Here is a 64,191-nt window from a genome sequence, read left to right as displayed (position 1 = left end):
TTTTCAAAGAACCAACTTTAGGGTTCACTGATTTTTCTCTAGTTTTTCTATTCTAGTCTCTATTTCATTCATTTCCACCATAGTCTTTAGTATTTCCCTCCTTTTACCAGCAGAGTTTAGTTTGTTATTATTTTTTCTAGTTCCTTAAGTTGTGAAACTAGGCTGTGGATTTGAGATCTTTTCATCTTTTTAAATGTGTTTATAGCTATAAATTTCCCCCTTAGGACTGCTTTTGCTGTGTCCCATAAGTTGTGTTATGTTTTCATTTCATTCATATGTAAGTATTTTCCAATTTCACTTGAAATTTTTTCTTTGACCCATTGGTTGTTTAACAATGTATTGTTTAACTTCCACAGATTTGTGAATTTTCCAGTTTTCCTTTTGCTATTGGTTTCCAACTTCATCCTATTATGGTCAGAGAAGAATCCTGGTATCATATCTATCTTTTAAAATCTATTGAGACCTAATGTATGGCTTGTCCTGGTCTGTCCTGGAAAATGTCCCATGCACACTTGAGAAAAATTTGTATTTTGTTGTTATTGGGTAGAGTGTTCTGTACATGTCCCTTTGGTTTAATGAGTTGTTCAAGTCCTCTATTTCCACACTTATTTTCTGCCTGGTTATTCTGTCCATTATTGAGAGTGTGGTATTGATGTCTCCAACTATTATTATAGAACTATTTCTGGTGCACCTGGGGGGCTGATTTGGGATTTCAGCTCAGGTCATGATCTTGAGGTCTTGGGATTGAACCTTGCATCAGGCTGCATGCTCAGTAGGGAGTCTGCTTGAGGATTCACTCTCCCTCTCTCTCTGCCCCTCCCCTCACTCTCTCTCTTTCAGATAAGTAAATAAATCTTTTAAAAAATAAAAATAAATACAAAATTAAATACAAAATTAAAAAAAAGAACTGTCTATTTCTCCCTTCAATTCCATCAATTTTTACTTCATATATTTTGATGGTCTGTTATTAGGTGTATAAATGTTTATAATTGTTATATATTCTTGCAGTATTGAGCTTTTTATTAATATATAATGTCCTTCTTTGCCTCACATAAACTTTTTTGATTTAAAATCTATTTTACCTGATATTATAGCCAATGCTGCTCTCTTTTGGAATATCTTTTCCATCCTTTAATTTTCAATCTGTTTGTATCTTTGGATCAAAGTAAGTCTCTTGTCCTGTGTATAATTGGATAGTGTGTTTTTACCATTCTGCTAAGTTCTGTTTTTTTTTTTTCTGACTGAAGAGTTTAATTCATTTCCATTTAAAGTAATTACGGTGATAAGGAGGGACTTACTTCTGTCATCATATTATTTGTTTACTATATGCCTTGTAGCTTTTTTATTCCTCTTTTCCTGCATTACTATCTTCATTTGTGTGTAGATTTTTTTTTTTTTGGTAGTGAAACATTTCAATTCCCTTCTCATTTCCTTTTGGATATATTCTTTAGCTATTTTCCTTATAGTTACCATGGAGATTACATTTAACATTCTAAGGTTTTAACACTTGTTTGAATTTATATAATCTTAACTTCAATAGCATATAAAAACTAATTTAAGCTTTGTTGTCGACCCCTTTCAGTTGTTGATGTCATAAAATTACATCTTTATACATCGTGTGTCTAAAAACAAATGGGGGCACCTGGGTAGACTCAGTCAGACAAGCAGCTGGCTCTTGATTTTGGCTCAGGTCAAGATCTCAGGGTCCTGGGATTGAGCCTGCATTAGGCTCTGCACTCAGCAAGGAGTCTGCTTAAAGATTCTCTGTCCCTCTGCCCCTCCCCCCACTCGTGTGCATGCACTCTCTCTCTCTCAAATAAATAAATGGATCTTTAAAATAAATAAAATAAAATAAAAACAAATAATTGGTTTTTAATGCATTAGTTTCATATATATATATATAAAACAAAATGTAAAGTCACAAATCATTGTTACAATACTAACTTTTATAACAGCCCATTTATTTTCCTTTACTGTGATCTTTATTTCAGCATAAGATTTCACGTTATTGGGTGTCTGGGTGGCTCAGTCGGTTAAGCAGCTGCCTTCAACTCAGGTCATGATCCCAGAGTCCTGGAATCAAGTCCCGCATGGGGCTTCCTGCTCAGTGGGAAGTCTGCTTCTCTCTCTACCCCTCCTTCCTGCTCATGATCTCTCTCTCTCTCTCTCAAGTAAATAAAATCTTTGCAGAAAAACACACAAAGATTTCACATTACCATCTAGTGTCCTTTGGTCTCAACCTGCAGGACTCTTTTTAGCATTTCTTTTATGTCTAGTAGTAAGAAATTTCCCCAGTTTTTGTTTATCTGGGAACGTCTTAATTTCTCCCTCATTTCTGAAGAAGAGTTTTGCTTTGGATATAGGATTCTTGGTTGACAGGTTTTTTTGTGTGTGTTTTTTTTTTCTTTTAGCACTTTAAATATATCAGCTCACTGCTTTCTGGTCTACAAAGTTTTTGAAGATGAATGTGCTATTAATCTTATCAAAGATCCCTTGTATGTGATAAGTCACTTATCTCTTGCTGTGGTCAAGATTCTCTTTTTATCTTTGGCTTTTAACTGTTTGGTTATTATATGTCTTGGTAGGGGTCCCTACCTGGTGTTCATTGAGCTTATTGGATATTTATATTTATGTATTTCATCAAATTTGGGACGTTTTTGCCATTACTTCTTCAAATATTTTTCTACGCCTTTCTTCTTTCCTTCTGTGACTCCCACAATGCATATATTGTTCTGCATTTGATGTCCCACAGGTCCCTTAGGCTCTGTTCACTTTTCTCCCAACTTTTCGTTTCTGTTCCTCACACTCTATAACTTCAATTGTCCTGTCTTTCAGTTCACTGATTCTTTCTTCTGCCTGTTCAAATATGTCTTTGAATCCCTCTAGTGAATTTTTACTTCAGTTATCATATTTGTTTTAGCTTCAGAATTTCTTTTTTGTTAATTTTAAATTTTCTGTCTTTTTATTGATATCTCCACTTTGTTTATATATTGTTTTCTTGACTTTCTCCACATCTTTTAGTTCCTTGAACATTTTTAGGACAGTTGTTTTAAAGTTTTTGTGTAGTAGATCCATCATCAGGTCCTTTTCAAGGATAGTTTCTGTTGGTTTATTTTTTCCTGTGAATAGGCTATACTTTCCTGTTTCATGGTATGCCTTGTGATTCTCTTGTTGAAAACTGGACATTTGAATCTAATAATGTAGTTACTCTGGAAATAAAATTTTCCTTCTTCCCCAGTGTTTCCAGATTTTTTTTTTTTTAATTTCTGTAGGTTGTTTCTGTACCAAGGATGTAAGTGAAAACTTAAGGTCTTTTTGATCCTACTTCTTTCCCTGGGTTTGTGCAGTAACTTTCTAATTTCTCCGGAACATATCATTGCTTTTGGATGCCCTAATCTTAAATGTATGGCTCTCAAAAGGGAGAAAAAGAGAAATCTGAAAGGGGAAAAAGGTGTTAGCCTTTCAAATTCTCTGGAAGTCACTTGGAGGAGGAAAGACTTGCAACAATGAAGGGAGGTACAATAACAAAGGATTCCCTGCTTTGTATCTGCACCTCCATGTTTAGAAGCAACAATCAGTGACCATAGTACAGATCCCTGATATTTGCATGACAGGATCCTTGTTGCCCACCCTGGCTCCCACAGATGTGTGCAGGGTTCTCTTGAAATATATGCAAAGCTGCCTGATGCAGGGTGGGAAGAAGGGGGTGGGTAGCGAAGGTAAGAACTGAAATTAATGGCAAGTTATCTTCCTTCCAAGTCTTCTCCTGGATGTTGGAAGCCTTCAGTAGCCTCCATAATTCCAAAGTAGCTACATCAAACAGATCTTACCAGTGTAATTGTTGTCTGAGTGGGGAGACAGATTCCTGGTGTTTCCTACTCTACCATCTTCCCAGAATCTTCCTCCTCATTTATTTTTATGTTCAAATTGTTGTAAATTTGGCCACTGGGTGGCCCTTCAAGCTTGTTCCTGTGTATATTTCACAAGCCCCATTATTTTTTAAGCACTTCACTTTCTGGCAGAATAAGACATCCAGGCCTATCTTGTAGTTTCCACATCAGCTCTGGAATCTATGTTTATGGAATCTCATTTCTCTAAGAAACTTTATCCTTTTAGTATAGAATAGTACTTAGGAACCAAAATCTGGGTGATAGATGTGGTAACTGCTTTGGAAAGAAATTGATACTAAGATCTTTCAACAGACAGCTAGGAATACACACACACACACACAAAACATAACACACATCTACATCTATTTCCCTCTTTCCCTCTCTCTCTCTTCAACCATGAGTTCATACTAATTCCTCTAATTCCAATTGAACACCACAAAAAAATCTTCTAGTTTTCTTCCTCTCCATATGTGCAGCTTCCTTCTCTGACAGAGAGAAACCTGGACCCCAATATTCTCAATATTTTTAACTCTTTGCACACTTCCTCTGTACATAATCAATCTTCTGACCTCCAGCTGCCTCTTTGCCCCAGACTCTCAGGCTCCACTGCCCATGGCCACCTCAAGGACAGGAAAGGGTGGAGAACAAATACATATTTTTTAACTGAAGAAAAGAACAAAAAAGGAAGGAAAGAGAGAAAGGTAGGAAAAAGGAAGAGTAAAAGAGGAGCCTTTTTGTCTGTCTTCACAGTCATATGGTATACTGTGAAGGGCAGATATTAGGATATTGTGCAGACTGAGGAGTAACTGAGCAAAGCTGGTCAGCATCATTCAATGTTACAAAGCTCTGGGCTTCTTTTTCTCAATTCAGCCATTCTTCTATAATATACTGGGAAAGACTGCAGACTGTCCTCATTTCAAAATCTAGAGATATCCATTCTGCAAGCAAAAGAACTTCCTGAGAAAACCCTTTCCTTGTCAGTATAATGTTCAACCTAACTTAGCCATACCTGACCTCTAAGCCAACAGGTGTAGAGGCCACTGACCCTGGAGCTGAGTAGACTCTGGAAACTTTCATGTGTAAAGGAACAAAAGTCACTGGTCAAAGGTGGGCATTCAGGGAAAGCTGGTCTTCTCTAGCATGCCATTTGCCGGACACCTGGACAGGCTTGGGAAAGATGGGAACAGGGTTAGAGGTCAGGGCCAGGGCCATAGTTTAGAGTTCCATGGCAGGGCTGGTTTCAGGCAAAATTGTGAAACAGGTAACATATTACAGAAGCTGCTTCAGTCCCCACTCCAGGGGCCCCTCTGACAATCGGCTTCTTCCTGACCACAAAGTGGGATACTAGGGAGGAGGGAGAAATGGTGGGGAATTTTGAGAGCATGGTATAAAGTGGGCCAGGACACCAGAATGTCAAGGAGTCTGGATGCTAAAATAAGGGAAGGATCTCAGGTATAGGAACCTGTTCCCAGAAGTGGAGTTTATTTCCGTATTTGTATTTGGAAATCATCTACCCAGTGCAAAGCAGGAATGTAGTGGTGATAAAAGTAGCATTAGATAGTGATAGAATTAAGCATGAGAAATGATCACAACTGCAAAGATTAGGCCAAGAAAAGAACATGGCCCTGGTTCTCCCTGACTGGGAACACCACTAAAGCTAGTGTGGTTTGGTCATTTACTTTATACATTCACTTCTATAGAATAAGACTTTCAGTTGTTTGTGAATTAGGCAAGTTACTTAACTCTCAGTGCCTCAGTTTCCCATCTAGAAAATGAGAATAATAATACCTACTTCATAGGCTTGTTATGAGAACTAAATTAGCAATTAAAGTTAATCACCTAGTATAGTACCCAGCACATTATTCTCCTTCTTATTTTTATTTGTGTCATGACCAATATCTTTCCCCTTTAAGTTCTGTGTGCACAGCACTGTGAGCCCAGCCCCTCAGGTCACATCACATCAGGGAATCCTACAAGCATGCTGACCCCTAGATCCTAGACAATGTATCAGCCTGGCAGCATTATTTTGTCTATAAAACTGGTATACAGACAAGATAATGCTGTGTGCTCCTTTTATTCACCTGTCCATTCTTGAGGGCAGGTACTAAGTATTATCATGTGCTATCTGTGGAATAAAATGGGTATGAAATTGGAGTCAGAGATTCCTGGGTTTAAATCATAGACCACTTAGAACTTACATGATGTTGGACAAGTTACTTATATTTTCCTAGACTTTGTTTTCTCATTAGTAATAACAATATGAGGGATGCCTGGGTGGCTCAGTCAGTTAAGTGTCTTCAGCTCAGGTCATGATTCTGTGGTCTTGGGATCGAGTCCTGCATTGGACCCCTTGCTCAGCGGGGAGCCTGCTTCTCCCTCTGCCAGCTGCCCCCCCCCTTGTGCTCTCTCTCTCTCTCTCTAACAAATAAATAAATGAAAATGCTTTTTTTTAAAAAAAAGAATATGAATACCTATCTTCTAGGGCCATTTTGAAGATTACTCAATGCTATTAAAGTACTGGCCCTGCCAGTAGATGGTAGTGACTATCATTATTACAAAACAGTTAGTATGGACTAAGTACTAACATGTTCATGACTTAATGAAGTGACCCCCCCCATAATTTTTTAATGGCTGTGTCTATTGCTGATGGGCCCTTCCGCAAAACATACCCTGTGAGATCATTTAGTACATTGACTTCATTTTAAAGAGGGAAAAACTGAGGCCCAGCCAGAGGACATAATAGGTGGGGTGCCCAGCAGGGCAGGCAAAGCTAGAACCTATTTTGCACTCGACGTCCTGAGCAATCCTCATCATCCTGTAACTCACTGTCGTGGAGGGTCATTCATAATTTCTTCCAGGGTTATTTAGGTATTTCATTTCCCATTGCTTTTTCACCAGGAGAGCCCAGTCCTGAGAGCTTCAGGTGGGCCCATGAAAAGTGGCTGGTTATGCTGAGCATAATCTAGTACTCGTGGGGCAAAACAAACAGATCACTGATCCCTCTGCTGCCCCACTGCAAATGCCACTGTTTGATGTCCCTGCTCCCCGTGGGAAGAGAAGAGCAAAGTCCACTGGGTTTCTCAGCTGTTCCAAAGTAAACCTCTGGCCTATACAGGTCTGTAGACAATTGGTATCAATTGCTGGATTCTACAATTGAATGATTTTGCCCTTTTAATTGTTCTAAATGTTCCCACAAATAGGCCTCATACATAAATATGTACAAGTTATCTATATGTATAATTTAGTAAGACTTATTAGCCCCATAGGGTAGAATCTGCCTGAAAATAGGTTAACTAGCCTCCATCCTCACTCCTTCACCCCAGAGGAAAGTGGTATGAGGTCACAGAAAAAATCACTGGACTGGAGCTATAAATACACAAAAATTGTAGGTCAAGTAGTGTGTGTGTGTGTGTGTGTGTGTGTGTGTGTGTGTGTGTGTGTTACTAAGGTTAGAGTCCCAGGATTTTATTACATCTGAAACAGTTCCAATGGTATCTTCAATATGTTGAAATGTGAAACATTATTTATCTGCTCTGGTCTTCTTTCCAAGTTTTTTTAAAATTCAGAGAAAGTAGGTGTAGGGTCCATGACAACTCTTCCCCAGTGCCAGTGAAAAGTCTCTGTTGGACCAGGATCTTTGGGTTCCTGCCTTATGGTTATGCCACTGAATGGCTCTCCTTGTGGGGAAATTGGCAGCAGAAATTCAAGCCCTTCAGAGCCAAAAGTCTCTGAGGCTTTGGGCAAGAGAACCTGAGGACTTTGTAGCAGGTGAAACTCTAGGAGTCTTCCTGGAAGGACCAACATAAAAGATGAACATGCTGCTGGCTTCCTGGGGGTAGCCTGCAGGGAGATGACCTAGGAGTAGATGTGAAAATACCTTTCCCAAGAAGGACCAAAGGATCTGGAGCAATATAGATCTAGAAGTGGATTCAAAATTGCACCAAAAAGAGATAACAAGGATGAAGGAACAAACAAGGTTCTAGACCAAAGTAGAGAAGGGAATAAAACTAAGAAATCCTAGAAAGTAAGTTACGGTGTTTTTAAATAATGCACAAAATGATAGAAGAGGGAGTTCTGTGAAGTAAGAAACCCCTTCCTAAAAATAGCCTTATTCTAAAAGTCCAGGGAAGCAAATTTCACCTAAAGTTGAACAGAAAGTACCAAAGTTAGTACAAGAAAAAATAACATGTCTACAGACAATGAAAGTTTGCCAGATAGATTTGCCTACAAAATAGCTAAAATCTGCACTCTACATAAAGGTATGAAGAAAGCTGGAAACAATAAAGATGTGGGTAGATAGTAAAGATTTCTTTTTATTGGGGCGCCTGGGTGGCTCAGTCGTTAAGTGTCTGCCTTCAGCTCAGGTCATGATCCCAAGGTCCTGGGGTCGAGCCCCATATCAGGCTCCCTGCTCTGCGGGAAGCCCGCTTCTCCCTCTCCCACTCCACTGCTTGTGTTCCTGCTCTCTCTGTCTCTCTCTCTATCAAATAAATTAATTAATTTAAAAAAAAGATTTCTTTTTATCATTTAAAAATTTCATTAAAAGAGGGCGCCTGGGTGGCTCAGTTGGTTAAGCGACTGCCTTCGGCTCAGGTCATGATCCTGGAGTCCCGGGATCGAGTCCCGCATCGGGCTCCCTGCTCAGCAGGGAGTCTGCTTCTCCCTCTGACCCTCTTCCCTCTTGTGCTATCTCTCATTCTCTCTCAAACAAATAAATAAAATCTTTAAAAAAAAAATTTCATTAAAATATAATTGATGATATAAAAATAATAAAAATTATTGTTAAGTTTTTAATGTATGCAGAGGTAAAATACATGATAGCAAGAACCCACAAATAAAAGAGGGAAATTAGTGGGGTAGTGCTGTCAGCTTGTGCTGGTTTGCAAAAGTTGATTGTATATATCTCTTAACTCTGAATTCATTGACATCACTTTGGTAGCTTGAAATCATCCATGGTAAAAGTATTTACTTCATGAAATTGGTAAATGATACAAATCAGGGCCTTTTTTTTTTTACCTTGAAGAACTGCTTGTTAAAAGTTTATCCAGAAATCATTGATTAAAGTGGAAGTGTAAGATTACAGGATCTTACATTATACACAAAGTGATATAACATTATTTTAAATTTATTTTTTATTGAAGTATAATTAACATACAGTGTTGTATGAGTTTTGGGTATATAATATAATGATTCAACAATTCTGTCCGTGACTCAGTGCTCATCAGGGTAAGTGTACTATTAGTCCCCTTTATCTATTTCACCCCTTCCCCCACCCACATCCTCTCTGGCAACCACTGGTTTATTTTCTATATTTAAGAGTCTGTTTTTTTGTCTCTTTTTTCTTCTTTGTTTGTTCACTTATTCATTGTTTCTAAAATCCGCATATGAGTTAAATCATATGGTGTTTGTCTTTCTCTAATTGACTTATTTTACTCAGCATTATACCCTCTAGGTCAATCCATGTTGTTGCAAATGGCAACATCTCATTCTTTTTTAAGGCTGAGTAATATTCCATTATACACATGCACATACCATTCTTTCTTATCCATTCATCTATCGATTAACACTTGGGTTGCTTCCATATCTTGGCATTGCAAATAATGCTGCAATAAACATAAGGTTGCATGTATCCTTTCAAATTAGCATTTTCATTTTCTTTGGGCAAATACCCAATAGTAGAATTACTAGATCATATGGTAATTCTATTTTAATTTTTTGAGGAACCTCCATACTGTCTTCCACAGTGACTGCAACAATTTGCATTCCCATAAACAGTACATGAAGGTTCCCTTTCATGTTAACAAAATAACGCTTGTTATTTCTTGTCTTTTTAATTTTAGCCATTTGGACAGGTGTAAAGTGATACCTCACTGTGGTTTTGATTTGCATTTGCCTAATGATTAGTGATGTTGAGCATCTTTTCATATGTCTGTTGGTCATTTGTATGTTTTTGGAAATTTTTCTATTCATGTCTTCTGCCCATTTTTAATTGGATTACTTGGGGTTTTGTGGGTGTTGGATTATTTTGTTTTGTTGATTGTTTCCTTTGCTGTGCAAAAGCCTTTTATTTTTGTGTAGTCCCAATAATTTAATTTTCCTTTTGTTTCCTTTGCCTGAGGAGACATATCTAGAAAAATGTTTCTGTAGCCAATATCAAAGAAATTACTGCCTATGTTTTCTTCTAGGAGTTTTAAGATTTCAGGTTTCACATTTAAGTCTTTAATCTATTTTGAACTTATTTTTGCATGTGCTGTAAGAAAATGTTCCAGTTTCATTATTTTGCTTGTAGCTGTCCATTTTTCCCAACACTATTTGTTGAAGAGGCTGTCTTTTCCACATTGTATGTTCTTGCCGCTTTCATGTTTTGTTTTGTTTTTCTGGGCTCTCTTCTGTTCTTTTGGTTTATGTATCTATTTTTGTGCCAGTGTCATACTGTTTTGATTATTACAGCTTTGTAATGTAACTTGAAGTCTGGAATTGTGATACCTCCAGCTTTGTTCTTCTTTCTCAAGATTGCTTTGGCTATTCAGGGTCTTTTGTGGTTCCATACAAATTTTAGTATTATTTGTTCTAGTCTGTGAAAAATATCACTGATATTTTGATAGGGATTGCATTAATCTATAGATAGCTTTTGGTAGTATGGACATTTTAACAATATTGGTTCTTCCAATCCAGGAGCATGGACTATCTTCCCATTTGTTTGTGTCATCTTCAAGTTCTTTTATAGTTTTCAGAGTACAGGTCTTTCAGCTCCTTAGTTAAGTTTATTCCTAGTTATTTTATTATTTGGGGGTACAAATGTAAATATTATTGTTTTCTTAATTTCTCTTTCTGCTGCTTCATTTTTGGTGTCGAGAAATGCAGCAGATTTCTGTATATTAACTTTGTACCCTGGTATAGCATTATATGACACTAGTGTTAAGCTAAAGATAAGTCTTGTAAACTTTGGAGAAGACATTAAAAAATAAAAAATAGCTAAAAATCCAATAGAGAAGATAAAATGTAATACTAAAAAACACTCAAGCCAATAGAAGGCAGAAAAGAGGAAGCAAGAGACAAAGAACAGAGGAAACAGATAGAAAACAAATATTAATAATTACATTATATATAAATGAACTAAACACATCCTTTAAAAGGGTAGAGATCGTCACACCAAATGAAAAAAGAGAGACCCAACCATGTGCTCTAAGAAACCATCCTTAATATAAACTGATTAAAGTAAAAGAATGGAAAACAATATTACCAAGCACACACCATTCATAAGAAAGATGGAGTAATCATATTAATATCCAATGACATAGACTTAAGAAGTATTACTAGGGACAATAGGGACATTTTATAATGATGAAGCAGTCAATTCATTAAGAAAGCCTAACATCCTGGGGTGCTTGGGTGGCTCAGTCAGTTAAACATCTGCCTTTGTCTCAGGTCATGATCCCAGGGTCCTGGGATCAAGCCCCCCATCAGGCTCCCTGCTCAGCAGGAAGCCTGCTTCTCCCTCTCCCACTCCCCCTGCTTGTGTTCCCTCTCTTGCTGTGTCTCTCTCTGTCAAATAAATAAATAAAAATCTTAAAAAAAAAAGAAGACTCTTCTAAATAACTGATCTAAACTTGTGCCATAAGCATCTAAGAAAAGAAGGAAATTAAATGAAAAGTAAGTATCAGAAAGGAAATAAGGGCAAGAACAAAAAATGAGAGCACCTGGGTGACTCAGTTAAGTGACTGCCTTCGGCTCAGGTCATGATCCCAGCGTCCTGGGATCAAGTCCCACATCAGGCTCCCTGCTCAGCGGGGAGTCTGCTTCTCCCTCTGCCTGCCCCTACACCCTGCTCATGCTCTCTCTCTCTCTGGCGTGCTCTCTCTCTCTCTCAAATAAATGAAGTCTTTAAAAAATAGAACAGAAAATGAGATAAAAAAATAGGGAAATAGTGAAAATTTAAAAAACAAAAATTTGTTCTTTGAAAAGTTCAATAAAATTGATAAAGCTATAACTAGACTGATCAAGAAAAATGAAGAGAGAAAACATAAATTACCAGTATGGAAAATGGAAGAATAGATATCATTATACAACCTAAAAATATTAAAAGATAGTAAGGAAATATTTTGGACAAGTTTATAGCAAAAATAGACAATTGAAATGAAATAGACAAATTCCTTGAAAAACACAAATTTTACAGCTCTAGATTTTCACTGGGCCTTCTTTAAGCCTTACACTTTTTTCTTTGTTATGTTCATGTTTTCATTTAAATCCTTGGGAATGTTTATAATAACTGTTTTAAAGTTCATTGTCTGTATCTGATAAAGGGTTAGTATCCAAGACCTTCTCAAACTCAACACCCCCAAAAATTAATAATCCAGTTAAGAAATGGACAGAAGACATGAATACACATTTTTCCAAAGAAGACATCCAGATGGCTAACAGACACATGAAAAGATGCTCAACATCACTCATCATCAGGAAATACAAATCAAAACCATGGTAAGACACACCTGTCAGAATGGCTAAAATAACAACACAAGAAACAACAGGTATTGGCGAGGTTGTGGAGAAAGGGGAACCTTCTTGCACTGTTGGTGGGAAGACAAACTGGTACAGCCACTGTGGAAAACAGTATGGAGGTTCCTCAAAAAGTTAAAAATAGAATTACCTTTGAATCCAGCAATTGCACTACTAGGTATTCATCCAAAAGATACAAAAATACAGATTCGAAGGGGTACATGCACCCCAATGTGTATAGTATTATCAACAATAACAAAAATATTGAAAGAGGCAGAATGTCCATCAACTGATGAATGGATAAAGAAGATGTGGTACATATATACAGTGGAATATTACTTGGCCATCAAAAAGAATGAAATCTTGCCATTTGCAACAATGTGGATGGACCTAGAGTGTATTACCTAAGTGAAATAAGTCAGTTGGAGAAAAATACCATAAGATTTCAGTCATATGTGGAATTTAAGAAACAAAACAGATGAACATATGGGAAGGGGGGGGAGAGAGAGAGGGAAACAATCCATAAGAGACTCTTAACCATAGAGAACAAACTGAGGGTTGATGGAGGGAGGTGGGTGGGGGATGGGTTAGATGGGTGATGAGTATTAAGGAGGGCACTTGTGATGAGCACTGGGTATTATATGTAAGTGGTGAATCACTGAATCCTACTCCTGAAACCAATATTGCACTGTATGTTAACCACCTAGAATTTAAATAAAACTTGAAGAAAAAAATTTTAAAGACCAAGTCCATTGTCTAAATACTATCATCTCTTTGGTTTTTAGGTGTGTGAGACTTTTTTTTTTAAGTTTTTATTTATTTATTTGAGAGAGAGTTGGGGGAAGGGGCAAAGGGAATCTCAAGTGGAATCTTAAGCAGTCTCTGTGCTGACCGTGAAGCCCAACACAGGGCTCCATCTTAAAACTCTGAGATCATGACCTGAGCCGGAATCATGAGTCTGACACTTAACCGACTGAGCCACCCAGGTGCCCCTCTAGGTGTGTTTTTATTGGTTGATTTTTCTTCTGACTCTGAGTCACATTTTATGCTTCTTTGCGTATCTGCTAATTTTTGCATTTGATGCTAGATATTACATAAGCTACATTTCCGAATATTTAGATTTTGTTGTCTTCCTTTATGTGTATTGAGGCTTATTTTAGAAGGCAGTTAAGTTACTTACAGATCAGCTGGATCCTACCAAAGCTAGTTGCACTCTCAGGGCAGTTATAGAGCAGCCCTTAGTCTACAGGTACTTTATTTATCCTCCCATCCAAGGCCTGACCTTCAGTAAAATCCTTAGGTATTCAATTAGGTCTCTTCACTCTGGTTATAGTAGGAACACAAATGATTCCTAGCTCTGTGTGGGCGCTGGGAATTGTTCAGCTTACAGGTCTCTCACAGTTATTCTTTGTCTAGTCTGATGGATTTCAATTTCATTCTACACTCATGCAGATTAGTATTTCACCAAACATTCAAGGAGGACTCTTCTACAGATATCTTCTTTATACAAACTCCAGTCATCTTGCTTCTCTAAGTTCTTATCTCTGTTTCCTCAACTCAGTGTGACAGGCTTTCTTGGGTTCCCTCTCCCTGGGTCATCATCTGGAAACTTCCTCCAGGCAAAAAGTAGGGTCATCATTCTGCTTACCTCTTTTCTTTCCCTTCTCTCAGGGACAGGAGTCCTGTGCTGCTGTTGTCCAATGTTTGAAAACAGTTGTTTCATATACTTTGTCCAGTTTTTTAGTTTATGGAAAGAGGGCAAGTCCTGTACTGGTTACTCTTTCACAGACAGAAACAGAAGTTCACACTCATAAAACTAACATTTAACAATATATAACTTAGGGTCCTATTCAATATTTATTAAGGCATTACCATAAACTGCAATTATGATAATACTAGATATGGCAAAATCTCTGACTTTTGACTAAGAAACTGACTTAATTGAGTATAAATCAGACTTTCAGGAAGTTGACTGTAAAAGGGTAGTAGGATTAGATTTTTGCAGTAATTTTAATGTCTTCCAATTAATCTGAGTCAGGATTTTTATTCCACTTGACATTATGAATTTTAAATGCTCAAATATATTTTAAAATATACAAACTCATTCCTTGTCTTTTGTTTTTATTATGTAAGTCCTTGATACTGCACACACTGATGCTTTTTTTTTTGCACACTTGTAATCACCATTCAGACGCCCTTCACATAGTTTGTTGCTTAAATTCTATGTAAGTGACTCAACTCTTCAGTAAAATAAAGAATAGGGTGGGAAGATGAGCTAGTCTTGTGCAGTTCTTTAAGAAAGTACAATCTAATAGATATTAAATTTAGAAGCATAAATCTAGTATAAAGACATAGTTTTCTCCCCTCAAAAAATCTGAGGACATATAACAAAGTTTTCTGAGAAGACACAATAATTTTTATTCATTTTAATTTTTGTATCAGTTACAGCACATAATTATATAAAACAACTGAGGTTAACAGAGGCCCACATGCAGACAAGTGAGGATGTGTCCCCACCATATTTGCAGGCACTGAGTATCTGTGGTTGCCCACTTGGATCAGTTTTTAATGTACATGGAATGTACAGGCATCTTGAAGTTCTGTGAAGCAAAACATAAGAGAAAGACTTTTAGGTACTTCCTGTATTTACTAAACACAATTCTGTTCCTGTTCTCTAAGAATAAATGCTAGGTAATAATAATTTTTTTTAGAGATTTTATTTATTTATTTGACAGAGAGAGACACAGCAAGAGCAGGAACACAGCAAGGGGAGTGGGAGAGGGAGAAGCAGGCTTCCCACCGAGCAGGGACCCCAATGCGGGGCTCGATCCCAGGACCATGGGATCATGACCTGAGTCGAAGGCAGATGCTTAATTACTGAGCCACCCAGGCGCCCCAATAATAATTTTTTTAAATTCTCTCTCTCTTTGTGTGTCTGTATCTCCTAATTGATGTCAGTGCTTTCTTTAAATACCTACATTTTCCTTTCCTCCTGCTCTCATCATCTCCAACACACAATATAATTCAACAAAAATTCAGGCACACTCTCAGCAATTTGATTATCCCAGCTCTAATTTTATTTCTCCAACTTAATCCTTTTTGAGGCAACTATACCATTCTAAAACGCACACGCGCGCGCGCACACACACACACACACACACACACATATACTATGCCGTTCTAATACATAAGTATATATAAAACTAGAAAGGGCACATACAGTGCTAACTTCATTTTGTGTCTGTTAATATTATTTATACATTTTACTTAAAATCTTTGAAAATTAATCCTCTATGAGTGATATATATAGGTCATTTCCCAACCCTGTCTCTACACTGAAGTGCTCACACGTGTACCTTTTCATTTTGTTAGGAAAAAAAAAAATGGAAATGCACAAGTAAACAAGTTTAGTTTCCAAATGATCTCAGTTGCGCTCTCTTTCTCCTTCAAATGATTTGGTCATTTTTCAGGTAGTCTCTTATACTGCCGTCTAATTGAGTTACCTCACTGGTAGGTCTGCATCCTCCTGCAGGGCCAGAAGTAAGCCTTCTCCATCTTTGTGCATCTTTATCAGTACTGGCCCATGGCTTGGCACACAATGGTCCTTAATACAAATATGTTTACCTTGACTCCATGGTATTGTTCCTCGGTGTTTTATTCTACTCACCAGAGTGTAAGCATTGTCCCATGTTAGCAATGGCCGTAAGATACTCTGGTCCTAAGTATTTTCGGTAAGTTGTTTTATCCTGAAGGTTAGCCAAACATGCTGTGTCATCACTGAACAGCAGGTCCTTAGTTGAGGATTGAAACATCTGGAACATCCTGTATTCAAACCCATCTCTTCCAAAGAGCTCCTGAGTCAGACACACAGACAGACAGACAGAGAGTGAGCAGCAGCACCAGAGAGCACGAGGTTGTGTGTTCCGCCTTAGAAGATCTAAGTCTGCTGCACTGCTCAGCTCCAGCCCCTGGGAGACCTGGGACACAGCCAACAGTTTCAGAAGCACCATTAATGGCAAAAAAAACATGGCATCTGGGTTCAAATTGTGGCCCTAGCTTTTCCTTGTCATGTGATTTTAGGAAACTTCTTTACTGTGTCAGTGAGCATCAGTTTACTCATTTGTAAATGAAGATGATGTATGTAAAGTAACTGCTAAATAAAAAAAGCTTCAAGTTTTGTGGCCACTGTATCACAATTCTGACAGTCACTGCTGGATATTTTCAATTTCCTGGGTCATACTACCTGTCTTCTGCTGCCCAAAGCCCTGGCTGCCTTGCCTCTTCTATTCTCTAGATCTGCCCCAGGCACCTGACCATTTCCATCTCTTCCTTCCCTTCCTCTCTTTTTCCTTGTTCAGCCCCCTACAGCCAAGGGGGCAGCTTGCCTTTTGGGAGACATGCCTTCAGGAGTCCCTGACCAAGAGCCTCTGGTTTTTCCAGTTCTCCCTGGGTTGTAGTCCTCTGAGACATGTGGGCAGCATATGCTAAGACATGGATTACTCATATGGGGCTCTTCCAGGAATGGGGCATATGAGTGTGAAAGGCAGCTGAGGCTTTGGGTTTTCCTTAAGATCATTTGATTTAGGCATCCTGCTACTTCATAGCCCTTGTTGGCTGCCTGTAGAGGTCATGAGTTGTCTGAATGTTGGCTCTTGAACTTTCATGAAGCCTAAAACAGTGCTCAGCCTGCCCAGGTTCAGTAATGCATTGGGACCCACCCTAAGTCAGGTAGAGTAGTCTCTATTCTGCTTTTCCCACATATAATTCCTCACCCTAGTGTGAAGGACACTGAGCCAAATCCCTTATTTCTGTGACAGAAGAAGAAAGAAGAAAGAGATAACTGTCATGGAGGAACTAAAGAAGTCCAGGACGTACCAGGAGTCTGCCCAGAGAGGTAAGTGAGTCTTAGGGAGACCCTTCAGATACTCATGTGTCCGAAGCTTTTTCAGTCCATTTTGATATCCTAGACACCCCCAGAGCACAAGCTAGCTTTCACCAGCTAGCTTTCTGCTTTCCTCAGAGGCAGGGCTGTGAGAATCTGCCCGGGGAGAAAGGGTGTGAGACTGGGCTGGGTGTACCTGTCAGTTCTGGAGGTGACCTGAGTACTCGGCTGGGGGAACTGTGTAGAAGGACCTCCTGTGTGCCCATACCTGTTGATTGAAGAGCATTCTGCGAACAAAAGCTGCCTTATCTTTCCTTGAGACCACAGCATGATTTGGGACTATGGCCAGGTGGCACCTCCAAGCTTCAGTCACAGGCTTCCTGGTACCATCAAGGCACAGCAGCTCAAAGTCATCCAGCTTCAGATCTTTAGCCCATGCTTCAGGGTTCTTTCCTGGGGAGAAGGAAGGTTGGTCAGCCACAGCTGACAGCTTTGGTAAAGGTGCCCTCCCCGGGGGGATGTGACCAACCACCAATGTCTGGGAGAATCACAGAGACACACAAAAATGAAATAATTAAACTTTAAAAATAGAAGAAAGAGAAAAATGCATAGTTATAAATTCATAGCCTTTCTGGTTAGTGCCTTTTCAGTCCTGTTAAAGGCAAAAGTTTCTTAAACAGGCCTGAAAAAGCACTAGCCAGAAAGAAGATTGATAAGTTGAACTACATTAAACATTAAAATATCTGTTCATCGAAAGACATCATTAAGAAAGTGAAAAGGTAAGCCTTTCAGAGAGAAACAAGGTATTGTCAATACATATAGTTGACAAAAACTTGTATCCAGAATATATAAGGAATGCCTATAAATGAAGAGAGCCAGCCATGCTTTAATAAACTTCCCTGGTTGCCCGATTGGGGAGTGACTTCCTGGGAGAGACTCAAACTTTTTCCAAGGGAGGAAATGACAGCACAGGCACATACCGTCAGTGTTCTGGAAGACTGTGATCTCCTTCACAAAGGCCACGTCTCCCTTTTCAACCAGACACCTGCACAGCAAGTGTCAGATCAGTGAGAAGCTCCAATGGGAGTGGGAGGGAGAGACACCCAGAGGGACCCACTGAGAGGCTCACAGCCCCTCCACCTGAGGCCAGTGGGCTTACCACACCCACACACACAACTATAACACTCGGGCTGTCCCAGAGACTTAGAGCGGAAATGTAATAGAAGAAGAAACCTGCTTTTTTTGTTTCCATTGTAGATAACCACTGTTTGGTTCCTTATTTTAAATACGGATCATTTTCTCCAGAGGAGATGTTTGTGTTCTCCTATTAATAGGAATATTCAAGGATGACTCTCTGGTCAGATCAAAACTCACACCAGAGATTAAAATCAACATGGAAGACATGATTTTGAAGGAGTCTTTTCACATCCATACGTCTAGTCAGCCTTAATGATCAGTAGTGAATGTGCATCACTAGATATGTGTTCACACTTAATCCCCAGAAAACTGTTTCTCTGTGTTTAAGGTCCATTCTTTATGAGAAATGTCAAACACATTAACAATCAGTACTATGACATCCAAACAGTTGGCAATTGACATTAGTGATTGGTTATCAGGAGCATCTCTCCAGTTTTCTCTCTCTCCTAACTTCAGGTCCCTCTATACTTAGCTAGGATCAATTATTCCTACTCAATTTTCCTAAGCTCCCTTTGCCCCATTTCTTTCCTCTTCCTGCCCTTCATATAATCCCAGTCCTGAATAAGCATGATGGTCTGCCTCAGGTGTCTGTACCTCAGCAGGAAGGCAGGGCAGAGAACCTCCTGATCATTCACTTCTGGGCTTTCCTGCTTTCCTCACTCTACTCTAGATCTGTGTTTCTCTATGTGTGGGCTGGGATCAGCAGCATCAGCACCAGCTGTGAACCTGTCAGAAATGCACATTCTTGGGGCCCTACCCCAGATCTACTAGATCAGAAACTTCTGGGGGTGGGGCACAGCAATCTGTGTTTTAACAAGCCCCCTAGGAGAATCTGTGCTCTGGTGGTGAGAACAACTGTTTGAGATAGCCACCTCCCCATTCCACAGAGCAGTGACTAAAATGTTTTTCAAATTCCTGCATGCATCTGTCTCTCCACATACCCTCTCCCCAACACTCACTCTACCATGTGCTCCTGCTTCCCAGAGAAAACACAGCTATCATGACATGAGCTTTCTTCCAGCCTCCCTCTGCCAAAGCTGTCAGCCCAAAGTCTCCAGCGCTCTTTTCCTGCCCTCCAGGCACAAAGAAGTGAAGGTCTCCCTCTCCACAACAGTGTCCTCCCCAGGTGCCCTGCATCCCATCCCCACCCATACTCTCAGGCACCTTCTGATAGTTAGCCTCTCTCCCTTATGCAATTAGAGTCTTTCTCCATTCACTGGGCTCTTTTTATCAGCATTCATACTTCTTTCCTTTTCTGAAAAGCAATAATCCCTGTCTTGATCCCACACTGCCCTTAGCAATAGGCCTCCCTCCCCAACTCATCCAAACACCTAAAAGGAATCACTGCACTTGTGATCAGCACCCCTTCACCCCACCCTCACTGACCCCTGCCAATCAGCTTATGGGACTGACTCACTATTGAATCTGCTCCCACCAGATCCAAGGGCCAGTCCGCCACACTCATTTATTTGATCTCTCAAGTTCATCTTTCCCCAGTTTGAAATGCTATCTTTGTTATACACCAAATATAATGTGTCCATGTATAAGTCTTTGAAGTCTATTCTCTTCCACTGATTTGTCATTCTTCGACACAAACCAGTCTGTACTGATCATAGTCTTAGAGTAATGTATGGTATTAAATGGGATTTTTATATCTAGGAAAACAAAATTCCCCTTGTATAATTTTATTTAAAAATTCTTGACTCTCGGGGCGCCTGGGTGGCTCAGTCAGTTAAGTGTCTGCCTTCGGCTCAGGTCATGATCCCAGGGTCCTGGGATCAAGCCCCGCATCGGGCTCCCTGCTCAGCGGGGAGCCTGCTTCTCCCTCTCCCTGCCCTCCGCTCGTGCTCTCTCTCACTATCTCTCTCTCTCTCTCTCTCTCTCAAATAAATAAATAAATAAATAATTAAAAAAAAAATTCTTGACTCTCGTTTGGTCTACCCAAGTCACTACCACAGCACCCTCCTGGTTCCTTTGCCGCACTCAGCAGTCAGGAAGTGATTGGCCCTTATTTATATGTTTATTGTCCTACTCTCCCCATGAGATAAGATGCAGGTGACAGGGGAGCTACATGTGTCTTGTTGCTGCTATAACCCCTCTACCTAGACCAGTGTCTGCCACATAGTAGGTGCTCAATAAAGGTTTCTTGAAGGGCTGGAGCAGCCCAGGAATATCTATTTTTTTAAAATGTACTCATCAGCCAGATGTAAGAAGCACATGTCCAGTATCCGTCCTCTGGTTTTAAACTGGGGCTCTGAAAGATTCCGTGACTTGTCCACAATCACACAGAAGAAAAGAACAAAAGTAGACCCAGGGTTGTGATCCTGCACCCCTCATTCTTGCTTCTCCTCAGGTGCCCTAAGTCAGCTGGGTCTGCAGAAAAGTGCTCCAGAAAGGAGCTGGGCTTGAGTCCTTGGGGCCAGTGGGAATTTGCCGTGGTTTTCTAATTCTGGCTCCTCCTAACTGTAGCAGCCAGATCCTGGGGTGATGGAAAAGATGAAGGGACAAGAGGTTTGCTGGGTTGGTGCCCAAGAGAAAGGTGGTGCACAGACACTACTCACCTGAATGCCCCGCTGAAGCCATAGTATCTCTCGTGGTGGTTGGGGGCACAGGTGTGGGCTGGGCTGCTGCCACCACTGCACAGAGCGCAGAGACTGGAATCTGGGTCAGACCCAGGGGCACAGCTTTGACTGAAGAATTCGTCTGTGCAGGAAAACACAGGAGGTCAGCTCTTCTTGCCTTTGTTAGCCAGAAAGCCTCCGATTTTGTCCCTAGAATTGCTTGAATGGTGTAGAGACACATTTGGGTGTTTGGTACCATATTATTACAAATAAGAACCTTATGGAATAAAAAAAAAAGTTGCAACTAGAGCAAAGTAAAGGGTGACTGGCTGAAGTTGGGATAAGGGTCTGTGGAACAGAGATGGCACAGAGTGGGAGGTGTGGAAGGATAGACACAGATGCAATTCTACGAGAGAGAACAAAACTAAAAGCCCCACCCGGTCAAACCTCTCCCACATATTCCCTGACCTCTGCTGCCCTTGCCCTTCCTTATAAGGTATTCCATCTTGACTCCAAATCCAGGAAGGGGCCTGAGAGCCTCAGCTGCCAAGCCCTGTGCTGGGCCCCAGGGCACTGCGGTAAGGACATCACATAGGCCCCGTGCTCCTGGAACCCAAGTCCATGAGCAACAGTTGTAACTCAAGTAGCCACACTAGTGAACTTGTACCCCCCATCCCCTACCCGGCTTGCAATGGGAAAGAAGAATATGGTTCTACATGGTTGCACATAAAGGAATCTGGTACAGACCTGGGAATCAGGGAGAGGCCTAGAGTCGAGAGATGAAGAATGAATAGCAATTACTTAAGCGAAGGGTGAAAGGACAAGGGTTTTCCAGACAGGGAGCAGCATCTGAAAAGGCCCAGGGCAGGGGTGGGGAGTGAGGCAAATAGCACGGAAAGGTCAGTAAGAGGCCATGGGGCTGGACCACCCAGTACCAGAGTGAGTGGAGAGGAGGCAAGGTCCAGACCCGCTTTTACACCTTTGTGTAAATTTTGTTCTTTATCCTTAGAGAAATCAGGAGCTTCTGAAGGGCTACAAGCAATGCTGGACCAGGGGTAGTGGGCCAGATATAGCCAGATCTGCATTTTGCAAAGATTGGTCTGCCAGTGGGATGAATGGAATCCAGGGCAGATGTGGGGTGCAGGCAGCAGGTTACTGTAGTAGTCCAGGGGAGATGAGGACAGTTGGGACTAGAGGAGCACAAGGGGAGGGAGACAGTAGAGGGGGACATCACTGGTGATGGACGGGTACGTGGAGAATGATAGCTTGGTTTCCAGCTGGGGCAAGTGGATGGACGTAGGGTCCTCCACTGAGCTAGGCAGGTCTGGAGCAGACTCGGCAGAGATGATACATTTTGTTTTGAGCTTAATGTGCTTTTGAAATATCCAATTAGATAACGTCAGATAGGCAGTTCGATATACACCGATGTGGAGGTCAAAGAGAGATCTGTGCTAGGGATAAAGATGTAATAGTTATCAACATATAGATATAACAATAATAGTGATAGCAGCCAACATTTATCTAGTGCTGGCTATGTGCCTAGTTTTTTTTTTAATTTTTTATTGTTATGTTAATCACCATACATTACATCATTAGTTTTTTTTTACATCATTAGTTTTTGATGTAGTGTTCCATGATTCATTGTTTGCGTATAACACCCTGTGCTCCACGCAGAATGTGCCCTCTTTAATACCCATCACCAGGCTAACCCATCCCCCACCCCCCTCCCCTCTGGAACCCTCAGTTTGTTTCTCAGAGTCCACAGTCTCTCATGGTTCGTCTCCCCCTCCGATCTATCCCCCTTCATTTTTCCCTTCCTATTATCTTCTTTTTTTTTAAACATACAATGTGTTATTTGTTTCAGAAGTACAGGTCTGTGATTCATCAGTCTTACACAATTCACAGCGCTCACCATAGCTCATACCCTCCCCAATGTCTATCACCCAGCCACCCCATCCCTCCCAGCCCCCACCACTCCAGCAACCCTCAGTTTGTTTCCTGAGATTAAGAATTCTCATATCAGTGAGGTCATATGGTACATGTCTTTCTCTGATTGACTTATTTCACTCAGCATAACTCCCTCCAGTTCCATCCATGTCGTTGCAAATGGCAAGTGCCTAGTTTTGTATGTATAGTATTATTTGCTTAGATGGTAAACGAGGCTGTAGGCATGGATGTGAGTGCCTGCAGATTGAGTTTAGAGTGGGGGAAGAAAGTTGCTTTAAGCAGTTGAAACATTTATTAACCAGATTGGGAAAGGGGGCTTTGTAGGGGTGGGAGAAAAACCAAGCCAGGGTTTTCACAAAAGCCAGAAGATAGTGTTTTAAGGTGATCTGAAGAAAGAGAAGTAAGAGAGGAATGGACTGGAGCATGACCTTCCAACTGAGCAACATGGAGGTCACCGGTAGCCTTGACCAGAGTCCTTCCTATGGAATGACGCAGAGAAGCCAGAGGACAGGGAGTGGAGGAGTGAGTGGGAGATGAGTGGCTCAGACCATGCTGTTAAGAAGTCTGGCAGCAAGGAGGAGGAGAAGCAAGTCAGAAGCTAGAGGAGACTGCTGGGAGAGGGAGGACTTTTAAAGATGGAAAACACTGGGGATGCTTAATGTTGAAAGAAATTGTTGGCTATACTAGAGAGAGAAGTAGTAACCAAGGGTATGAGGCTCTAGGGAGAGGAACAGAGGAGGGGCCCACACCCAAAGTACAGGTGGAGGGAGGCTGAGTGGATACAGCCACGAGGAGGCCCACAGCTTTGGCAGTGGGTTGGTGAGGGGGAACCTTTCTGACCATTTCAGTTGTCTGTTGCAGCTGAGATGAGTCATGTGCTGAGAAAGGGTGGTAGATGGGTGCTGGTGGGAAGTGAGGACATTAGGATAATTATTGGGAAGTATAGGGGTGTGGAGCAGCAACACAGTGATGGTGTGACTGCCAGAGGCCCACTGAGGCCAGCTTCTGGACCACTTCCAGTGGAATGAACTGCTCTACCCCGTGACTTCTCCAGCCAGGTTTAGCTGCTAAGGATATGAAGCTTCCTTAGCTGCTAAGCGAGTGAAGAGAGCAGGTAATGGGGTTCATGCAGAGGTGGGATTTGTCAGATGGCTGGGAAAAGCAGGGCACCAGGAGCCTTTTAGGTATTGGCAAGAGTACTGCTAAAATGATAAATCTGAGACTCTAAGGGAGATAAGGATGCAAGTGAAAAACCACCCAAGGACTTACTGGTGTATGGTTTTCAATTTTTACAAAGCCCAGCCAATCTGGTTTATATGGGAAAACAACACACACACACACACACATACACACACACACACACACACATCCCACTCTTACTCTGCAACCCCAGGCTTGTTCCCTGAGCCAGTTGTAACACATAAAGAATAGGGTATTTCCCTGATATCTACCCATTGGGCCAAGCCACTCCCCTCAGAAGTAAGGAGGTGAGGAGAAAGGGGAGCACCTGCTCAAGGACAGGTGAAGCTCACCTGTAATGTCTGCCCAGCCCTTGACCCCACTACCAATTTATGCCATCCCTTGACATTCCTTGTCATTGAACTGGATTCCTGTCCTACACAGTTACAGGCCCAAGGAAGGGGCTGCTGCACCGCATCACAGAATGCACTTACCAAATTTACAGGACCTGGTTTTGTTGTATATCAAACCCATGGGGATGATCCAGCCTGCAGAAGTACCAACTGCGGGGTGGCAGGACCTCCTGCCTTCCAGAGAGCCCCAAGTGATGTAGGGATCTGATTTCTTAACCACTGCCACGACGTAATGACCTTGCAACAGAGATAACAAAATGCAATTTCAGTAGCTCCAGGACCCTCTGAAAATGTACTCTAGAGCTGCTACAGTTAGCCCCTGCCTGCCACTCTCCCAGGGGAAGGGGAATACCTTGAACCCCTCTCCTTACTCTAGCAGAAGACCCTACCAATAACTATCATTATTAGGTATGGGGCCAAACAGTCTGACACTACCGCTCTCCAGATAGTTCTACATACAGACATCCAGAAATACTTACACACATACTTCATACTTTTTCAGTGGATTCCTACTATACATTCTTTACTGCGAGATGCTTTATTCTCCCTCAGTGATATATTATTGTGGGCACCTTTTTGATTCAGCAGGAGTAGATATATAGCTATCTCATTCTGTTTATTGGTTGAACCTAAGTTATGTTCCACTGTATGGAAGTACCATATTTTGTAATCCCCCCACTGGTGGGCATTTATGGTGTGACCCACTTTGTCATATTACAAATTACCTGTATAAATCTTGTACATATAAGTGTGTGCCTGTTGAAATACTTCTGTTGAAATCCAACAGAAAGAGCTTTAATAACTTCTTTTTTAAAGTCTCTGATTTTCTAGATCTATGATAACATCATTTGCCAATAGTGACAATTTAATCTTTTTTCTCCATTATTAAAAATATTTTTCTAATCTTCTAAATCACCCTGCATTCACTTCCAAAGTAGTACCAAGTGTCTTTGGTGAGAGTGGGCCTTCTTCTCGTGTTCTTGATTCTAATGGGAACATCACTGATATTTGATATATTCCTATCCCAATACTCTGTAACTGAATTGTTCTTATTGACTGAGGCCTAAACAGTAAAGCAGAATTTATAAGAAGACTAGAATCCTAAATCTTCAGAACTAGAGGGAATGTGGTCCTCCACCACTACTCCCAACCCCCCCTCCCCTTACACTCCCTTTCTTGCCATCATGGTTCGGGTTTCTGTGTATTCAAGCCTGGAAAAATTGGAAGTCAACATGGCAGGTAGAAGACTTGCCTTGCCAGTTTATTCCTCAGTAAAATGGCAACACTGATACCCATCCGGGGGGGGGGCTTTCGGGGGGATCAGATGTGCTAATATGGGCACATTGTACATTAAGATAGGACGGGGAGGTTACATTGCTGGGTTTCCAGCCATGCAGCTAGTGGCACAAGCAGTACCAGAGCCCCTCCCTCAGTGAAGCAGATTCTCCTGAGGCCAGGCCAAGCCCTTGCTTACCAGACTGTGCTCTATTACACTGTTCTGGCAGCCAAATACTGTTATAGTACCTTTCTGGAGGTGTAACTAATTCTGCACAAATGGCATTAATTATTGCCATCGGGCGTGTGTGTGTGTGTGTGTTGTGTGTGTTTCTTTGTCTTTGGAGTTGATCCCTCTCTGTCTCTACTCAAATCTAACCTTCTCCATCACAGCCAGCCACCCTGAACTGTCTTCTAAGCATCTTTGTTGACCTGCATTTGCATATACTGCAGTTCCTGTAAATTTCAACCATTCTTGAAGTGGAGTTCTTTCTGACTTCACATATTCTATACTCAGGAGACTGCATGGCTGACAAAATGCCAGCCGTTTGGGTTGGGGATGAAGACACAACTCACTGAAGGCTGTTAGCCATAAAAGCAGAGGGGGAGGGGGACAGTATATCCTAGGGCTTGGGTCCTGTTGCACATGGAGGGGAGCTGCTACAGGGAGAAGCTTTGTACTCTAGAGGCCTTGGTGGGGCATGGGCCTACAGGGCCTCTGCGACCCCGTGCTCAGCAGGGACCAGAGCTGCTGCTGGTGCTGTGGTGGTCCAAAGCCACCCACCCACTTCCCGCAGTTTACCTGTCCCATAAGAAACTCCAAACCCAAGTGAGCACCTGTTTTCATCTCAGGATCCTCCCCCACAGTTGTTTTCAAACCCCAATGTGCATCAGAATCAGCTGGAGGGCTTGTTAAAACACAGAGCAGTGGCCCCATCCTTGGAGTTTCTGACTCAGTGGATTTGGGTGGAGCCCAAGAATTTGCATTTCTCACAAGTTCTCAGGTGATGCTGATGCAGCCGGTCCAGGCGCTACACTAGATTGAGGAACACTGCTCTGTTTTCCAAGATTAGGTACTTCAGGAACAGACACAGACCCTCCCCGCCTATGTAGATACAGATGGGAGAACTTGTCACCTGGTCTATTCTAAAGACAAGATCGACTCCTCTGCTATTAAAATCAGCTGGCTGAAAGCTAAAAGGTCCAGTTCATTTTCCCCCTCCTCTTCGTTAGAGCATCTATGACTCTCCTCCTATAGTGAAGCCTCCACTTGGCCCAGAAGTGTCAGAAGTAGGCTCCTGCCTCCTGGTGCAGAGAAGGGCAGGCAGCATATGACAAGGAGTAAGGTGGTGCGTCAGGAAGGGCAAGGGGTTTCCAGGCACACCGCCTCTTCTCAAGCCCAGGTGCAGCCACTCCCTGGCTGTGTGGCCCTGGGCCTCACTTTCCCCATCTACACAACAGGGGATAATGATGCCCACATCCTAGAGGATGGCTGAGGAGAGTAAACGGGAATAGTGCAAGCAGGAGCCCTTTGTTGCCTGTAAAGAACCCCACAAACACTAATTATCACCACAGCTTCATGACAGATTTGCTCCTTACAATAAGCTGTAGTGGTGATAGCTCGTCCTCCTTCTTGTTTTTTTTTTTGTGGGTTTTTTTGTTTTGTTTTTTTCTTTACAACTCTAGTAACTTTGCTTCATTTTGAAGACTCTCCTCACCCTCTCCCCAACGATGGCCTTTACCTTTGAGCCCCAGGGTTACTGATTCTGACTCACCTACCACGGGTGTATTTACACACGTAGACCCATCCGTAGGCACTAAACAGAAAAACAATCAGGATACATGGCATTAAACTCTCGCATTACTCAATCCAAAGTCATGAGCTTCTCAATCTCAAGAGTGAGGAATAAAATAAGAAACACCAGCTAAGCAGTGTGTCACTGGTTATCAACAAGCCAAGATTCTGCAGGCCCATCTAACACCTCCCTCCCTGAACATTGCCATTTGAATATTAGGTTCCACCCCAGAATCTCCCCAGCACTCAGGGAGTTACGGAGAAAGAAAATGAGATGCCCTTTGAAGAGGGGCAGAGACCACTAAAGATCTTGACAAAGATCTTTTGCATTGGCTATGTGATTCAAGTCATCCTGATAATCTTTCTTCCCTTCAGAGCTCTGGACTGTGGTAGGCAATCATTATATTCTTGCCATGTTGGAGGGGGAAAAAACCAGTCCATGGAGTCAGAAAAACCTGGATACAGTCTTCATTCTACCTTGGACACATCATTTAACTTCTCTAAGCTTTAGTTTTTATATCAGTAAAACAGAGCTACCATTATTTACTTCACAGAGTTGTTTTGTTTTGAAGGATAATGTATGGTTTCTTGCTCACTGCCTAGCAGATGAGGTGCTTAATAAATTATATTGGTGAAATCCCCTTTTCCCCAGCTTTATTTTTTTATGTGAAAGGATCCCCACTGAAGAACATGACCTTGTAGCCTCACCACTCAACCTTCCAGTGCAGCTGGGGTGAGTTAATTTTGGACTAGTAAATTTAGCAAAAGTATTGAGTGAGGCACATGTGGCTCAGCCCCTCCTCTCTTTATTGAAGAGAGTGGGGAGAGGATAGTTTAGATCTTTTCGATGAAGCTCTATGACAATATGCGTTCTCCTGGGCCCTCAGCTGTAGGGTAAGCCAACAGACCTGTTCTCCTGAACTAGTGGGTAACTCTAACTCCAGGGCAATTTGTCAAGCCCTGAAGCCAGCTCTGTACCATGCCCTCCAATATCACCCTTTCAGTAATAAATATCTCTTTTCATCTCTTTCTGCCTAGCTCCTGTGTCCATATCTTCATTGGCTCTGACTCCGGGGAAGGAGGATACTATCTGCTAGCCTCTCACACTCTACCCGTAGTTAATTATTATCTCAACAATGAACTGGATCATTTCTCCTTCTTTCTATGTCCACGGCCCAGAGAAAATAAAACACTGACAGGCACCCCTTCCACTTACTGTAGTTCTCTGCCAGGACAGGCACCAGACCGCAATGGCCCGCTGTATAGATGAAGCCTCCATCCAAAGTCATGGCATCAGCCTCTCCTTTCTGAAGTTAAGAAATAAATCAGTAGCACAACAGTGAGGCCATTTCCTGTCTCACTGACCCTCAGAGGTATCTCTCATTGGCTTTATGTCACATGTCCTTTTGATTCATCAAATCATGGATCACCCAAAACTTCTGCCATTTCACCACAGGGTTTAGAAAACTGGACATGTTGACCCAGGAATAAGCGCCCAACCCAGATCCTGCTCCCTGGCATCTCTGACCTCTTATTAGACCCATCTTGAGTACTGGACATGCCCTCACCACGTTTTCTTTGTGACCACTGTCACTCAACAGTCTACATGGCCAGACTCAGGGGTTGTATTTACTATGTTTCTTTTTTTTTAAGATTTTATTTATTTATTTGAGAGAAAGAGAGAGAGTACAAACGGGGAGGAGCGGGGTGGGGGGCATGTGGGAGGGGGAAAAATCTCAAGCACATTCTCAAGCTGAGCGCGGAGCTCAACACGGGGCTCGATTTCACCACCCCGAGATCAGAACCTGAGCTGAAACCAAGAGCTGGACATTCAACCAACTGAGCCACCCAGGTGCCCCTGTATTTACTATGTTTCTATGGAACTTTTTTCTTCTGTATGGTGGAGTTCAATTCTGTTCCCATAATCCCATTAGCACTATACTCAGAGCCTTGGCACAACAAAGACTTGCAATAAACAATTTCTCTAATTAAATAATTCATTAATAATTAACTTATTTTAATCAATGAAATTTTCCAACCACAGAGCAAAAAATATATACTTACAGTGATAGATAAGGTCATTGAGATAAAAACACACAGATACATACTCGCTCTTGGCTTTTGACCTATTAACTGTCCTTCTAGAAATCTATCTTAAAACAGTTGCAACTATACAAACAAAAACCTACCAAGCCTTTACTATGTGCCAGGCCCTTTCTAAACATCTTACAGTGATTACCTCATGTATTCCTCACAAAATCCAATAAGGTAGGTACTATAATTCTTCCCCTTTTATACACTAGTGAAGTAAAGCAGAGGGAAGTTAAATAATTTCTCCAATAGATGGTCACTAAAACTAAAACTTAAACAGTTTAATTCCTTAGCTTCTGCTCATAACCAGTATACCACATAGCCTCCTGAATCTGACTATTCTGAAGAACACATACCTAAAAACTATTCTATACACATTTTTTTCATCCATAAAATGGGCTCATAGGCTCATTGTGAGGATTAAATGAACTAATGCAGGACGCCTGGGTGGCTCAATCGGTTAAGGGTCTGCCTTTGGCTCAGGTCATGATCCCAAGGGCCTGGGATCAAGTCCCATATCGGACTCCTTGCTCAGCGGGGAGTCTGCTTCTCCCTCTCCCTCTGCCTGCCGCTCCCCCTGCTTGTGTGCTCTCTCTGACAGTAAAGAAATAAAATCTTTAAAATAAATAAATAAATGAGTTAATGCAAGTTAAGAGCTCATAAGCATGTTTGGCACATAGTAAGTAACTTCCAAAATGTTAGCTATCATTATTATTAAAGATATACCCAGAAATATTGAGGTTATAGAACAAAAATCTTCAATCCCATATTATCTACAATAGCAAAAGATTTGGAAATATTTCAAATGTAGACACTGAGAAATCAGTTCAATAAATTGAGGCAGAAATATTGGTGGAATATTGTGCAGCCATTAAAAACATTTTAAATGAATATTCCATTACCTAAGAAAGTGCACCTACTGTGGTAACTTTAAATAACAACAATAGATAACATTTATTGACTACATACTATATGCTAGGCAATGTCCTGAGCACTCAAATTCATCTAATCCTTAAAACTGATACAACTGTATAAATTGCAAGATCTTAGTGTACGGGTTAGTCCCAGGAAGGTTTATCAAAATAAAGATCTTATTAAAGAAGACTGTGTGTCTCCTGAGTTTGTCAATTTTCGAGTCTTTTATTGTAAATTTATTTTCCTAATCACAAAAATATTATCTGCTCATAGAGAAATGGAAAGTTAATAACACAACTTCATAACTCAGAAATTATGTGGTAATGGTCTCTGAGTTAGAAAGTTGTGAATAATCTTATCTTTCATTTCACTTCCAGCATATAATATTTTTATCACCAGAAGAAAAATTATATTTACAACACAAGGACTGAGGCTGATTTGCTTTCACAATCCACACGGGCCCTGACCACCCCCTGGGATGTCACCCCCCTTCCTGCATCTCCTAGACAGGACAATACTCAGAGCTCCCAGGACTCCAGAGCTGACCTAAGGAGTCTGGGTCTCGGGCCAGCCTGAGCTACAGGGGCACATTCAGTAGAGTTGGGTGGGGCTTTGGAGGGTGGGGGCAGCACACAACAGGTGCATTTTAGCCTCATGGCCAACAGGAAGACATATGGGAAGAGGGCAGAGAGGCCACATGTCTGGGTGTCCAAGCCCAGCTGTGGAGGTGGGGCTCTCCTTACTGCGATGGCGGTGATGCAGTCCTCAGTGGTCTCCTCTATGGTGCACTGTAAGGCACCACCGCTTAGGACACTCCACTCATCACACTTGACCCTCTCATGGTGGCCCACTGCACACCATAGCACCCTCTGGGTGTCTTCCACACCTAGGACAGGTGGAGAAAAGCGAGGCATCCAAAAGAAGTCCGGAGATGTGTCTGGGAGCTAAGTGCCACTGGCTACAGAATGGCTGTCCAGTGGGGCCCTCACTGACAGCAGCAGAGTGGGTATGTCTCATGCCCATATCACGGCTCATTCCTGTCTGTCACCCTCCAGGAGAAATGGGGAGCTCAGTACTTGGAAAGAGTAGTGAAGGCAGAGCAGTTCCCCACCCTCCTGACCTCACCTCCTTGAGTATATCCTCCTGAGGGGAACACTTTCTGAGCACCAGAAGGTCAGGACCTTCCAGAGTTTGCTCTGACAGGACTGGGTTCTCCCAACAGTAGCATTCCCCAGTTGGTAGTCATGTGTTCTCCTTTGGGTGAGCCTGATTGCTCTCCCCCTCACCCAATGTCTGATCACCACAGTATGCCCACATCTAACACAGTGACTTTTGTGGATGCTCATTAACTATTGGTTGACTAAATGAAAACAAAAGGAAGGAAAGAAGGAAAGAAGAAATGAACCATAGGGATCTAGAGGAAGGCAAGGGTTGGATTAACACCCTCTGAAATTCTAGTTTCACTCCTGATAGTGGCAGAGGCCATGTCCCCACTTCAGTTTGGGATGTGCTATTTTTCCCTGTCATATAGACCTGCCACTGGGTGGGGTGACCCTGGTTAATACACAGGAGCAAGAACCATCATTACTTCAAGTTGACTGTAATCTGAAGATCTTCAAAACCCTTTTGTGATCTCATAGTTCAGGGTTTTCTCCAGCTCAGCAGAAAATCCCCTCACTAACAGTGCAGTTGGTAGCTCCCCTGGGCTCCATGGGCCAGTGAAGGTTGGGTGAGGTGAGGCTTTCAGGCACTGGGAAAGCCTCTCTGGCTTTCCTGCTCTACCTTCCTCCCAGAACTTTACACACCTATCCTATGACGCTGAATGGCAGCAAAATATTCGTATCCCACGTATAGCTTGGCGTCCATCTTAGGAGGCACTCTTAAAAACCCATGGGTATCATCTGTAAACAGCAAGTCCTTCCCATGAGGAGAGGCAAAGAGCTGGAATTCTGTCGACTTGTCTTTTCCAAAATGTTCCTGTTCAAAGGATAAAAGAAACAGAGAAGGAGGGAAGCTGGCATAGCAAGGGAAAGGGAAAACAAACCCAAAACCAGACAAGGAAAACTGGAAGAGAGAAAATATGAGCACCCAAGAGCTAAGACAAAGCACCCAGCCCACCAAAACCCGTGCGGTTCCCAGGGTTCCCCTGCCTCTCTCCAGGGAATGCTTTACCCAAATCCCAGCTAGTTGGCCATAAGCAGCTTCAGGGAAACAGCCGAGGCTGTTCCCCAAGTTCCACACCAAGAGGTATGGTTGCCATGTGCCAGACAGCTGCCCTTCTCCAGTGGCATATTCCCACAGGACAGGCAGTGAAGACTGCCTCACTCCTGGCCAGCTGACTGTCCCAAGTAGCTCTGGTGGCCTTCATCCCAGAATGGCTGGCGGTCCAACACCTGCCACTGAGCCTGGAGGTCAGGAGCCCTGGGCTCCTCTCTGACCTCAGGCCTACCACTGAAGGACCAGCTGGGAACTTTCTGGCCTCCAAAAAATGGAATGGAAGGGCCCTTTGTCTACAACTCCCACTAACTGGCCCAAAGCCATTCCTGACTATAGCACCTATCCCCAAGCTCTTTCCAATGTCTGTCTGCTTTTTGCTTTTGTGGTGGCTCTACATGAAATGGCACCTGCTGCCCTCACTGGCAAATATCCCCCTTCCTAGGGGTATGCATAGCTTTCTTCCTAGGGCTCAAGAATCTTCCTAGATATACCCTGAAACCCAGTTCCTGTCCTCTACAAAGTACACAATCCATGTGCCCAAGGTTGGACCATTTCATCTGGTGATCATTTGTATGTGTACTCATCATGTCCCCCACACTTGTCTGGAAGCAACTCAAGGGCAAGTCCCTGTCCACTTCATCTCTGAATCCCCAGTGCTGAGCAGAGAGCACCAACAGAGAAGGGACAGGGAATGAATGACGGCTGGCCAGGAGAGGCCTCCACCAACACCAGACAGAGACAATGCTCATGGCCAGGGAACCTGCCACTGAGGGAAGTGAGGAGGGCAGGATCACATGCCAGGAAGATAATAGGGGAATACTCCATGGAGGAGGGGCATCTACCCCACATCCTGAGGACCCCTTTAGAACTGAAAAGGGAAAAAATGGAGCAAGGAGGCACTTCTATGGAGTCTTTGGTCCACGGAGTCGATGACACCAAGTGAGGGGTTCATGGCCTCTGCTGTCTATAACATACAGACTGAGCAGTTTCTCAGTGAAGCAGTTGATGTATGACGTGGTTCCTGTCCGACACCCAAAAGAACTGTCAGAGTGGCTAGAAGGGAATGTAAGAAAATGCCCCAAATCTAAGCAGGGAGCCCTCCATACACACACAAAGCAGGAAGTGAGGATGGAGGGTGGGAATACCTGGGCCTGGTTGAGAACCTCCCAGATCAAGTCATCTTTGCCCCCCACATTTCGAGCCACGACAGCATGAGAAGGGAAAAGGCCCAGGCTGCACTCCCTGTATTTATCCACAGGCATCCGGCTGTTGTCCAGGCAGAGCAACTCATACCGCTCACGGTCAGTCCTGTTTGCCAGATTCTCTGCAGGAGGAAAGCCCAGATGAGCCGATTGCCTGCAGAACAATGAGCTGTGGTCCCTGCTGCTCCCTGAATCACAGACTGTTTGACCTTGTTGTAATAACTTTCTAGGCCCTGCTCCTGCCCACGTGCCACATATGCAAGCCAAAATCTAGATGACTTTTGTGTTCTTATAAATGCTCTACTTGACCAGAAGCAAAGTATATTCAGTCAGCCAGTCCCCAAACACAAAGCCAACTCTGGGCCTCTCACCCCAGACAAGGTTGACTGTGTGGCCCCAGCCAACCAGATACTCTGTATTTGTCTCTTCCTCTTCTTTGTCCTATAGAAGCTACCTGCCTTCTGCCCCATTTTGCAGTTCTCCAAAACAAGACTGTCCACTTCGTGAAATGTTCAAGTTTGTTTTTATCACCTAATTTGTCTCCTTTAATAATTTTTTTAACAACCCAAAGAGACTGAAAGAGAATCTTTTCCAAATACTTTTATACCTATGAGGAACCCGAGGCCTCAGGAGGCAAAATGACTGGTTCTTGCTGCAGATAGACACGAGGCTGGGAAGGCACGCTTGCCCAGGGCCCTTCCGGGTATCCCCACATATCTGTAACTCTGCTGATATGGATGATAATAGCAAATGTTTTCTGAGCATCCACAGCACACCAAAGATTGTCCTGAAGGCTCTCCATGCCCTGTTTCATTTAATCCTCATAGCAACCAGGGGAGGCCAGTAATAGGATGACCCCATTCTAGAGATGAGGAGACTTAGGCTCAGAGACTGAAAGTGACTTGTCAGCTAGTGTGAGGCTGATGCATCGCCATGTTAGGACAGTCCGGGTCTCCCTACTACAGCGGCACTACCCCCCTGGAGGCAGAGCTTGCTGGGGCAAGCTGGGGGAAGAGTTGAAGGAGGCCTACCTAGGGGCCCAGTCAGCGTACTCTATAGGTACAAAGAAGACCAGAAAACCTTGTGAGGAAAACAGGCTCTTTGGTTCCCCTGGTCTAGGTATTCAAAGGTATTCTGGGTTGAATTGTGTCCCCCCAAAATTCCCATGTTGAAATCTGAATCCCCAGTACCTCAGAATGTTGCCTTACTTGGAAAAGAGTCATTGCAGATGTCATTAACTAAGATGAGGTCATACTAGAGTAGTGTGGGCCCCTAATCCATTATGACTGGTGTCCTGATAAAAATGACACACGCACACACAGGGAGAATGCCATGTGAAGGGAAAGAGGTGGAGTGAGGTGATGTGACTACAAGCCAACAGATACCAAAGATGGCCGGCAAACAACCAGAAACTAGGGGAGAAGCAAGGAACCTTCAGAAGGAACCAACCCTACCGACACCTTGATCTTGAACTTCTAGCCTCTCGAACTGTGAGAGACAAATTGCTGTTGCTTCAGGCACCCAGTTTGTGTTACTTTGTTATCGCAGCCCTAGAAAACTCACAGAGGTTTGTGGGGTTCATATACTCTCATACTGAAAGAGAAGGAGTACAGTTAGAGTTCTTGTGAATGGTTACAAGTTTACTTATGTATGTTGTAGAGAAAATAATCTTTAAATCTTTATATCGAAAAAAAATTTAAATGATTTAGTAATGTCAGATTTAAATTAAAAGAACCAATATGATTTCCTAGCTTCAGAAAGAAAAAAATTCTTGACATCAGTCACTCGGGGGTCCACTGGTGGAAGCAGTTCCCCACCAACACTCGTTTGCACCCCAAAAGCCTGGTAGGTAGTCATAAACTGCTACTTAAAAGGCGGTGAGTGGTCTTATATATTAGTGGACAAGTGACTTTCAGCAAAAATAAACCAGGACTTTCTGGGACAACCTGGTGTTTTCAGAAAGTGAAGATGTTTCCAAACACTTCAGGGTGAGTGTTAGAAGATGCTGCCCACTGGCAACATACCTGCACTCACTGGAGCGACCAGAGGAAGCAAAAAGGACAAGTATCTGGAACAACTTGATTCCGGGAGACGAAACCCCTAGATGACCCCACTAATTAAATGTTCTGATAATAAGACAGGCCTCAATTGCCAAAATGCTAACAAACCAGGTCAGTGTGCAATAATGAAGGAACAGTGAATTGTGAATGGCTGAACAAGGGAACAAAGGACACCGAGCTCCTATTTCATGCTAGAGAAAGACACGAGGTTGTAAGGAACTAAGGCCCATATAAAAAGTGATGACTTTAAATTTCCCTTGAGGTAGCAGACATTTATCTTAAAAATGAACCTAGCATACTGAATATACATTTGGTTTAAACATCTTGAGCGATACAAGTGTATTCTGTATCTGATAGAAATTCAATTGGTTACAAAACAAAACCCAAATTCTGTAACTTCAACTTGTCTGAGATTTATGTTGTTTTTTTCTTTCTTTCTTTCTGATAAGTTGCCCAAAACTCTTGAAAGGTTTTTTTTAAAAAAACAAAACAGACAAAAAAGAAATATATTTTTGTCCACAGTAATAACACTTTTGCAACACATCTAATTGTAGATGTGCTAATAAGTTCTGAAATCATTATAATTTGTTTGTTTAAGGTATTTATAGGATTAAGGAAACATTCACACTGAAGCATTCAGGAGAGTGTGATTACATTTGAAATGGATATTGCAGTGGCTAAGAGAATTGAATTATTAAAACTTGTCTCATTTTATTAATTGGTAAATACTCTTTAAATGTTCAGAAAATTTGTTTAGAAGATTTACGGACTGAACAAATTGAACACTAAACAAAGTACGAATAACAGAAATGGTTTTTGTACAGAAGCGCTCTTTTTTTTTTTAAATCTTGCCATTAGTGGATGTAGTATGTTATTTGAGGAGACTAGTAGTTCAGAAACTCTCCTATTTCATTAACGGTCTTGTCATCACCCATCTCTAGATGTAAGGAAACCTTCAGGAAGAAACCAGTTGCCCTGGCCAGTATGGCTCACGTGATTCTTCCTCCATGCAGCACTTACCAAACACTGTCATATGCCTCACGAAGGCCACATCCCCTACACCATCCTGCAGACACCTGAGGCACAAGACAGCAGGCATCAGGCCAATCCCCATGATTTGAGCTCACCCCTGCCCCGTGCAACCCCTCTGAGGCTCTGCCCTGACCACTGGCTCACAGGGCTTTGCCCACAGTTGCCCAGGCTTCAGTGTGTCCTCAGAGGTCATGGCCCCATCTGAGGGGCCTTTGTACTTCCACAGTCAACCTGGGCCTGAAGCAGGCAGGAGCTCTGTAAATCACAACCCAGGTAACTCTAGGGAGGGATGATGTGAGGGCAGGACCCTCACCTTCCCCTTCAGAGGCAACCTAAAGTGACTGGGTTTGGGGGGTTTTGTTTTTTTCTTTTAATAAAGCCTAATACAGAGGATAAAAACTTAGGCTAGCCTTGGATTCCTGGACAGTTTTGTTCTGGTTTTGAGCAGTAGCCTTGTCTCTTACAGACATGGAGAGGTGCCTGCAGGGGGCTGAGAGGGAGGCGGAGAGACGCAGGCACATGTTCATGACACAGGGAGATGCTCAGGGAGAAAGAAGCAAGCCCGGAGGTCCTGGTCTTTGGCCCAGCTGGAAGCCCGAGCCTGTGTCTGTGAATCCCAGATACAGTTTTGTCCCTTCAGCCCTCCTTGGTCCAGGAGGGTAACATACAGACCCTAGGCTGTAGGGAGAGAAGAGGGGCTCCCACACAGAAGACTGTTCCTCAGGATGGTTAGGAGTGAGGGCAGGCCATGGGGGGCACTCAGGACCCTGGGTTTCACACTGACACCCTAGGTGGTCTGGGCAGGCCCTGTCCACTCCCTGTACCTTAGTTTCCCTGCCATCAGAGTGAGGAGGAGTGGGGGGTTGGGGGGGTGTCCCCACTCACTTGAAGGCGCCTGCGTAGCCGAAGTATGGTTCCTGGAAGGAGCAGGCACACTTGTTTGTCCCTTTCCCTGCACACAGTTGACACAGCTTGGGGAACACCTCCCTGGTCGCACAGGGGACACAGCTGCCGGAAAAGAACTGGGCCATTTCCGCTGCGGCTGCTTAACACAGACATAAGGCCCTCAGGGCATGAACCGGCTGGGGGCCTCCAGGTTGCACATGTGTGTGAGCGAGGCCCTATGTGAGAGCCCGTGATGCTGCACACACTTCCCAGGACCATCCTGAGGAAGCAGATGAGCAGAGGTGGCCGACAGTGCCCGTGGCTGAGGAAGTGGATGGCCCGGGGTCCCCATGTGTTCAGGTATCACACTAATGTGTGGGCCTGGGGCTCCAGCCCACCAGATGCTTCCCAGCTTGTCCACTCGAGACACAAGGGCGGCTGACCTACACGAAAACAAGCTGCAACCCCAGGGCCACTCACCTTGTTAACTCACCACGGAGGCTCTAAGTGTGGCAGGCAGAACCCCAGACACTGCAGGAACTCCGACCATCCTTCCTTACCTCAGGACACGGTCCCATCCACTCCTCTCCCTTTGGGTCCAGGGGCTGTGGTAGTTTGTGGGGATTCCTCTTCCAGGAATCCATGGGAGGGGATTGGGATAACTTGCCCGGGGGTGGGCAAGGGGGTGTGCCAACAGCCACCTCACAAGCTTTCACACAGACATCCAGCAGTGTCTGACATTGAGGCGAGGAGACCCCAAGAAATGGCACAGAGTCAGAGCTGTGGCCCAGGCTATAGCACTCCATCTGACCCCAGCAGCCCCTTGTCCCTATTACAGGCAAAACATGAAGGCTGCAGAGTTGGCAGGCCTCAAAAGCACAGAAAGATTTGGCCATCATCTTTCAAGGGCTAAAGGGGCACCCTAGGCTCACTTGGCTCATCATAACTAGACAAGAAGTACACACACACAAAAATCATGGCTCCAGGCCACTCTTCTCTTCTTGCCCCCATCCCAAGCCCTTACCCCAGGCACAAAGGCCTGACTGCTGGTGGTGTGGCTATAATCCCTAGTGAGCCTTCCTGGGAAGCCAGAGGGAGTTCCTGTTTGTCGTGAGCCTCAGTGACCTTCCTTGTCAAGCCAAACCGCCGGGGTTACAATGAGTATGGGGCTGTCGAGAGCTCAGAGACCAAGGTACCTTTGCTGAGAGAAGACTCAGCTGCCAGTTCCCAGGGGTTGTTGCTGCAGCAAACCCAGCTAACCACATTTAAAGCAGATTGTCCTCACCCCATCTTGCAGTTCATGAAACTGATACGCCTGATAGTGATTGTCTGGCCCCACTACAATCCCTGTAGGCGACTGGAGTAGGAGTCCCGCCTGAGGGCCCCCAGCCTTAGCCAGCTTACCTTCTTCAACAGAGTCAGAAGGAAGAAGTATCCGCATGGGGATGTACCACCCAGCCGACCATCCTAGGCCCGTGTGGCAGGACCTCTTGCCTTGGAGCTGTTTCAGCTGGAAGTCGCTGCCCTTCTCCACCACGGCCACAGCATAATGGGAGGTGTGTGGATCTGCAAAGGAGCAGAGAGAAAGAAGGGCTAAAGGAAGATACCACATTGTCGCTAGCTCATCTTCCAGAGTGTGCGCAGCGGGCAACTTTAGGGAATCCTAGCATCTCTACCATTCTCTGGTGAACAGGTAGGAAAGGAAAAGAAAAAAGCCTTTGATTAATGGTGTGTGTGGGGGGGTCCCTTTTCAAGGCAATAAACACTTGTGTCTCTCTGCCAGCCCCTCCAAGCCAGTAGAGACATGGGGGTGGGGGCCACCAGCTATTACAGGGCCTGCAGGGCATCCTCAGGGAGATCTTCAGCTCCCAGTCATTGTGATGTTACTCCGTCTCTCCAAAGGCTTTTCTCCCTTCTCTGCTTCTCCATCTGCAGCCCAGACACAATGGTGAAGGTCTGAGAGGACGGATGCAGGGGAGACCCCAGGATTTTGCCAGGGCTCTGCAAGTTGGAGTCTGATTGAGTTGGGCTGTGCTCACGCACACACTGATGACACTATGGACAAGGATGGAGAGGAGGCAAAGCGTTATACTTCAACCCTCCCCCCCCGCCTGCCACAAACCTCTCTTCACGGCATTCACAGACCCATGTTCTGTAGCACCTGCTGGGGACTCAGCAGAGGGAAGAGCCTGTCCAGGTCTGTGTGTCTCCAGAGATGGGCCTTCCAATGGTGCAGCCCCACTGGGTGGGCAATGGACCCCAGACAGCCCTGCCCCCCTCTTATCCAGCAGCACCAAGGGTACTTCCACCAGGATGCACACAGTTCACAGCTTCCCAGGGAGAGTCAACATTCCAGCCCTTGAGGGGCAGTGTAGATGACAGTCTCCTTCGACCCAAAGAGCTCCAGCCATTCTGTTCCCTTCAGGTGCAATGTTGACAGAGACCCTGCCTTCTCCCTGATGGCTGCAGTGTCAAATCAGAGACCTGGGGCCCCAGGGAGAACGCACCAATTTTTGATCCATGGAATTCTGCCACGACAGGCTTCAGGCTGAAGGGGGGCAGCCCCGCTTCAAGCACGAAACCTGCTTCGAGGGTCACAGCATCTGCTTCGTTTGCCTGAAAGAGAAGAGACCAGACCATGAAGGGAGCCCCTAACCTAGCCCTCTGCCAGGGATGTCTGACCCATAGATACTTGCATGGGTCAGACCTCCTTCCCTTCCTAGTGTTTGCTCAAAGGTCACCTTCACATCGAGGCTCTCTACAACCGTATCTTAAAACTACCACTTCATGCATGAATGTTGGACTCTCCTTTGTTTTTTCCTTAGCCCTTATCAACCACCTGACAAACTTTCATTGTTTACTGCTTGCCTTCCTCTTTGGAATGAAAGCTCCACCAAGGTGGGGACATGTGTGTGTGTGTGTGTGTGTGTGTGTGTGTGTGTGTGTGTGTGTGTGTGTGTTTCCTTTTAAGGTTCCTACTGTACCCAGAGAAGCACCTTCTACAGGTAAGTGTTCAATAAATACTTGCTGGATAAGTGAATGAGTGAATTGTCGAATATTTCTATCTATAAGAAGTCATGGTTTGCACTCACACATCTGGATTCCCTCTTCAAGTATGTCAGTCAGCCCAACATTCCTTCCTTCTTGTGAGAAGCAGCAACCTCACAGCCTCTTCTCAGAAATGAGATTGGATCATTTCTCAACCCATCATGGAAATCATTTTTTAAATTCATTTATTAATTGACGTTTGAAGTAACTAGGCTTTTTCTGAATTTAGTGTTGCATTTCTATATACTTGCCTCCTTTTTCCCCATCCCATCTTTTTCTTACACATATATTCACACTTATGTATTTACATATGTATGTATTATGTATAATTAATACTCTGTTGGTTGCGTGTATCAGAACCCAACTTAAATTAATTTGAGAAAAAGAAGGAGTTAGTATAAAGGTAAAAGGTTAAGAAGGCCACTGTGCCTAATGAACACCGTCAAGGTCAGAAGCAATTACAGACATGGGTTTCAGTTCACGCCCATGGGCTCTAGGTCAAGACTGAGGTTCTAGATTGTTCTTGCTCTTCCCCCACTTTACATACATCTTCCCTTCCTCGCAGCCTCCTCCTCAAGCTCCAAGAACAGATGAAAGACAGTACTGTCATAGAGAAGTTTAACCTGTTCCCACAATTGTATAAGGTCAAATTCTTGTAACAAATCATTCCCCCCACTCACAGATGAATTAGAGAAAAATAAATAAAAGTTTGTATGCATATTTAGACTCTTATTGAATATTTCCAAATTGTTTTCCAGAAATGACATAATTTATCATTTATAATGCCAATAGCAATGTATCCTAATGTCACAGAAACCTACCAGAAAGAAATGCTATCATTTAAGAGATGTTATTACATTTCTAGGTATAAACTGTTACTTTAAGAAATGGCTTTATTTGCATTTATTTGCATTTGATTATTAAAAAGGATGAACACTTTTCCTTTACTGTTTATATTATTTATTAGTTACAATTTCTTTTCTGTGAATGGTTTGTGTATAGCTTGTTATTCTTAAGCATTTCTTATAAATTTAAATGCCATCTTTATCTAGTTTTTGCACTATGGTGTTTTGTCATAGCTGAGGTGAATATATTTTCAGATGCTTAAGGCTTTAAAAAATTTTTTGCCAGAGACATAATTTTTCATTTCCAAATTTATTTACCTCTGCAATTTATCTTGTGATGTCTACCTATATTAGTCAAATTGAGTCAAACTGAAAGCTTGTTTTGGTAAATGGATTAAACATTTCACTTGATTTTTTTGCTAAATAGTTACCCAGTTGTCCAGCTAAAGAAATCTTTTCTCAGCCATTTGTTTAGGAAGTTTGCCTTATCATACATATCTATGTAAATCTACACGTATCTTACCTAAATTTATTAAACCTAGGGCCCTAGTGCCCTGATGTTGGATATTGATCGTAGTTGACATCCGTATCATATCACATAGACAAGTAGATGGATGAATGTATGTAAATAAAGCTGCAAATATGTGTGAATTTTGTTCTCTTCCAGGTCTCTTACATCTACACTAGGACCCTGGTCTCTGTAACACTGCTGTTTTTATATTTTATAGTTTCAGGTAGGCCTCAGCCACTCCCTTGCTAATTTTCTTTTTCATAATACTATTCATATTCTCCTCCATGTGCTTTTCCTTAGAATTTTATAATTATTCAACTGATCCTTTTTAAAAAGACTAATAATAATAAAAATTATATTAAATAATAAAAATTATATTAAACTTATTCTTTGGGAAAATATGCAACTATATGATATTTAGTCTTCCCATTTAGGAATATGGCATATGTTTTAATTCATTAATAAATGTTGTTCATGGGGCGCCTGGGTGGCTCTGTCGTTAAGCGTCTGCCTTCGGCTCAGGTCATGATCCCAGGGTCCTGGGATTGAGCCCCGCATCAGACTCCCTGCTCCGTGGGAAGCCTGCTTCTCCCTCTCCCACTCCCCCTGCTTGTGTTGCCTCTCTCGCTGTCTCTCTCTGTCAAATAAATAAAATCTTTTAAAAAAGTAAATAAATAAATAAATAAATAAATAAATAAAATGTTCATTTGTCCTAGACTTCTGTATTATAACAATCTTGCAGATCTCTCCTATGATTTTTTTCCTGAAATGTTTTTCTATTATATTATAGAATATATTATAGTATAATAGAATTACAGTATATTGTTTTAAATGAAAATGAGTCACAATTTTGGGCAACTTTCCCCCAACTAATGACCACTGATACACAACAATGACATTGTGATATGTTTATCTTTTGCCAAACTAATTTATTCATTAATAAATAATTATAGTAATATTTTTCTTGACCCCATTGTACATTCCAGGCATGCAATCATCTGAAAATATTGATATTTTATTTGTTTCTTTCTACCTCATATGCATTTTGTATCTTACTGCATTACTGGGAAATTTCAAAAACAATGTTAAGTAATAACGGTAATACTATAGCTTCTTGTTTATTTCTGACTATGGATTTTTCCAGTGCAGTTCTGGCTTTGCTTTACGGCAGGCATTTTTACTGAATCCTTCTTTATTAGTCATTTAATTACTAGTATTGTTTTTACTATTAATGAACGTTGAGCACCTATATTTTTTTCTACACACAGTCCCTGTACTTTCAGGTCTTCAGCTTATTTCTTTCTCCTGCAAAGCATGGTCTAGTTCCTGTGGGAAGAAAGTTGTTCTGAAGCAATAAACAATAACAAGCACAGAAAAAGGAAGTATGGATTTTCTTCCACTCTCCTGTAGTCAGCTGCAACTTACCATAATGGCCTTGATACATTCGAGGTGAGAGGTTCTCTTCACACAGGTGACGTGAGGACCATCCGCTGGAAGGACTCTTTTCATATTGTCACTGAAACTGGAGCACTTACTGGCCTCATGATCTGAGATGGTGCACCACCTCACAGTTTTCCCAGGGACAGCCAGACACAGCCCTAGGGGACAGAGGCCAGAGGTGTAAGGGACCCACAGCACTCATCTGTCTTTGCTGGTAGAAGAGGTGAAAGGTAAATGTTGGCTGAGTAGGATAGACAAAAATTGGGTTGGCTGCATGGCTCACATGAATTCTCAACTCCCATTTCTTTGATTGTGTCTTTCCCCTTGGAGAAAAAAGCCAAAAGCATCCCCCAAAAGTCAAACACAGAATTATCATATGATCCAGAAATCCCACTCCTCAGTATATATCCCAAAGAATTGGAAATGGGTACTCAAGTACACGTACACAAATATTCATAGCGGCACAATTCGCAATGGTTGAAAAAGGCAGAGACAACCCAAATGTACATCAGTGGATGAATGGATAAACAAAATATGGTATATCCAAACCATGAACTAGTATTCTGCCATAAAAACAATGAAGTACTGCTATATGCTACACATTGATGAACCTCAAAAATAATATGTTAAAGGAAAGAAGCCAGATATAAAAGGCTACACATTATATGATTCCACTTGTATGAAATATCTAGAGTAGGTAAATCTACAGAGACAGAAAACAAACTGGTGGTTGCCAGGGGCTGGGGGAGAAGGAAATGGGTACTGACCGCTTAATGGGTACAGGATTTTCTTTTGGAGCGATGAAACTATTTTGGAATTAGAGATTGTAGTCACACAACACTGTGAATAACTAAATGCCACTGAATTATACACTTTTAAATAATTCATTTGATGTTAGTGAATGTCACCTCAGGAAAAATGATAAAAAAAACCTATAGGAAGGAATCTTGAGCCTACTGATTCAGTCTTTCTTTTGACATTGGATACTCTAACCTTACATGGCACTAATTGCTGGGGCATTAAAATCAGTGCACGTTTATTTCACTGGCATTTTAAGCTATAGTAATGAGCGTAGAGAATATTACAAAGGCAAAATGCTTTTTTACAAATCTGTAGTATTTGAGCCAAAAGTTATTTTAAATAAAATCTAGAGGATGAAAGTTACAACAGTAGCAGGTCCTTGTTTTTGATGAAGTCCAGTATATTTGAATTACCCAAGTCTGACTCCAAAATCTGTACTGCCTTTTAACTGTAAGTAGGAAATATCAAAAGAAATGGGACATGAGATGCCAAATTACCTTAGACAGAATCCCATACGAAAGACAGAATGACAAATGGAGCCCCTCAACCCTATCTGAAAAAGTCTTCCATAGTAGCAGCCCAGGGAAGGGAGAGCAAGCTAGGGAATGGAACTCCAGAGGCCATGTGCCCCTGTGCAGAATAGACACGTTTGGAGTATTAGCTTACATTTGCATTTGGAGCCTTTCAAAGCATGTTTACTCTGCTTGCTAATATAGATTGCTAAAACATTCTGTGCTTAGAAATAACTGGTAACAGTACAGACAATACAACTCTATAAATGAAAATAGCTTTGTAAGCAGGTTAAGTTATACAAAGAGCTACTGTATCCAACTACAGTTTTTTTCTTTCTCAAAGGTATGCACTTTGGGGGAAAGTCTTTTTTTTAAAAGATTTTATTTATTTGAGAGACAGAATGAGAGAGAGAGAGAGAGAGCATGAGAGGGGGTAGGGTCAGAGGGAGAAGCAGACTCCCTGCTGAGCAGGGAGCCCGATGTGGGACTCGATCCTGGGACTCCAGGATCATGACCTGAGCCCAAGGGAGTCGCTCAACCAACTGAGTCACCCAGGTGCCCAGGAAAGTCTTTTTGAAAGTCTATATTTTCAGTCACCACTGTGCTTATGTCCAAATGACTAAAACTAGTTTCTGCACTTCTAACTTCTTTTTTAAGTGTGAGTGTAAAACAGGGTGAATGAAGTTTGTATTGTAAGGGGAAAAGTGAAAGTCTTGTCAGAAACACAGTATTAAAACACAGAACTAACCAAAAGAAAAAAGAAATATAAACACAAAACAAAAAAACCAAAGGCAGGATGGACTTCTGCTTCCGCCTATGAAAGAGTAACTGATATGGGACTTGCCCTAGTACTTTAAACAACTTAAAAAAGTATATATATATATAAAAATATATAAATATATATAAAAAAACATAAAAAAAAGTTTTAGAATAGTGGACAGTGGGCAAAAGAAAGCCAGAGTAGCAATACTTACAAGGGACAAAACTGACTTTGAAACACAGCTGTAACAAGAGACAAAAAGGACACTATTTAATAATAATGGGAACAATCCAAAAGAGCATATAACAATTATATATATTTATGCACCCAATACAGAAGCATCCAGATACATAGAACAGTTAATAACAAACATGAAAGAATGAATAGATAATATAATGATAGTAGGGGACTTTAACACCCCCTTACATTGATGGACAGATCATTCAAACAGAACATCAACAAGGAAACAGTGGCTTTAAAGGACACATTAAACCAGGACTTAGTAGATATAATCAGAACATTCCATCCTAAAACAGAGGAAAACACATTCTTTTCAAGTGCAAACGGAACATTCTCCAGGATAGATCACATATTAGCTCACAAAACAAAACAACTCAACAAATTCAAGAAGATCGAAGTCATACGGTGTGTCTTTTCTGACTACAGTGCTATGAAACTAGAAATCAGCCACAAGAAAAAATCTGAAAAGACCACAAATACATAAAGTTAAAGCATACTACTAAACAATGAATGGGTCGACCAGGAAATAAAAGAAGAAATCAAAAAGTACATGGAAACAAGTGAAAATGAAAACACAACAGTACAAAACTTCTGGGATGCAGCAAAAGTGGTTATAAGAGGGAAGTTGATATATTGCTATACAGGCCAACCTCAAGAAAGAAAAAATCTCAAATAAACAAGTGAACCTTACACCTAAAGGAGCTAGAAAAAGAACAACAAACAAAACCAAAAACTAGCAGAAGGAAGGAAATAATAAAGATTAGAGTAGAAATAAATGATATAGAAACTAAAAAAAAAAAAAAATAGAACCGATCAATAAAACCAGGAACTAGTTCTTTGAAAAAAAATTTTAAAAATTCATAAACCTCTAACCAGACTTATCATGAAAAAAAAGAGAAAGGACTCAAATAAATAAGATCATAGATGAGAGAGAAAAATAACAACCAACACCACAGAAATATAATCATAAGAGAATATTGTGAAAAACTATGGGACACCTGGGTGGCTCAGTCAGTTAGGTGGCTGCCTTCGGCTTGGGTCATGATCCCGGGGTCCTGGGATCAAGTCCCACATCTGGCTCCTTGCTCAGCAGAGAGACTGCTTCTCCCTCTGCCTGCTCTACCTGCCACTCCCCTGTTTGTGCTCTCTCTGTCAAATAAATGAAATCTTAAGAAAAAAAAAAAGGAAAAACTATATATCAACAAATTGGACAACCTAGAAGAAATGGATATAAATTCCTAGAAACGGATAACTACCAAAACTGAAACAAGAGGAAATAGAAAACTTGAACAGACTTATAACCAGCAAAGAAATTGAATCCGTGATCAAAAAACTGCCAACAAGGGGCGCCTGGGTGGCTCAGTTGTTAAGCATCGGCCTTCGGCTCAGGTCATGATCTCAGGGTCCTGGGATGGAGCCCTGCATCAGACTCCCTGCTCAGTGGGGAGCCTGCTTCTCCCTCTCCCACTCCCCCTGCTTGTGTTCCCTCTCTCGCTGTGTCTCTCTCTGTCAAATAAATAAATGAAGTCTTTTTTAAAAAATTTAAAAAAATTAAAAAAGCAATTTACACATTTAATGCAATCCCTATCAAAATACCAACAGCATTTTTCACAGAACTAGAACAAACAATCCTAAAATTTGTATGGAACCACAAAAGAACCCCAGTAGCCAAAGCATCTTGAGAAAGAAAAGCAGAACTGGAGGCATCACTGTTCTGGACTTCAAGCTATATTACAAAGTTGCAGTAATCAAAATAGTATGGTACTGGCACAAAAACAGACACATAGATCAATGGAACAGAATAGAAAACCTAGAAATAAACCCATAATTATACGGTCAATTAATCTTTGACAAAGCAGAAAAGAATATCCAATGGGAAAAAGACACTCTCTTTAACAAATGGTGTTGGGAAAACTGGACAGCAACATGCAAAAGAAGGAAACTGGAGCACTTTCTTACACCATACACAAACATAAATTCAAAATGGATTAAAGACCTAAACATGAGACCTGAAACCATAAAAATCTGAGAAGAGAACACAAGCAGTAACTACTTTGACATCAGCCATAGCAACTTCTTTCTAGATATGTCTTCTGAGGCAAGGGAAACAAAAGCAAAAATACACTACTGAGACTATATCAAAATAAAAATCTTCTGCACAGAGAAGGAAACAATCAACAAAATTAAAAGGCAACCTATGGAATGGGAGGAGATATTTGCAAATGATATATCTGATAAAGGGTTAGTATCCAAAAAATATAAAGAACTTATACACCTGTACACCCCAAAACCAAATAATCCAATTAAAAAATTGGCAGAAGGGGTGCCTGGGTGGCTCAGTTGGTTAAACATCTGTCTTTCGCTTGGGTCATGATCCCAGGGTCCTGGGATTGAGTCCTGCCTCAGGTTCCCTGCTCATTGGGGAGCCTGCTTCTGTCTCTCTCATTCCCCCTGCTTGTGTTCTCCCTCTGTCTCTCTGTGTCAAATAAATAAATAAAATCCTTTAAAAAAAAAAAGGGGGGCAGAAGACATGAATAAACGTTTCTCCAAAGAAGACATCCAGATGGCCAACACATACGTGAAAAGATGCTCAACGTCACTCATCAGCAGGGAAATGCAAATCAAAACTACAAGGAAATATCACCTCACACCTGTCAGAAGGGCTAAAATCAAAAACACAAGAAACAACAAATGGTGGCGAGGATGTAGAGTAAAAAGGACATGCGCAGTGTTGGTAGGAATGCAAACTGGTGCAGCCACTGGAGAAAACAATTTGGAGGTTCCTGAAAAAAGTTAAAAATAGAACCACCCTACGATCCAGCAATTACACTACTGGGTATCTACCCAAACAATACAAGAACACTAATTCAAAGGGATACATGCACCCCTATATTTATAGCAGCATTATTTACAATAGCCAAGATATGGAAGCAGCCCAAGTGTCCATTGACTGATGAATGAATAAAGAAGATGAGATAGATAGATACATAGAAGAATATTATTCAGCCATAAAAAAGAATGAACTCTTAAAAAATGAAATCTTGACATTTGCAAGGACATGGATAGAGCTAGAGTATAAAGCTAAGCAAAATGAAACAGGGAAAGACAAATACCATATGATTTCACTCAAATGTGGAATTTGAGGAAGAAAACAAACAGGGAAAGGGGAAAAAATGAGAGAGACACAAAGCAAGAAACAGGCTCTTAATTGTAGAGAACAATCTGCTGGTTACCAGAGAGGAGAGGGATGGGGGGATGGGTGAAATAGGTAATGGGGATTAAGGAGTGCACTTGTGGTGATGAGCACCAGGTGATGTATGGAATTGTTCAATCACTATATTGTACAAATAAATAAATAAAATTTGAAAGACATTATTAGAAACTGTCTGAAATGAAGCTCAGAGAGGGGAAAAAAAAGAGATTGAAAAACCAATAAAAAGAGCCTCAGTGATCTAATGTATACGTAACTGCAGTCCTAGGGAGAAAAGGGGAAAGGAGCATGAAAAAATATGTGAAGAAATATTTGCCCAGAATTTTTCCAAATGTTATGAAAACTATAAACTCATAGTTCTAGAGCAACTAGGGAAAAGAGACAAATTAAGTATAGAGGAACAAAGATAATAAATATCACAGACTTTTTGTCAGAATCCACACAAGTCATAGACAATGGAATAATATCATGAAGGTGCTAAAATAAAAGTAACCTGCTAACTGGGACGCCTGGGTGGCTCAGTCTGTTAAGTGTCTGACTCTTGATTTTGGCTCAAGGTCATGATTTCAGGGTCCTGAGATCAAGCCCCTCATAGGGCTCTGTGCTCAGCAGGGAGTCTGCATGTCCCTCTCCCTCTGCCCCTCTCCCCCACTCTCTCTCTCTAAAATAAATAAAATCTTTTAAAAAATAATAAAATAAAGTAAAGTAAAGTAAAATAAAATAAAATAAAGCAGGAAGGCCAGAAGCGGAAGTTCTCACACCCTACCACTCCTTGTCAATTGCAAACCCCAACAGGAAGAGAGGTACCCTGCATTCCTAACAGGAAGAAGCCTATACTTTACTACCCTAGCAGGAGGAAGAGATTTTCTCTTTGCCTGGCAACAGCCCAGCCAATGAGAGACTGTCACAACTCGGTCAATGAAAACCCACTACACTTAGAATTCCCAGCCCATGGACTTTTTAAAAAATTTTTAAATTTTTTTTTAATTTTTAAAAAAGACTTTATTTATTTATTTGACAGAGAGAGACAGAGTGAGAGAGGGAACACAAGCAGGGCGAGCGGGAGAGGGAGAAGCAGGCTTCCCAGGGAGCAGGGAGCCCGATGTGGGGCTCGATCCCAGGACCCTGGGATCATGACCTGAGCAGAAGGCAGACGCTTAATGGCTGAGCCACCCAGGCACCCCGAACTTTTTTTTTTAATAGCCTCTCCCAACTCCCCCCTTTCTCTCTCTTAAAAAAAAAAAAAAAAGCATCTCCTGTCTTTTGTTCTCTAGTCTTGCCTATGGTTTTGCCATAGCTTGCATACCCTGAAATATGATCTTCTGCTATTCCCAAATAAACCCATTTTTGCTGGTAAAATAACTGACAATGTTTTTTTGAGGTTAACACTTCTCAAAACGATCTATAAATTAAATGAAATCTCAACAATATTTCAAGACTAAACTTGCTTTCTATAGTAATTAATAAGCTAATTCAAAAGTGTATATGCATACACAAAGGATCTAAATAGCCAAACCAACACTGAAGTAGTACCTAGAGTTGGAGGGCTTATTCTACCTAATGTCTAGACTTACTATAAAGCTACTGTAATCAAGATAGTGTGATATTGGCACAAGGAGAGACATACAGCTTAATACAACAGAACAGAGAGTCTAGAAAGTAAACCACATTTATAGGGTCAGTAGATTTTTAACAAAGCTGCTAAGGTAATTCAGTGGAGAAAGAATATCCTTTTCAAAAACAAGTCCTGGGGACACTTGGGTGGCTCAGTCGGTTAAGTGTCTACCTTCCGCTCAGGTCATGATCCCAGGGTCCTGGAAGCCAGTCCGGCATCCGGCTCCCTACTCAGCGGGGAGCCTGCTTCTCCCTCTGCCTGCTGCTCCCCCTGCTTGTGCTCTCTCTCTCTCCCTCTGTCAAATAAATAAATAAAATCTTAAAAACAAAAACAAAAACAAGTCCTGGAAAAACTGGATATTCATGTGAGAAAAATGAATCTCAAACTTTACTTCAACCATACACAAAAACTACAAATGTATCATAGTCCAGAACATAAAAGTTGAAGCTATGAAACTTCTAAAATAAAATAAAATAAAACAAAATATTGTAACTTTAGGGGCAGCCAATTATATTTTTAGAGAGGACACAGAACATCATAACCAAAACATAAAAATTTGGTAAGTGAACTTGGTCAAAATGTAAAACATTTGCTCTTCATAGGATAGCGTTCAGAAAATGAAAAGAAGCTAAGTCACAAACTTGGAAAAAATAATTGCAATACATCTATGTGACCAAGGACTTGTATCCAGAATATACAAAGGGCTTTTTAACTCAATAATAAGTCAAATAACCGAATTTAAAAATAGGACAAGATTTAAAAAAAAGCGGGACAAGATTTGAACACATAGTTCATAAAAGAAGATATATGAGTGGACAGTAAGAACATAGAAAGATGCTCAACATCATTGTTCATCAATGACATGCAAAGTAAAACCATAGTGAAATACCACAACAGACGTGGTTAATGTGAAAAGACTGACAATACCAAGCGTTGCTGGGATGCGGAGGAACTGAAATTCTCCTACATTGCTGGCAGCAATGTAAAATGGTACAACTACTCAAAAAAGTTTGGCATTTTCTTAACTAGTTAAATATGACCCAGAAATTTAACTCCTAGAAACTTGCCCAAAAGAAATGAAAACCTGGGGTGCCTGAGTGGCCAAGCTGGTTAAGCATCTGTGTTTGGCTCAGGTCATGATCCCAGGGCCCTGGGATGGAGCCCCGAATCCGGCTCCCTTCTGAGTGGGGAGCCTGCTTCTCTCTCTGCCTGCCATTCCCCCTACTGTGTTGTCTCTCACTCTGACAAATAAATAAATAAAATCTTTAAAAAAAAAAAGAAAAAGAAATGAAAACCTATGTCTACCCAAAGACTTGTACACTAACGTTCATAAGCAGCCTTACTCATAATATCCCCAAACTGGAGACAAGCTAAAAGTTAATCAACAAGTGAAGAAGTACACAAACTGTAGTAAAGCCATACAATGGGATACGACGAATCAATAAAAAGAAATGAACTTTGATGCACGCGACAATGTGGATGAATCGCTAAACAATTGTGCTGAGTGAAGCCAGTCACAACAGACTATGTACTGGATGATTCCATTTATATGAAACAGCAAAACTTACCTATAATGGCAGAAAGTGGGAATGATGAGGAAGAGAAGAGTTTGGGAGTGATGGACATGTTCTGTACCTTGATCGTGGTGGTAGTTACATGGGTAGGTGTAGTTACCAAAATCCATTTAACTACATGTATACTTAAAATGAGTGCGTTTTGTTATATGTAAACTATCCTTCAGTAAAAATTATTTTAAAAAAGAAAAAGAGAGACTGCAAGCCAGCTAGCCTAGGCCAATTCAATAACCCTCCATGCCTGTCATGTGACAATTTCAAGAAAAGACAATCAGAGCCCACTGTGGATATTTCAGATTGATCCTAGGAAGGAACAGCTGCTGGTGGCCACATGCTTACTGTGTGGAGAAACCTCTTAAGCTCCAGAGAGGCTGAGGTAGGAGGTAGAGGCCAAAGTGGACATACAGGCTGTTCTGAACCTTTGGTTCTTGACTCTTGCAAGGTCTACTAATAACAACCCTCCCCCTTCTGATCTTTTTAATTTTAAACTCTTTTGGTTGCCTTTCTGTCATTTGCCATCAGAAGAGCTTTTGTCAGAAGAGGGCTTTGAAGAAATCACATCCTAGACTCCAGCCTGATCCATATCCAGTGTCCAGCGGGAAGGACTGTGGGGGGTGGGGATGGGGGGAGGTAGGCCGCTCTTGCCTCTGGTTTGTAAATATAGAGCCGATTGGGAAATGAGCTTTCGGTCAGCACCTGACATTGCCAGGAGAGGAGACAGAGGAAAAAAAAACAACACACGTCCTATCCAGGAGGAACTGGGGAGCAACCAGGGGGTTTCATTCTGGATTTCGTGGTGGCTGTAGATGGAACACGGCTGTACACTACCTTTCCAGCCCCCTCCAGCCCCAGCAGAGCTCGCTGTGTGGCCCCATGTGGCAGTAGTAGGCCAAGGAGGCCCACCACGGCACTCCTTGCCCTTCCTGCCTTGTCCTCCCTCTGCTGTCTCCAGGTTACCTCTCTCCCCACGTAAGACAACTTACCCCTCTGGAAGTTATTTAAGACAGCCTGAGGCCAGGCAGAACCAGGGCTAGAAAGAACCAACAATTGTTGAGTCATGGGGGTGGGGGTTCACTTGCATGAGCTCATTAACGGTATACCGTTACCTACCTTCCTTACAGCTACCCAGCCAAGAGCCCTGGGCTCCCTCTGTCCAACACAGGAAGGGGCCCCCTACATTTATGCGCAGGATTTTTCAGTGATACTCACCTGTGTCTAGCTCTGTCTAGGTACATTATCTCATTCCACTTTCACAGTGTTAGTTATAAAAAAGCAATTCCTACCTAATGAGGAAACCAGTTCAGAGAGGTCCAGGGATGGCCCAGAGTCACACAGAAATGAGTGGCAGGTGGATCCTATTCTAGGATGATTGCTTTTCCCACACGTTCCTCTACCTCCTTGTTGTGCAATAAGGATGGGAAATGTTGTACAGTTCAAAGCAGGAAAAACCCTTCTGGTTAGATACCTGATCAGTCAAGCATACCTGACATTAAGCCCCTCTCCCATTTACTAACACAGAGCCATGAGCCCTGGGGGAAAATCCCTTCTCTCCTGTGATCCTGTTTCCTTGGCTGTGAACGGGAGCAACAGGTTCCAGGCCAGGTGTCATAAATCTTTTCAGTAATAGGCTAGTAAGTATTTTAGGCTTTGTGGGCTATACGGTCTCTGTGGCAACTACTCAATTCTGTCGTTGAAGCCGGAGAGCAACCCCAGACAATACTTATCTGAATGAGCATGATTGTGTTCTAATAAAATTTTATTTATAGACACTGAAATTTTAAATTTATGTGTGTCAAAACTATTAATTCTTTTTATCTTCTTTCAACCATTTAAAGATGTAAAAACCATCCTTAGCTCATCCAGCCGTACAACATCAGGCCGGCAAGCCGGATATGGCCCCCAGCCCTAGGCTACAAAAGTTTGTCAGGAGCCTGCACGCACCACGGGCAGAAGCACTTTGGGACCAGCCAGGCGCTGGGCTGCTTCCGGACCCCTTAGATCCAGGCTGTGCAGTGTCCCTGTACGACTGACCCTCGGCTGGCACCCAGTCCCGGTCTTAGAGAGCAAGAGCCCACCGGCTCCCAGTGCGCACTCACCCAGGGTCCTTGCACACAGCAGGGCGCAGATCGCGAGCCTCATAGTCCGCTGCGGGTACGCGACACTGACTCGCGGCTCCCCGCGCCTAGGCAGGCTTTACGTGCCCGGGAGTGTGGGTTTGGGGGGGGGGCGGATCCGCCTACTCCGAAGGGTTAGCCTTTTGGGCAGATCACTCTCGCTACACCCCCGACCCCTCCCAGGGGCCGCTCGCCGGCAGCCCCGGCCCTCCACAGGGTTGGAGGGCGACAAGCTGCGAGCCACGCTCCAGCCGACCCGCAGCCACCCCTTCGGCCCAGCTCCCGGAGCTGCGAGGCTGCACCTCTGCTCGGGGGATAGGGGTCGGACCGCGGGAGGTGCGAGCGGAAGCAACCTCGGAGCCCGCTGAGCTGACCGCCTTCTCAGAAAGAGAAACAGGCTGGAGGCAAGGGATTCGCTGGGCTCCCAGGTTAGTTACTAGAACGTAAGTTGACTGACCCGTGGGCCTTCATCCAGCCAAGCAGCTCTTAGATGTTTGGAAAACACAGACTTCAGGGGAATGGGGGGCAGTCCCCAGGATGAAACCTAGGGACTCTTCCCTCAGGAGAACATGTGCACACGTACACACGATGTTTTGAACACAGTTTTCAGGGATCCTCAGACTCTTCTTCGCAGGCATCTCCACTGCCCACTCCACGTCCCTCCCGGAAGCTCCCCCACCCGCCAGTCCAAAAGACACAGTTCCCTGCAACCCTGTGCTGAAGACTAAGGTCAGGTGAAACGCTGAACCCCAGAGGGCTGCTTCTGCTTGGTCCTGAAGCCTGCAGCCCAGTCCTCCTGAAGTCTGTGAGCTCCACCTGGGGAAATGGTGCTGGGTCCATTGGACATATACATGGGAGAAAAAAATGTATAGAGGCTCCTATCTCACACCATTCACAAACATCAATTCCAAAAATATCTAGGCCATGTGGCTTAGCTTTGTCTTCTATGATATTATGCTATCTCACCAAGTTAGTTTATAACTATAGTTATATAGCACAAATTAAAGGGCTTATAAATCATTTGTTAAATTCAAGGAGACCTGGGTGCCTGGGTGGCTCAGTTGGTTAAGCATCTGCCTTCAGCGGAGGTCATGATCCCAGAGTCCTGGGATCAAGCCCGGCATCGGGCTCCCTGCTCAGCAGGAAGCCTGCTTCTCCCTCTCCCACTCCACTGCTTGTGTTCCCTCTCTCGCTGTGTCTCTCTCTGTCAAATAAATAAATAAAATCTTTAAAAAAAAAAGTATCCAAAAAGTGCTAAACATAAAGGAATATGTTGAAATTGCACTCAGAAATATTTAAAATTTCTGTTTACCAAAAGACACCATTAAGAGAGTGAAAGGTGGGACGCCTGGGTGGCTCAGTCGTTAAGCGTCTGCCTTAGGCTCAGGTCATGATCTCAGGGTCCTGGGATCGAGTCCCGCATCGGACTCCCTGCTCGGCAGGAAGCCTGCTTCTCCCTCTGCTTGTGCTCACTTGCTCTCTTTCTCTCTCTCTCTGACAAATAAATAAAATCTTTAAAAAAAAAAAAGAGAGTCAAAGGCAAGCCACAAAATGGGAGAAAATATTTGAAATACATCCAACAGAGTCTCTTAGCTATAATATATAAAATACTCCTACAACCCAATAAGCAAACAATCCAATAGAAAAATGGGTACATCACAAAAGAAGTTATCTAATTTGCCAATAAACATGAAAAAGTATTCAGTTTTATTATTTATCAGGGTAATTAATATTAAAACTATAATGAACTTCATCATGTACTCCAGAATAGCTAAACTTTAAGATTTAAATTTATAAATTTATATTTCATCCCAAACTGAGTATTTTTTTTCATATTAACATTCTTAGTTTATTGATCCTCTCATGAAAAATCTGCACAACCACCACAGATAAAGCCACTGCAGCATCTTTACTCCTTCTGTTGTCCAATCTCCAGCTCACTTTTTGCCAGCACCAACGTTGGCTTTTGCAGTCCCCCTGACTTTCTTCATTCTGTTCTTGCATTCCTTTCGCTGTTTTCTTGATGTCTTTTTCTTCTCATACAGGCCATGTCTTGCAAGTCTGTGTTTGGGTTCATTTTTCTTTGCATAATCCAAGGAATCATAAATCATGCCAAAGCCGGTTGTCTTGCCACCACCAAAATGGGTTCTGAATCCAAACACAAATATGACATCTGGTGTGGTCTTGTACATTTTGGCTAGTTTTTCCCGAATTTCTGTCTTAGGTACCGTTGCCTTTCCAGGGTGAAGAACATCAATGACCATCTGTTTCCGCTGAAGTAGTCGGTTAGTCATGAACTTCCTGGTCCGGATAGTTACTGTGCTGTTCATGATGGCGGCGAGCCATCCCAAACTGAGTATTAACAAGGATATGGGGAAACTGGAACTTTCATACACTGTTGGATGTAGGAAAGTGGAAATTGTACAACTACATTAAAAAACTGGCAGTTATTAGAATATAGGTGTACCCTGTATCAACAGAAAGGTATACACATGTTCACCAACAGACATATACAAGAATTTTTACAGCAGTATTACCTCATAATAGCCTTAAACTGAAAAAAAAAAAAACGAAATTTCCATCAATACTCAATGATATGTTCACTATTGGAATACCACAGAGCAATGAGAATTATAATAAAGGCATGCCGCATTTTATTGCACTTTGCTTTATTGTGTTTCGCAGACACTGTGTGTCATATTTCACAAATGGAAGGTTTGTGGTAACCCTACGTCAAACAAGTCAGTGGATACCATTTTTTTCCAACAGCATTTGCTTGCAATGTGTCTCTGTGTCTCATTTTGGTAATTCCCACAATATTTCAAACTTTTTCATTATTATCATATTTGTTACAGTCTTCTGGGATCAGTGATTATGACTCACTGAAAGCACAGATGATGGATAGTATTTTTTAGCAATAAAGTGTTTTTAATTAAGGTATGTACATTTTGATAGACATAATGCCATTGCATGCTTAATAGACTACAGAATACTCTAAACATATTTTATATGCTCTGGGAAACCAAAAATTCATTTGAATCTCCTCACTGTGATATTTATTGTGGTGGTATGGAACCAAACCTGCAATATCTCTGCCTCAGAATGTATATGAAATAGCACAGTTGATGCTCACGAATATTATGTTTAGACAAAGAAGCTAGACAGAAAACAGTGCCTCAGAAGATGGGGTTCAGAATTAACTTTCCCTTCACTTCTCTGGCATTTAGGGTCACCTTCTTGTTTCTTTGGCACTTCTGTCATCTACAGTCAGACACTCCAAACTCTGCTTGGAGTAGGATTAAAAGGAACTTGATATTTAACTGGTTGTAGAATGAAATAACACAAGAAACAAATATGACAAAATAGTTATTTTAAAATATGGATGGAGGGAATATGAGTATTTCTTGTTATATTTTGCTACCTAGATAAGATTTCTGAAAATAAAAAATGAACTAAAAGTATGTATTTCTTTTGATAGCGTTTTATATTTAAGTTTCTAGTGCCATAATGGATAAATGTAGGGATTATAACTTAAAAATGAGATTAGTGGGACACCAATGGACCCAGCACCATTCCCTCACTGTACTTTAGTACAAAACTTTGTTAAAAATCAGGAAATTATAATAAAATCTTTTAAAAAAATCAGGCAATTATATAGTGTTTCAGGACTCTCCATTCTGTTTTACTGATCTGTATATCAATTCTTCCATTTATATCTCACTGTTTCAATTTCTATAGCTTTATGGTAAGTCTTGATATCTCATAATGTAAGTCCTTGGGTTTTTTCCCCTTCAAGATGGACTTGGGGTTGTTTGTTGTTACTGTTTGGCTTTTGCAGTCCCATGTAAATTTTAGAATTGACATGTCCATTTCCAGAAAAAAAAAAAAATACCTGCAGACACTTGATTGGAACTATACAAAAATACAGATCAGTTTGGAGGGATTTGACATCTCCACACTATTAACCCTTGCAATTCATGAATACAGTATATCCCTGCAATTATTTAGGCCTTCTCTACTAGCTCTTCTCTTGACATTATTCTGTAGTATTCGGTTTAGAGGCCTTGAACATCCTCATTAGATTTGTTCCTATATATCAACTGGTTTTTGGTGCTATTATAAACGGGGTCACGATTTCATTTCCCATTTGCTTGTTGCTGGTATATGAAAAAATAATTGGTTTTTGTATATTGACCTGAATCCAACGACCTTACTAAATTATTTTATTAATTATAATAAGTTTTTTTGGATTTTCTGTGTACATCCTTTTGCCTTTGTGAATAATGTTTTGTTTCTTTTTCAAGTCTTACAATTTTATTTCTTTTTCTTGATTTACTGCACTGACTAGAACTTCCAGTACATCAATACATAGAAGTAGTGGTAGAGGAGGAAAGTTTTCAATAATTCACCATTGGGTAAAATGTTTGCTGGTGTTTTGTTTCATTTTAGATGTTATTTATCATATTAAAGAAGCTCCCTTCCTTCCTGGTTTGCCTATTTTTTTCTTTAAATCATGAATGAATGCTGAATTTTTATCAAGTTTTTTTCTGCACCTATGGAGATAATCATATGATTTCTTCTCCTTTTTCTGTTGATGTGGCGAACTACTCTGACTTTTAAATGTTAATCCACTATTACATTCCCGGAATAATCCCCACTTGGTTGTTATGTATAATGCTTTTAATATACAGCTGAACTTGAATTTCCAACATTTTGTTTAGGATATTTCGCATCCATCTCATCTTTTTTCATGAGAGAAATTATTCTTCAATTTTACCCTTATTTTAATATCCCCATATGTTTGGTTTTAAGGTTATGTTAGCTCATAAAATAAAGTGGGAAATATCACTGTTCTTATTCTTTGGAATATGTTATATAAGAGTAATGTTATTTTCTTCTTAAATCTTTGGAACAGGTCACCAGTGAAGCCACTCATGTCTAGAGTTTTATTAGTGAAACGGTCCTCAATTCCAGATTAAATTTCTTTAATGGCTAGAAAAACGTTCAGATTTTCTGATTCTTCAAGTTTTTTCAAGTATTGGTAATTTTGTTTCTCAAAAAATTTGTCCATTTCATCTAAATTTCACTTACTGATGTAAAGTTTTTCTCAATATTATCTTTATGTTTAGCAGTTTATTACAAAAAATATTATAAAGGATACAGATAAACAGCCAGATGAAGAGACTCATAGGTGAGGTCTGGAAGGCTTTCAAGCACAGGAACTCTGTCCTTGAGGAACTAGAGAGCAATACATGGATGTATTCACCAACCTGAAAGCTCTTACACATTTTTAATGTGGGGGGATTGTTGCTACAATCCTCTTTTTCATTGCTGATATTGGTAATTCATGTTTTCTCCTTTTTCTTGATTCTTACTGCCAGGGTTTTATCTACTTCATTAATCTTCATAAAAAGCCAACTTTTGGCTTTGTTGATTTTCTCCATTGTAAATTCATTTATTATTTCATTAATGTCCATTCTTTTGACTTTCTTTTGGTTTTGTTCTTTTTCTAGTTTCTATAAAAGGAAGTTAAAATCATTGATTTTCACACTCTCTTCCACTTTAATATATGCATTTAAGGCTATAAATTTCCCTATAAAAAAAGAATGCTTACTCTTTTTCTTGATATATCTTTATGATTATCCAAATATTTTTAAAATATATATTATAATTCAATATATATTCTAATTTTCATTGTGGTTTCCTACTGGACTCATAATTTATTTAGAAGTGTATTGCTTGATTTCCAGTGTTTGTCATTTCCAAGCTACCTTTTGCTGTTTATGTCTAGTGTAGTTCCATTATGGTAAGATAACATGCTCTGAAGGAGTTGTCTTTTGCAATGTGTTGAAGATTGTTTGGTGGCCCAGCATACAGTCGCTTTTTGCTGTTTAGTGTGCATTTTAAAATAATGAGTATCCTATAGTTGTTGGGTATTTATTTGTATATATAACATAAACATTTATATATAATGTATATTACATATAAATAAAATACATACATATGTGTGTATAGAAGAAAATTGTGTTGCTGTTTCCTGTTTGATTTTTTTACCTGATTTTTCTATTAGCACTAGAGAAAAGTGTGTTAAAATTCCCTACTATGATTGTGGGTTTGTCTATTTATTCTTTTAATTCTCTCAACTTTTGCTTTGTATACTTTAAAACTGTATTTTTGAGTGCATATCTATTTGGGATTGTGATATCTTCCTGGTGGGTTAACCCCTTTATAATTATGATCCTTATGAAAGGCCTCTTTATATCGCTAGTAATGTTTCTGCCTTAAAGTCTTGTTTAATATTGGTATAGTTACACTAGCTTTCTGTGTTTGTTGTTGTTTGTTTTAGTTACACTAGCTTTCTTTTGGTTATTGTATGCATGATATATATTTTAATCCTTTTGTGTTCAGTGTTGTGTCCTTATATTTAAAGTGTTTTCTATAAACAGCAAATATTTTTAAAATTCCATCTGACAATCTTAGTAATTGTCATATAAATTTGTTGGTATTTAATGTATTTACTGATATATTCAGGTGTTATCTACCACCTTACTATTTGTTTTCTGTTTGGCTAAACTGTTTTATGTTCCCTTTTCTCTCTTTTCTTCTTTTAATCAATTTGTTTAAAGATCTTATTTATTTGAGAGAGAGAGAGACAGAGAGAGCAGGAGTTGGGGTGGGGGGCCTCTGGGGCAGGGGGAGAGGGAGAAGTAGACTCCCGACTGAGCAGGGAGCCTGACTTGAGGCTCCATTCCAGGACCCTGAGATCTTGACCTGAACCTAAGGCAGACGCTTAACTGACTGAGCCACCCAGGCTCCCCTAGAGTAATCAATTTTTTAATTACTCCATCTTTTACCCTCTATTCACTTGTTAGTTACATATTCTTTTCCTATTCTTTTGTGAGTACCCAATAGATTACAATGCTTATTATAGTGTAAGGAACATTATCACTTCTGTAACTTCCTTGCTAATGCTAAGAACTTTATAACATTTAAATTCACTTAGTCCCTTTTGTTGTGTTATTGTTATGAACTTTTAATTATATTTATCATTTTGAATGTCATAAAATCAATGTCTATATTTATAAATATTAAGTCAATATTTATTTATATTTAAGCACATATTTACTCTCTTCATTGCTCTTCACTCCATCCTCAATTTCTGTTTCCATTTGGGATCATTTTTATTGTCTAAATAATTTCTTTACCTTAGTAAAACCTTCTGACAATGAATTTTTTCAGGGTTTTAAGTGTTTTTAACTAACAGTTTTATAGGACTTTTTTCCCACCAAGTATGTTTAACTCTGTTATTTTCTTCCACAAATTTAATGTCACTTTACTGTTTTCTTTTATGCATAATTTCTGTTGAGAAGTCAACTGCTGTTCCTTTGAAGGTAACATGTCTTTTTTCTCTGGCTGCTTTTTAAATAGACTCCTTATCTTCTTTATGCTCTTTGGTTTGACTATGGTATGCCTGATTATGATTTTACCCTAGCTGTGGGCTGTTTTTCATCGTTTTTGGAAAATTCTCATTGTTTAAATATTCCTCTTGCCTGTTCTCCGTTGATTCCACTTTTATACTTCTATAAATATATATGTAGTAATGTCTTAAAACTGCTTTTTCTCTATATTTCCATTCTTTTTTTTCTCACTGTGCTTCAGTTGGACACTTTATACTGACCTGCCTTCCAGTTTAGTGATCTCCTCCTCCGTGTATCCATTGTACTGTTAAATCCATTTATTGAGAAATTGCCACCAATTATTGCCTTTTCATGTAAAATCACATAGATTGTTTTTTGGAGTAAAAGAATCTTTTTGCCATTTACAAGATTATTTCCAAGTTGCAAGAGTTCTCTTTCTGTATTTTTGTAATTTCTGTATTCTGCCATGCAATCTTGACTGCTCCAATTAGACAGAAAGCATGAGGATGCTTTTTCTTGCATCTATAGTGGAATAACTGCCTGCCTCTTTCACTTCTAGAATTTCCACCTGATTTCTTCTTCATAGATTCCAGTTTTCCAATGAAATTCTCCATCTTTTTCACTATTTTTGCCATCTTTTCCTCTGTTGTCATCACATTTTTCTCCATTTCCTTGGCCATATTGATCATAATTTTTAAAGGTCCATTTCTGTCTGCTAACTACAATATCTGGGTTATTTGTAGATGTATTTATATTGTTGCTTTTCTGTTAATTTCTGGGCATCTAGTTCTCTTGGCATGCCTTTTAATTTTTGCTGGAACAAACAGACGTGTTTATAAGTTTTTTTAGAGGCTCCAGATGATACACCATCATTTCCAAAGTGTGTTCACTCCTTTGTCCTGCTAAGAAGATAGAATGGGGACTGATCACTTTCAACCAATTGAGGTTGGGCTGAATCAAGACAAGGTTGTAGTTTTGGTAGGCTTCCATGGCTTCCACTTGAAAGCCTGGTACAGTAGGCGGAAAAATGGCCCCCCTAAGATATCCAAGTCCTAACCCCATAAAGTGTGAATATGTTATGTTACATGGCAAGGAAGATTAAAGTTGTAGATAGAATTAAAATTGCTAATCAGGCAACTTCAGAATAAAGTGATTATCCTGGATTGTCTAGCTGGGTGAGACAAGTTAATCACAAGGTCCTTTCACTGTGGAAGAGGGAAGGGAAGAGTTAGTGTCTGAGTGATGCAATGTAAGAAAGACTCTGCCATCGCTGGCTTTGAATATGGAAGGGGATGGGGCCATGAGCCAAGAAATGTCGGCAGCTCTACAGGCAGGGAAAGGCAAGAAAATGGATTCTCCTGTTGAGCCTTCAGAAAGAAGCACACGCCGGCTGACACCTTGGGTTTAGCCCAGTGAGACTCACTTCAGACTTCTGACCTACAGAACCATCAGATAATAAATATGTGTTGTTTTAAGCCACTAAATTTGTGGCAATAGTTATAGCAGCAATAGTAAGCTAACAACCTGGTGTATTCTTTGGGCCCACACTAAGGTTTGGGATTGTCTTCTTTGCCTCCCGTTCCATGTAACTTCAACTTGTGCCAAATATCTTAAGGGGAGAACTGGTCATTTGTCAGACTTAGCTCTCTGTACCTCCCTTCTCATTGGGAGCTTGCCTTTATTTCTGATTCTCCAGCCCTGAGACTGCCATAAATTCTGCCAGCAGTGGCCTTTTGCCCAGGCAAATCCAGATACCTCTTGCATTCTGCCCAGAAGTGGCAAACTCCCCTGAGGAAATGTGGTTGTTTCCCTTTTCTAGAAATTTGGCTAAGTCTCTAATGCTTAGATATTGTTTAGATATCTTAGATATCTTAGATAATGAAATTCTAAGTCTGTAATGCTCTCAGATATATGTTTTATGGTGCTTTATTCACATCTTCCAGATGAAGCAACAAGATCACAATTCCCGCATAAGCTACTTCTTCATGAAAGAGGCACAAGTGAGGACTATGTTAGCTACTAATCTTTAATATTTATTTTTTAAGACTCTAGTATATTACTACTG

General features: G+C 41.4%; 1 protein-coding gene and 1 long non-coding RNA gene across 3 annotated transcripts; one reads left to right on the top strand and one right to left on the bottom strand.

The window, feature by feature from the left end:
• Positions 1-14,767: 14,767 nt before the first annotated feature.
• Positions 14,768-55,059, bottom strand: LOC113916746 (inhibitor of carbonic anhydrase). Of its 2 annotated transcripts, none has more exons than XM_027583616.2 (17): positions 54,691-55,059; positions 43,867-44,039; positions 40,545-40,653; positions 39,442-39,603; positions 38,038-38,194; positions 37,141-37,196; positions 34,004-34,182; positions 32,447-32,618; positions 31,385-31,527; positions 28,852-28,942; positions 27,616-27,657; positions 24,647-24,802; positions 21,027-21,168; positions 18,249-18,313; positions 17,537-17,721; positions 16,054-16,240; positions 14,768-14,986 (listed from the first exon to the last, which is right to left on the bottom strand). In XM_027583616.2, exons 1-17 carry the CDS (start codon positions 54,731-54,733, stop codon positions 14,952-14,954), a joined length of 2,097 nt encoding a protein of 698 aa, XP_027439417.2. In that variant the 5' UTR covers positions 54,734-55,059; the 3' UTR covers positions 14,768-14,951. The 2 variants fall into 2 exon arrangements, with proteins under 2 accessions (XP_027439417.2, XP_027439416.2); XM_027583615.2 differs by having other exon boundaries at positions 38,038-38,197; positions 54,691-55,058.
• Positions 39,608-43,810, top strand: LOC113916748. Its single transcript, XR_003518015.2, has 4 exons — positions 39,608-39,730; positions 39,973-40,234; positions 42,598-42,664; positions 43,710-43,810. It is a non-coding gene; the product is annotated as an uncharacterized LOC113916748 (long non-coding RNA).
• Positions 55,060-64,191: the final 9,132 nt, after the last annotated feature.

Source organism: Zalophus californianus, chromosome 1 (assembly GCF_009762305.2).
Source record: "Zalophus californianus isolate mZalCal1 chromosome 1, mZalCal1.pri.v2, whole genome shotgun sequence".
Taxonomy (NCBI): domain Eukaryota; kingdom Metazoa; phylum Chordata; class Mammalia; order Carnivora; family Otariidae; genus Zalophus; species Zalophus californianus.
This window is presented reverse-complemented; position numbering and strand designations above follow the sequence as displayed.

Coding starts and splice junctions, on each gene's coding strand:
- LOC113916746 (XM_027583615.2), bottom strand. CDS start 54,733: ATGAGGCTCGCGATCTGCGCCCTGCTGTGTGCAAGGACCCTGG. Junction 21,169..24,646: donor AACCAGGTCCTGTAAATTTG/GTAAGTGCATTC, acceptor TTTCCTGCACAG/ACGAATTCTTCAGTCAAAGC. Junction 17,722..18,248: donor AGTCTTCCAGAACACTGACG/GTATGTGCCTGT, acceptor CCTTCTCCCCAG/GAAAGAACCCTGAAGCATGG.